This window comes from Micromys minutus (assembly GCF_963924665.1).
Source record: "Micromys minutus genome assembly, chromosome: 2".
In the NCBI taxonomy this organism is placed as follows: Eukaryota; Metazoa; Chordata; class Mammalia; order Rodentia; family Muridae; genus Micromys; species Micromys minutus.
Genome location: NC_137971.1, coordinates 75,095,734 through 75,167,822, shown reverse-complemented (window position 1 = coordinate 75,167,822; position 72,089 = coordinate 75,095,734). Strand labels below are relative to the sequence as shown.

Below are 72,089 nucleotides of genomic sequence, written 5' to 3'. Positions count from 1 at the left end.
CCCCCCCCCCGTGTGTGTGTGTGTGTGTGTGTGTGTGTGTGTGTGTGTGTGTGTGTTGTGAAAAAATGAGGTAAGGACCTACTATTGTTAGAATTATCTTTGACTTCCCAAAACTCATGTTGAAGTTTGGTATCAACATGGCTGTGTTGAGCAGACAGTGGGAAGACTGGATTAGTTACCATGAGAACAGGCTACCCTGAATCAAGCTTGGACTCTCCAGCTTCCTTGTGCTTCTCTTCCACAACCCACTCATCTTACTTTTTGCATCAAGTTGAAGCAAAATAGGAGCCCCACCAGAGACTGACAAGGTATCTCAGGCTTTCCAGACCCCAGGAGAGCCCTGAGAATGCAGCTCAGGTTATATAGTACATACCTAGCATCCATGAAGCCCTGGATTCCACCCCAGTGCCTCATAAACCAGGGGCATGAAGCAGAACACATATGTAATCCCAGAACTGGATAGGTGGAGGCAGGAGCATCAAAAGTTCAAGACCATCCTCCACTACATAGCAAGTTCAAGGGCAGACTAAGATACCCCCTGTTTCAAATCTAAACAAACTCTTTCCTTTGTAATTTACCCAGACCCAAATTTCTGTTATAACAAGAGACAAATTCTAAGACAGAATCTTACCTTTGCTCTATTCCACTTGGCTCAGCATCATTTAACACACACACACACACACACACAACACACACACACACACAGTGCCCCCCCACATTGCTTTAAAACTCCAATTTCATCTCACTTAAAGTCTATTTTTGTTGTCTTGGGGAAAATTCTATATGCTGTCAACACATCTCTATATTCCACAGTAATATTGATTTTTAATATATTGAAATACTCACTAGGCCATCCTCCCTTAGTTATCCATCTACTCAGCCTCTCAAATCAATGTAATCCTTTGGGGCCTAAGTTATCTAGGTCAATTTAGGAAGAAGTCAAGTCATCACAGTTTCTAACATGTCTGTGAAAGAAGTTTGTCTTTTTAAAACCATAGAGGGAGGAGGGGGATATAGCTCAGTGGTAGAGTGCTGCCCAGAATTATATGTGTGCATGTGGTATTATATTTTTGCACGAATGTGGACATGTGTGTGCAGTTGCTCGAGCTTGTGTATGCGGAGGCTGATGTTGGGTTTCTTTAGTCACCCCCCCACACCCCTCATTTATGTGGGTTCTGAAGATCTTAGTTCTGATCGTCAAATGTTCACAGCGATGCCTTTGCCTTCTGAAGCATCTTTTCCGCCAAGCCCTGAGTTCCACAGCCCCAACACTGCCAAAACAATTAGTAAAATAAAAAAGAAGAAGAAGAAAGAAAGCCATTAGAGGGACTTTTCTCCTGGAGACTCGGTGTCTTTATAGGTCCCAGACAATATGATAGCTGTTTGTTGCTATCATAAACATTTTTGTGATGATTATCAACATTTAAACAGTCAACTTTGGTGAACTTGAGTTCCCTTTCATTATTTTTAGTTGACTGGTGAGTTTTTCAAGAATTCATGTGAATGCATGAGCTAATGGTCTTACCTCTTCTTAAAGCCCATCCATCTCTTTCTCTTTCCTAATTGTCCTTCCAGGGTTCTGTTTGTAACAGTAAAAAAAAAAAAAAAAAAAAAAAAAAATAGAAGCCTGCATTAATGGCCGTGCTCCCAGGACTTCACCATTAAGCTCCTGCTGGTTTGGGGCTGATATATATTATTTATCACCTTAAAGTGGTATCCATTTATTTCTACTCAGAAAGGGTCATTATCAGAAATGATCTTAAACTTTATCAAACACCTTCTGTGTGCCCATAAAAATGAGCTTGCACCCCCTTTTCCTTTGACCTTATATAGCCGCCAGAGGTACAAACAGCAGGTGTGGTTAGCAGGAAAGGTCTCCCATAGGTTCCTGTGTATGTTCAAATGCCTGTTCCCCTATGGTGACACTGTTTTGGGATGATACAGAACCTTGTGGACAGGGGGCCTGCCTGGGGCTGTAGGGCTCTGGAGCCCCACCTTGTCAGTTTCAGATTAGCCCCACTTCTAATCCAGATTTCTGCTTCTTTATTTGTCAGAATGAGAAGAAGCCAAGCCACAAACTCCAGATGTAACAGGTGAAGCCACAGCCCAAGCACCATGCCTCCCCTGCCATGACAAACTATGTCCCACAAACCTAAACAAACCCCTCCTCCTTTCAGTCTCTTCTGTCGGGTGTTGAGTTCCAGCAATAAAATAAGTAGCTAACACAGAAACATTTTAAGTTGCTTTTACTAATTTGGGTTTGGGACGTCACTGGAAGAATGTACAGAAGTTAGAAAAGCTTGAGAATCAGACTTGCAAATCCAAAGAAGAAAACACAGACAGAACCCAGCTACAGAAAATGCCGTTTAAGATGCCATTGATGGGCTATAAAGAAAATTGATGCCACCAAGATGCACTGTCATAGAGTGTAGTCACACTGTGGATTCTGCGGCTCCTATGAATATCCTTGAACAATCTGTCGTTGTCTCTGAACTCTTGCAGCCCCTTCAGGATAGCCCAAAGAGGAAGCACTACTTTGGACAGGAGATCTTAGGTCTGGCCCCTAGCAGCTGGGACTTAGAGAAGGAAGCATCACAATAGAGAAATGAGTGCCTCCCACCTCCGGTTTAACTCTCCTAAAGGCAGATTACTCATTGCTAGAAAACCAAAGTTGGCAAATTTTGTGTAGGGTGCCTTACTGAAAACATTAAATATATTTACCTTTTTAATCATAATTTTATGTCCACATAAAAAAGCCAGCTTAGGCTCAGAATATATCTTCAGATCAGTTGGTATACACCACACACACACACACACACACACACACACATACACATGCACACAATGGGGAGGGCACCGTATCTCATGTTTGTGTGGGTCTATGGTGCAGTGTAAGCCATTAATACTACCGAATCTAAATTTCTGCCTTTTCCTTTTAGGTTAACTTTAGTCCTTCCATTGTTTTTCTAGAAAATGTCCCAGATTTTCCAATTCATTAGTGAAACTGTGCAACGAATTATTATTACTATTGTTGTTGTTGTTGTTGTTGTTCGGCCATCTCTTCTGGCTCAAGGCCAAAACCCTTTCCTCAGTTGGAACTCTCACTGGTATCCTCAGTCCATGTGCTTCTCCTTCCGGGTCATGTCCTGTACCTCACATTGCAGCTGATGTGATGGCTGCTCCCATTGTCCTCTGAGAGCCTTCTCACTTTTCCTCAAACCCATCCTCCAGCTCCTGCATACTTTGCTTCCTTTTGATAGCCAAACATGTCTCTCTCTTCTGAGTGCTGCCTGTAGGCTACTGAGCCAAAGAAAAGCTTGTCTCCTGGGGGTTCCGAGCCACTGGATGTTGGATGCAAGAGTGTGGAAGCCATCTTCATGTTCTCCAGTTGAGACAAGTTCAGATGGGAGGCTCATATTCCAGGGCTCCCTGCATGGATAGAATGCAGGAACTCTTTCCAGGACCTTGCTGTAATCCCCTGTCTGAGGATTTTTATCGCTGTAAAGAGACACCATGACCACTGCAACTCTTATAAAGGAAAACACTGTATTGGAACTGGCTTATAGTCTCAGAGTTTCAGTCCATTATTATCATGGGCATTATAGCATCCAGGAAGACATGGTGCTGGAGAAGGAGCTGAGAGTTCTACATCTTAATCTGAAGGTACCAGAAGAAGACTATATTCCATACTCAGTGGAGCTTGAGCATAGGAGACCTTGAAGCTCACCCAAATAGTGGCACACTTCCTCCAACAAGGCCACACCTACTCCAACAAAACTAGATTTCCTAATAGTGCAACTCTCCATGAGCCAAGCATTCAAACACATGAGTCTATGGGAAGCGTGTTTATTCAAAGCAACACAGATATATCTCTGTAGCTCTTGCTAGTTTTCATTTTATTTTGCCTCCATGAATCTCTGTGAACCATGTTTATCAGTACCCTTGGAAGCCAGTAGAGAGCAATGGATCCCCTGGCACTGAAGTTGTAAGCCACTGGAGTTGGATGCTGGGTATGAGAGTCTTCTAGAAGGGCAGCCAGTGTTCCTAAGCACTAAGCCATCTCTCCAGCCCACAGTGGGTGTTCTTAACTACTGAGCCACCTCCCCAATGCCTTGTTGTTGTTTTGCTCTGCTCTGGATTGAACCCAGGGCCTTATGCATCCTAGGCAGGTGTTGTAAGAGATTTTATTTGCATTCTTTTGTGTTCCTCTATCCATTTTCACATTTGCCCTCTATTTATAGTAATACCAGTTTTCCGATTGCTGTCATCTCGGGAAGCAATTTTTCTCTTAAAATATATTTGTTCCTGAAATGTGGGCTAGAGTTGATGACTCACTACCAAAGAACTAACAGTGAAAAGGGAGACAGAATAGTTGAACAGCTAGAGGCCTGGCTCACTCTGCCTGGGCTGAGAGAGCAAGGTTCACATGAATAGCCAAAGGGAACATGATATCAAGGGTCCCCTGCAGGAAATGATAGAGTTGGTGATTCGCCCCATTGATGGTCTCTTCCCCAAACCATAAGCCCAGTGTGATATGAGGAAAATCTGTATCTGGGGATGCTCTTTAAATCACCTGCTGAGGTTAGGAAAATCAAAGAAAGCCTGAAAACCATCACAGGGCTGAGAAGACCGGAAATCAGAAGAACTCAATTCACCATATTTTCCAGAATTCTATTCTGGAATTACAAAGGATTCTTAGTGAAAACTGAATTAAACATCAATAAAATCTAGAATGCAGCTATCGGTTTGCATCTGCTTTATTCCTTAAAAGCTCTTGTTCGGGAAAGGCTCCTACTGTGGCAGTGTTGAGGTGGTAGAGCCCTCAGGGGGAGGAGCCTTAAGGAGGCCATCAGAAGTTACCTGGGCGTAATGAATCAATGCCTCTCTGCAGAGGCTGGCTCGAAGCTTGTGTGACTTGGACTGGTTCTCACAAGAGCAGGTTCCACACATGGCACGCTTCCCTCCTCCCTCTCCTGCTGTGTTGTGACACAGTTTGCCACCAACCACTGTGCTGCTAGAACTTTCCCCGCCACCAGAATTGTGGGCTAACTAAACCCGTTTTCTATGTACATAGTCAATGCCCAACCTCATGCATTCTCTTACGGCAACACAAAACAAGCTATAAATGTTACACTAGTGTGAATTCCATCGTTTAACAAGTGGACCATGGCATAATGGTATTTTAGCCACATTTCTGAGGCTGCAATAAACCACTCTCACCAAACGCAATTTTACGGGTGTGTGGTGGCTATTCTTGTCAGCTTGACTACATTTGGAATGAACTAAAGCCCACATGGCTGGGCTACCAGTGAGAGATTTCAAATTAAATCATTTGAAGTTGGAAGACCTATTTCTCATCCAGATCTTTTGAGGTGGGAAGATCCACATTTCATCTAGATAACACATTCTCTGCTGGAAGCCTCTGTAAAGAAGACAGAAGAAGGAATCTCTCCCCCACCCCCACTGGCATTAGAACCTACTTCTTCAGGATTGCAGTGTATACGGAAGACCAGCTGAGACATCCAACCTTGTGGACTGAGCAGCTGCTGCATCCTTGAAACTTCTGTTTGTAGACAGCCATTGGTGAACTAGCTGGGCCACAGCCTCTAAGCCACTCAGATAAATCCCTGTCCTGTATATATATATTTAGTTGGCTTTCATATAGAGACCAGGGCTACCTAACAAGGAAATGGTGCCACCCACAGTGGGCTGAGACCTCATTCATTAATCATCCAGCAAGACAATTCCTCACAGACATGCCCACAGACCAGTCTGATCTAGGAAATTCCCCATTGAGGCTTTTCTCGAGTGATTTCTATGCACTCAAATTGACAGATAAAGTCAGTAGGACATAAAGTTATATGAGATTAATATTGGGAAAAGATGAAATGAGAAGGCTAGAACTTACTGTGTTCTTTTTTGCAAATATCAAATTACTGCAACATAAAAAGCCCATTATGATGCACTTAAGCTGGCCTGCTGTTGCCTGCCTGTAATCTCAAATACTCAGGAGGCTGAAGTAGGAGGATCACAAATTCAAGGCCAGCCACTGCTGCAGATGGAGTTGAAGTCAGTGTGGATATCTTATTGATACACTGACTCAAAAGTAAAAGTAAAAAGAGGGTCAAGGATGCAACTTAGTGGCAGAATATTTGCCTGGAAAAGAGATACATTTAGTTGCCAGGCACAGAAGCATTGCTTGTTCATCCCAGTGCTTGAGACTTAGAGGTGGGAGGATCAGAAATACCAGGGAAGCCTTAGGTATAGAGTAGATTCCAGTTCAGTCCTGGCTACATGAGGTCCTGTTTTAAACAACAACAACAAAAACAAGTAAATGAAACAAAACATTAAAAGGTAACATTTAATGTTCAAAAGAATGATAGATTACAAAATACTGTTAAGTAATGTAATAAGCCAAACACAGAAAGACTCAGGGAGCATTTATTCCCGGGTGGGAGCAGCATCACAGCTTGGCACTTGCAGAGATAACTGATATGTTTATTGGGTATGAGGATACCCAGGTCTCTGAGAACATACAGGTCAGGAGGGAGGACAGATGTGGTAAGAAGTCCTAGAGGGTGGATTCTTCCTGTTACTCCAGAGACCATCTCAGGAGTCAGGAATAACATGATACACACATGAAACTTCTAGAGCAGCTGTCCCCAACTCTCTTGTTGTGTGACCCTCGACTATGAAATTATTTTTGTTGCTATTTCATAGCTGTGCTTTCCCAACTGTTAAGGATCATAATGTAAATATCTGTGTTTTCCAATGGTTTTAGGTGACCCCTGGGAAAGGGCCATTCCATTCCTAAAGAGTTGTGACCCATAAGTTGAGGACTGCTGTTCTAGAGTCTTCCAAAGATCAGACAGAATTTCATCTGCCTGAGAGACACTTCACATGAAGAGAAAACATAAAGTCTCTGCTTTTTTCCTGCAAAATTAAATAAGAGAATTGTAAGAATCATTTAAGGGTGAGCACTCAGCAAACACTGAAGTATTAACCTCAATACCTACTCAAGACTCCAGTGTGAAGCTGTGAAAATACAAAGCGTTTTCCATTTTAATGATAAATAGCAAAACATAAGCAGATAAATAAATAAATAGGCAGTGTTCATTTTAGTTGCTGATAACTGTTTTGAGGAAAAATAAATCAAAGTCTGGAGAGATGGTTCATCAGTTAACATTGCTTGCTAGCCAATCATAAGGACTAGAGTACAGACCCCAACACCCACATAACAAACCAGATACCCTAAACACATCTATAACATCAGCTCTGAGAGGAAGGAGAGACAGAAGAATTATTAGGTTAGGGCTTGCTCACTTCCAGTCTAGCCAAGAAAACATCAGCTCCATGTTCAGGGAGAGCCTCTGCCTCAAAAGAATAGGTGGGAGAGGGTTGAGGAAAATACCTGGTGCCTTTTCTGGCTTCTGTGCCTGCATACTGGTAAATGGAACTGCACATACACTCACATAGACACATACAAGCAAGTAAATAGGCCTTGAGCAAAGTCAGTCATTTCTTTTAAAGCTACTAAAAATAAATAGTAACACTAAGCATTGAAAAGGTGAGGGGCACATGTGGACCAGACACTGCTGTGGTTATCTAAACCACCACCACACTCAAGAGGTACTACAAAAGGACTATGTTGGGAATGAGTTTGGCATCTCCCAGTGGAGCCAGCTAGTCGGTGTGGATGCTGTGAGTTGGTCAGAGCAGAAGACAGCCCGAGGCACGAACTGAGAGGCACCTGGAGTGTCAGATATAGCAGGTTTGTAATCCCTTAATCCCACCTTTAATTACAGCAATCAAGAGGCAGAGACAGGCAGATCTCTGAGTTCAAGGCCAGCCTGGCCTATAGAATGACTTCCAGGGAAGCCAGGGCTACACAGAAAAACTCTGTCTAAAACCAAAAACCAAAAACCAAAACCAAACAAAACAAAAAACCCCAACCCAACCCAACCCAAACCAAACAAACAAAACCATTCCCAAGCTAGAATTTGATTTTCAAGCTAGCAAGTGAGCATAAGGCTGAAATAAAGTCATGTGCACTCGATGAAGCAAAAGGTGTAGTTCCTGGGCTGCCCAGATGAGCCAGCGGAGAAAGCACTTGTGTGAGGACACCAACTTGAAGTTAGGTGTCACTGCACACTTTTGAAACTCAAGTTCTGGGGAGCAGGGATAGGTGAGGCCTGGGAACTTGCTGCTTGTCTATTCTCACCCAAGCATGAGCTTTAGATTCAGTGAGAGACTGTTTCAGAAATCGGAATACAGAGGGAGACACTTGATGCTTATCTCTGACCTCCCACAAATTGATACACACATGTGCACTCCATGTGTACAACTCACATGACCTCCTGATAGAACCTCTACTGAAGAACATAGTTGACAGAACCAAAAGGCTTAGTTTTAAAGTCTAACAAGAAAGCCAGGATACAGAAAATCCAACCAAGTGGCTAAAGGAAATATCAGAATGCTTAAGGGGTCGCTAGTGTAGGCTGTACGAGAACAGATGGCCCTAAGAGGGACGGTTCGAGGAGGGAAGGGCAGAAACAGTGTGTCTGGCTACAAGAAGAAGGAATTAGAATTTTTAAATACTGTTGAACAGATTGGAGAGAATTGAATGCAGTAACAGAAAACAATGCAGACAAAAGCAAGCCATCGTAAGCCTAAGGATGATGTAGGAGCTGAACAGAAGACACAATGGGATCAGTGCATGACACAGATCAGAGCGTAGAATGTTTATGGCACCACCCCAATGGCACTGTGAAAGAGACGCACTGCTCTCTACAGCAGCCTGCTGCTACCCAGTCCTCGGCGGTGCCACTTTCTCTTCATGGCTTGCCAGGAGACTATTGATTGTGCTTGAAAGAGCAATGTGCCCAGCAGAAAGTCTTTTTCCGTATTCCTCACTTACCGGAATAGCCAGACCCAAACCTAGTAAGGGACATGGAATGCAAGCACACAAAAAAATCCAGGGATTCTAGGAAATCTTTTGTTTGTTTGTTTGTTTGTTTGTTTGTTTGAGATACAGTCTGTCTATGTAGCCCTGATTGTCTTGGAACTCTGTACAAGCCAGGCTGGCCTGAGATACAGTCTGTCTATGTAGCCCTGATTGTCTTGGAACTCTGTACAAGCCAGGCTGGCCTGAGACTCACAGAGATAGACCTGCCTTTGCCTCCCAGGTTTCAGGATTGAATGCATGTGTCACTTCACTCAGTTGGGGGCTTTCTTTATCTGATCTCAGTGATGCACTATATTACCTTTTCCTCTACCCTTTTTCCCCTTCTCCTCCTCCTACTCTTTCTCCTCCTCTCCCTCCCTCTTCCTCCTTCTCCCTTTCTTCTTCCTCTTCCTTTACTTTCTGAGGCCTGGTAATATGATAGCCATCTGAGGATGATGACCATGTTCGAAGAATATTAGAGTCAACCAAAACAGGAGACAGATTCTTTGTGACACTTTTGGACAATTGCATTGACTTCTAGGCAGTAAAAAACAAAAAAAAAAAAAACAAAGTGAGACACTTTAAAATGCAACTAGAGAGTGGTTGGTCACGACCACAACATTTGTGCCACTCTTGCACTAGAGGCCATATATTTCCAGGCCAGTCATTTTCCCAGATGTGTGAAATAACTAGAAATAAATATGAAAAGACAAATATAAGATCTACACTGACAGCTAAGGACATTTCTGAGAGAAATTAAAGAAACCTAAGCAAGTAGAACAATATACCATGTTCATGGTTAGAACATTATAAAATATTATAAAACTATGATATATATTATATTATGAAACCAGCACATAAAGCTTGAGCCTTCCCTCAGCTTTCACCTACAGCAATACCTTATACAATTAAAGCAAAATATCTAAACTAGGAAATTTATGTTGGTTAATACTGTTGACCAAACTCAGGTCTTATCTGATTACAACAGTATTTTTTAAAGAATTATTTTAGCTGTAAATGTGTGTGTGTGTGTGTGTGTGTGTGTGTGTGTACACGCATATGTTAGTGCAGGTACCTTTGTAAGCCAAAGGTATTAGATACCCTGAAGAGCTGGCATTACAAACAGTTGTATGCTACCTGGTGTGGGTGCTAGAAACCAAACTTGGAGCCTCTGCATGAACAATAGGTGCCCTTTACCACCTTTTCCTCTCCAGTTTTCACCAGTGTTAGTGCACACACTTTGTAAACATGTAGAGAGTTCTGGAGTCATTCCCCAACCAAGACACAAAACAGGCTTGCTTCCACAAAGAAGTTTTCTCCTATCTCACACATTCCCTCTGGACTCCGTTTCTTGATCTTAGAGCCACTAATCTGTTCTCCATCTCTGTGGTTTTGTCAGAGGGTTGACCAGAATTGGGATCTCCAGCACACATGTAAGTGCCAAGTGGGTAGGCACGGTGGCTGCCTGAAGAACCCAGGAGGCAGAGATGGGCAGTCCCCATATCAGAGTGTCTCGCTAAACTATCTTATTTGGAGAGTTCTGGGTTCAGGTGGGACACTGCCTCAGTATATAAGATGGAGCTCAATTGAGGAAGATGCCTAGACCAACCTCTGTCTGCCATATATATATATGTGGGCACATGAACTCATATGTACCCCCCACACACATGTGAACATGGGTGTGTGTGAGTACACACACACACACACACACATACAGACACATACACACATATATACACACCAAAAATGAATGTTATGTAAATGAAGCATGTGATTAGATAACATTTGGAGTTCTACCCTACCCCCATTAAGCACATATTCTTAAAAAGTCTACCCAAGTCATTACATGCTTTATTTCCATATTCCATACTTTTTGTTGTTGACTAGTATTCCATTGTACTGAAGTTTGGTTAATTATTTATTTACCTATTGAAAGATACCAGAAGCATCAATGATTCCCTGCTATTAAAGATTTTGTTAACATCGACATTCAGAAACTTGCCTGACTATAAGTTTACATTTTCCTGCCCAGGGCTATGAATGCTGGATTTTGTGTTAAGCACATGTGTCATTTCATAAGGAAATGTCAAACTCTTTTTCCAGGGTGGTTGTATAATGTCCTATTGCAATCAGCAATGTGTAGCAGGTACAGTCTCTCTGCATCTTTACTTGGAAATAGTCTTTTAAAATATGTGCTATAAACTTCCTATACACATAGACTTAAGGACATCTCCCAGGTGTATTTTTGATTTAGCCACAACTAACCAGAGACAAATAGGGTCTTTTGTAGTTTTGTTTTGTTTTTCAAGAGAGGGTTTCTCTGTGTATCCCTGGTTGTCCTGGAACTAGCTTTGAAAACCAGGCTGGCCTTGAGCCCAGAGACCTGCCTGCCTCTGTCTCTCAGGTGCTGGGATTAGAGTTATACACTACCACACAAGGCTTAAATGTGGTTCTAATTGTATCCTGTGCAACATGGAGGGGCATCAATAGCACATGGTCTAGAACTTAGGAGAAAACACAAGAGCCCCTATTTGCTATCTGAATTTAGTTAGAGGGGAAAAGAACCTAGCAAGGATGAGCTGAAGGAAACCTGGAAATTTTCCCTTTAACAAAAGTATTTCATTTGTATCATGTTTTCATGGGAAATTTCTGGCTGAGTGGGAGAAGGGAAAGTATCTGTAGATAAAGAAGAATCGCCATGTTCTTTCCTGGGGAAGACTATTTTTCTCACTCTCTTTCTCTGCTGCCTGTAGTTTGTTCTCTGGGATCAAGGTCTTGTTTATTTTATTTCTTATGCGTTGGTGTTTTGCCTACATATATGTCTAGGTGTCAGACTCTTGTTTGTCATGGGTGTCAGGTCCCCTGAAACTGGAGTCACAGCCAGATGTGGGCTGTTGTGTGGGTGCTTGGGTGCTCTGGAAGAATAGCCAGTACTCTTAACCACTGAGCCATCTCTCCAGTCCTTAGCTTTCCTCCTTCCATGTCCATTGATGGGGTAGTTGTTCAGTCATGTTTAGGCAGCCAGTCTGGTAGGACTTTCAGGTAGCATCTCTGATATCTCCACCTGCCTGTCTCCCAAGTGCTGGCATTAAAAGTATGCACCACCACATCCAGCTCAAAAAGTGTTGCAAAGAAATAAATATTGGAAATTTTACATGATTTTTAAAAAGAATAATACATTTATAACCCCAGCCCTGAGGAGTGGGAAGAGAGAGATGGATCCTTGAGGTCTGGTTCAGTATGAGGCCCTCCCTCAACATTAAGGCAAGGGTGACCTTGGAAAACATCTGAAATCCACCTCTTGTCTCCACATGCATGTGCACCCATATTCACACACATGTACTCATGCATACAGACATAACCCGCACACACACAAATAAAGTAGACCTTCACAAATTTCCATAGAAAGACCACATCATTTGTAAATGAATAAAAAAGTAAAATCTCAGAAAAATATGAGCTTGCTTAGGTAATAAAAATGTCATTTATATAACAATTTTTAACTCTGAAATAATGGTTAAAATTTTTAGTAATAAGGTAATTTGTATTGGGCATACACTTATTAAGCAATACTTTGATTTTTGTCTGAATTGGTTAGCATTTTATGATTAATATTATTAAAGAATTCAAGTACAAGGGATGACTTGAGGTCAATGACACTTGCTGTTCTTACAGAGGACCTGGGTTTGATTCCCAGCACCCACATGACAGCACAACCATCTTTAACTCCAGTTCTGGGGGCTCTGATGCCCTCTTCTGGCCTCAATAAATACTGCATGCATGAGGCACATAGATACACATATAAGTAGGACACCCACATACATAAAATATAAATAAATAAATGTCTGTAGGGAAGTAGACTTGGGAGATACATTTTAGAAATTCAAGTGTGTTTCAATTTTTTAAAAAAAGATGGAAGTCAGCAGTGTGGTTTAGTGGTTAAAAATGTCTCTGCACAGGCCTGGTAGCCTGAGATTCTTGGTCTCTAGAACCCACATAAAGGTAGAAAGAAAGAACTGGTTCCACAAAGTTGACACCTACACATATCCTGTTGTGTGTGCCCCTCCACACCAATTAAAATGAAAAAAAAATTGAAGCCTAAAATCGAGATGGTTGAAAAAAACATTAATACTGATTAGAACAGCAAAACTCTCTTTTGATAATCTGGATTACTAGCTCTCTAAGAGATCCCTCCAGAACATGAGGAAGCTCAGTCACTTGTGAAGTGAAATCCTTCCTCTTCATCAGGAGTCAAATAACAAGCCAGGGGTTGCATGTATAATGTCATTTATGTTATGCATGCACATACTATGTATAAAGATATGACATATATATGGCCAACTAGTCAACACCCCCCACAATGCCAACCACCCAAATCACTTGCAATTGAATGCGTGTTAGCTGACATTGTTTTCCCCCAGAGCCAGAACTTTCAAGGTTGCATTCTCACTCTAATCCTTTGTTAAGAAGGCCTGAGCCTAGTAGCCTCTGTTGGTGCTTTTTAGAGCAATTAGCTACTTTTCGTTCCATTAAAACAAATGTCCCAGTCCCCGCCTCCTGTATGCCTGCATCTCCCCACATCCTCCATCCTTCCACCTCTGTTCCAACCACAACCTTTTCCTTAGCCACCATCTTCAGCTGACCCAACTTGCTCTCTGCTTCATCCTCCTTCCAACAGCACCCCACCCCTTTCTGTTCATCATACAGTTTCTTTCCAAACTGTAACTCCCGTCTAATGCAGTGTAGTGTGGCCTCAAATTTACTTCATGGCTGGACCAAGTCTTTAACACTCAGATCGTTGTTGGCACTGACCCAAACCACAGGGGTAGTTCTATAATCACAAGAAAATAAGAGCAGAAATTCAAAGAAAGAAAACAGGGAATGCCACAAATGAAGAATAAAGAAGCTCTTCCCAAACAGTCTAGATCAGAAGAGAACCCACATGGGGAAATTCTTTGAGATGGGTGAAAAGGTAATCATATGTAATGAGATGTGCTCAGTTATTAGAGGAAGACTTCCCTCTGTGAGCACCTATATTAAAGTAAAGCAAGACTTCAAAGGAATAATGTAATTGTCTACCCTAAGCCACAAAAAGAAAGGAAGGCCCAACAAGACGTGTAGGCCATTGTAAGGACTGCCGTGTTTGTAAGCCTTGACTATCTTCTCTCTCCTCACCCCTTGGGGGGGGGGGAATCTAAGAGGAACAGATTCAGCTGGTTTAGGGCAGTGGTTCTCAACCTGTGGGTCTCTAACCCTCTAGGGGTTTTGAAAGACCCCTTCACGGGGGTTGCATATCAGATATTCTGCATATCAGATATTTGCATGATGATCCGTAACAGTAGCAAAATTACAGTGGTGACGTAGCAATGAACTAATTTGTGGTAGAGGATCATCATGAGGAACCATACTAAAGAGCCACAGCATCAGGAAGGTTGAGAACCACTGGTTTAAAGGAAACTAAAGGAGAACCAGAAAGGTGGCTCTGAAGGTGACAGCACTGGCACCAAACCCGAGGAACTGAGTTTGATCCCTGGAACCCGCACGGTGGAAAAAGACAACCTACCCCTTCAAGTTGCCCTCTGACCTCCATGAATGCACAACACCATGTATGACCCCCCACTTTGGTATGGACACAGTAGCACAAACACAGACACAAAATGAATAAGTGTTTTGAAAGGGACTAGGTGATAAAATCACTACTCATTATCCACAACTTCCATATTTGCAAATTCTTTGAATCACTGAACTGCAGCTCTAAACTCAGTACTGAGGCACTCATAGGGAGATGCATTTTTCTCCTGAGGTCAAAAATGAGGGCACCTTGTCATCAGCGCTCACGCTATATGCAATGTTAATCTTATAGTCTCCCTAATACCACTGTTTTCTGATTTTTATCTTATCCACACACTCGCTGCTTGCAATGCCTAATCCTGTGAAAAGATGGCACTGAAGGTGAAGTGCATCTAGAAGTTGATGATATTGCTTACCAAGAAAATATATTATGGAAACTTTATTTGGGAGTGAGTTATGCTCTTGTTCGTTTTGAGTTCCACGTAAGCAAGGCAACTGTATATAGTCACGTATGGATCAATTGAGGAGAATGTTGCACCAGAGGCTTTCAGCACCAAAGTTCTTCATTTCACCTTGTGGAGACCATTCAGTATTGGTCTGATCGATGAGTCAGTAAATAGCACGGAGAGTTAAGAGCCGATTCCACAGCTAACTGTGGCTGCCTTTATCTATGTTGACTTGATTGGCTGGCTGGAAGATGTCAGCTCAGCCCCTTCATCCTTCTCACTGAATCCATGTTCAGATTGTGCATGGTGTTTTGTGGTGACCAGCAACCTTTTAGAGACCTCCTGGGAAAGCTGGGAAGCGGCCTGGTTGCTGTCCACGGTGCTGATGTCTATTTCCTGCCGGTGAAGCAGCAACCACACAAGTGAATCTAAAGACCTCAGTCCAGAGCTGGTCAGACGGCTTACCATGTAAAGGCACCTATGGCCAAACCTGATGACTTGAGTTTGATTCCTGGGGTCCACGTGTCAGAAAAAGAGAATCCATTCTGAAAATTGTAATCTGGCCTCCACACATGTACCATATAGCATGTAAGTGTCCCCGCATACAAAATAAATAAGGGGTTAGTGAGATATCTCAGTGGCTAAGAGAACTTCTTGTTCTTACAGAGGACCTGGATTTGAGTCCCAGCACTCATATGGTGGCTTACAACTGTTTATAACTTCAGTTCCAGGGAATCGGATGCCCTCTTCATCTGACCTCCAGCTACGCACATGGTTACAGACATACATGCAGGCAATGCATTTAATACATTCATATACATAAAATAAAAAAAATAACATATTTCAAAAGTCAAAGACCCTAATCCTGACTCCCCAGTAATCAGTTTCTAAAAGAGACTTTGTCAAAGAACAAGATTGAACAGATAAACTTGCTCTCATCCTACAGGCACGAGAACCAAAGGCCATTGTTCTAGAGCAAGGAAAAAGCCAGCTTGGGAGCAAGGTTCTTTATCCCGCAGGGTTCCCACTCTTATGTCTAAGCTCTTGTCTTCTAAACTGTGCCTTACACACCTTTAAGTTGCTTCTGGATCTCCAGAAGCCTTCTGACAGTTCATGTAATCTCTTGAGACCCTGAACTCCTATATTTACCTCAAACCTCTATCTATTGTAGAAAAAAGTTTCAGGTGGTATTGATTTTAGGGAAAGTGACCCATGAGATTAGAGAAGCCAGGGAACGGAGGATCTCAGTGAGACTGTTGTTTGTGAGTACCAAAGAAAACTGGGCTCGGCAATAAGGGCATTTGCTGCTAAACCTGATCATCTGAGTTAGTTCCCAGAATCCACGTGGTGGAAAAAGAAAACCCGTCTTAGTCATGGTTTCTATTCCTTCACAAAACATCATGACCAAGAAGCAAGTTGGGGAGGAAATGGTTTATTCAGCTTACACTTCCATACTGCTGTTCATCACCAAAGGAAGTCAGGGCTGGAACTCAAGCAGGTCAGGAAGCAGGAGCTGATGCAGAGGCCATGGAGGGATGTTGCTTACTGGCTTGCTTTCCCTGGCTTGCTCAGCTTGCTTTCTTATAGAACCCAAGAGTACCAGCCAGGTATGGCACCATCCACAAGGGCCCTCCCTCCTTTGATCACGAACTGAGAAAATGCCTTACAGCTGGATCTCATGGAGGCATTTCCTCAAGGGAGGCTCCTTTCTCTGTGATAACTCCAGCTTGTGTCAAGTTCACACAAAACCAGCCAGTACAAAACCTATTTCTAAAAGTTGTCCACTGTCTTCTGCTTGTGGCTAGCATATGCCTGCCTGCCTGTGCACACATGTGTATAGGCTTATATATTTGAATACTTGGTCCCAGAATTTAATAAGGATTAGGAGGTGTGGCCTTGTTGGTAGAGGTGTGGGATTTAAGGTTTCAAAGTCTCATGCCGTTCAGAGTTAGCTCTCTCTGCCTCCTGGCTGTCTCAAGATGTGAGTTCTCAGTTACTTCTCCAGCAACATGCTTTTCTTCTATGCAGCAGTGCTCCCTACTGTGACGGTCGTGGACTCGCCTCTGAGAGTGTAAGCCCCAATAAACTTTTTTTTTTCTCTAAGTTGCCTTGACCATGGTGCTTTATCTCAGTTATAAGAAAGCTCAGGCATTCTTTCATTGTAGCCTTTAATTTTTAAATTTAATTCACTTCTTTGTTGTGTGTCTGGCCTGGAACTTGCACTGTAGTTCCAGGCGGCCTTAAAATCATGGTGATTCTCTTGCCTTAGCTTCCCAACTACTGATTATGGATGTGACCTACTCTGCCTTGCTAACACATATCCATTTTAACAAAACAAAATAACAACAAGGTAAAAACACTTGTAAACCTATATTGAGAAATAACCTCTTTGAACATAAATATTCTCTAATACATGTATGTTTTAACACATACTTCCATGACAGTTATACACAGTCTACTGTCATTATGGCGTATGTACTGTTTTACATCCCTACCTTTTAGCTACCCCTTTTGTTACGTGAACTACATTGAGTACATTAACATGAGAAAAAAGTCCCATTAGCAGGAATTGATTCTGAGGACCTAATTGGAAATATACACAAGATTTTATACAGAGAATAATTTATATTAGTAAATACTTAGAGACAATATGCATACCACTAAGTTGAGCAAGTAAATACTTTGATGGCTTAAGTATGTGTGCATAGTGGCTGGGAAAGCCACCCGTCACAGGAAAGCCACCCGCCACGCGTCAGGAAATGAAAAGCACGGCTCTGCTACAATATGAGAACAGACCGTGTAATATTATTTTAGAAAATCTCAGTGCATTTAGAAACAGAGTATATTTAAAACTTTCAGACTGGAGAGATGGCTCCGTATTTAAGGGCATACACTGCTCATGTAAAAGAAAGACCCAAGTTTGATTCCCAGCACCCACATCAGGCAGTTTCCAACTGCTTATAACTCCGAGGAATCCAATGCCTTTTCTGGCTTCTGCAGGCACCTGAACTCACGTGAACGTGCCCTCTCTCTCTCTCTCTCTCTCTCTCTCTCTCTCTCTCTCTCTCCCTCTCTCCCTCCCTCCCTCTCTCTCTCTCTCTCTCTCTCTCTCTCTCTCCCTCTCTCTCTCTCTCTCTCTCTCTCTCTCTCTCACACACACACACACACATACATACACATACACACATATACACGCAAACACAATTAAAAATAAATCTAAATTAAATAAAAAAACCCTCATCATATGCAATATATAACTGATATTAAACTTCTCCACTGAAAGTTCTTGGGCCAGCAGGCCTATACAGTTCAAATGGCCCTCAGCACTGTTGTCTTCATACTCCTACTAGGTTGGTCTATTAAGCCATGCCATGGCTTTCCAAATCCAAAGTCCACAAATCCACATTCTTCCAAACAAAAGCATGGGCAGGCCTATCACAGAAATACCCCAGTCCCTGGTACCAACTTCTGTCTTAGTTAGGGTTTTACTGCTGTGAACAGACATCATGACCAAAGCAAGTCTTACAAAGGACATTTAACTGGGACTGGCTCATGGGTTTAGAGGTTCAGTCCAGTAGCATCAAGGTAGGGACAAGACAGAATCCGGGCAGGCATGGTACAGGAGGAACTGAGAGTTCTACATCTTCATCTGAAGGCTGCTATTAGAATACTGGCGTCTAGGCAGCTAGGATGAGGGTCTTAAAGCCCACACCCACAGTGACATACCTACAAGTCCACACCTACTCCAACAAGACTGCATCTCCAAATAGTGCCATTTCCTGGACCAAGCATATACAAACCACCACACGTGTGTATGTATGTATGTATATATTTCAAATCATAATTGACTTAGTCAGGGTTTTTAGTATGATAAAACACCGTGACCAAAAGCCACTTGGAGAGAAAAGGGTTTATTTACACTTACATGACCTGATAACAGTTCATCACTAAGGATATCAGGGCAGGACCTCAAGTAGGGAAGGAGTGTGGAGCCAAGAACTGAAGGAGAGGCCACGGAGGAATGCTTTTTATTGGCTGACTCCTCACGGCTTGCTCCCTTGCTTTCTTATAACCCCCGGGACCACCAATCCAGGGTGACACCACCCACAGTGAGCCGGTCTCTCCTGCATCGGTCATCAACCAAGAAAATACAGCACAGGCTTTCCTACAGGCAAATCTTACGGAGGCATTTTCTGATTTGAGAGCCTCTCTTCCCAAATGAGTTAGCATGTTAACTCGTGTTAACAACACACTAGCCAGCACAATGATCCTACTCAAGTCTATTTAGAGAGAGCTATTGTTATGTTAATTCTTCACCTGAGCATTTGTTGCAAGAAGTTATAGGGATTGGGGGGGGGGGTTTACATTGTTCTCCAATAATGCTTGACATGTTGCTTTGACCCACCAAAGAGGCATCTCGTGGGAAGCCAGAGGTCCAGACTCCTGAGACCCGTGCCACCCTGTTGAATCCAAGCACAGGCTGGTATCAAATTCACTTTGTAGCTGAGGATGACCTTGAGCTCCTGAGCCTCTTGTCTCACCCAAAAATCCAGTCTAACACCGTAAGTGTGCACCACCACATTCAGTTTATATAAGAGTGGATCTTCGGTTATGTTAAACAAGCACTCTACCAACTGAGCTACATCCTCAGCTCACGAGTCTGTAGGTGGGGCTGAACACATTTAACTCTAAGGTGTTTTAATACTTATTAACACCCTCTCTTTGGGGGGGGGTCATGTTTCTTCCCAGAGCAAAGGGATCATAACTTGGATACCTGTCTTGGATCCCTCACAGTTTCAGCGTTCTAAATGTGTTTCTAACAGTCAGTTTGTGTGAGTCCCCACAGAAAGACAGCTGACAGGGCCAAAGAATGAGAGGTCTGGTTAAATAGCTCCTGCTGCCCACAGTGGAACTCTAGAAGATGCTGAAACTGCTTCATGCTGCGTGTCCTGGCCAGGTCTGTAGGGTGAGGAGTAAACGGCTGTGAGGAATGTCTGCTGGAACTGGGATAACGGTGATCTGGGCCTCTAGAGTGAGGTGTGGGATGCTGCAAAGGACCTGGGGGCTGTGACCCGCGGGAATGCAGGTTGAAGAGTGGCCTCTGGGAGGCAGCAAGCACGCACGGTGCCACCGCAAGACACAGCGCAGCCCGGGTTGAGCTGAATCAGGACGGCAGGTGGCACTGCGGGGTCGCGGCTTACTCCGGGCTGAGACAAGTCGGGGGTGGCCTGGGGAAAACACCTGGGCAGGTGCAGGCGGAGTCTGAGTGGGGAGGAAACTCTAGGGGCGGGGCCTGAGCCTGACCCACGGGCGCTCCTGGCCCTGCCACTTGGAGATGCTTGGCTTTATGAGGCCAGAAGAAGAGGAGCGTCTCCAGACTGTACACACGCCAGCCGTGACCCTTCGGATCAGACAGGTAAGCCCAGCCGCGTCAGGTCACTTCGATTCCGGGGTTCCAGGCACTTGAGCAGCCACGGGGCGTGGTGGCTTCCAAGAAAAAAAAAGATTATTTTGTCCACGGGTGGCGGGATGCTGAGACATTTCCCAGAGCTTGGCTCGCGATCCAGAGCTGAGCGACAGAGGCGTTTCTGAGCCGGTGTGCGTGGGAGGGGCGCATCTCCGATCTTCTTTTCTCAGCTCACCCCACTTCCCAGGTTTGAAGGGCGTGCTTAGCCGCGACTGTTCTTTCAGCCGCGGGAAAGCTTTTCTTTAGAGGTGCCTGCTGCAGAAAGAAACAAGCACTTGAAGTGGGCTAATTGAAAGAGGCACCCGAGACTGCAGCGGCGCGATAGCTGGCACGAAGCAGATGACTTTTGCCCTCAAACTGCGCCAGGTCGCTTCCCTGACCTGAGTGGGGTAGCTCTGTCCCAGGGCCTGAGGTTCTGAGGCTCAAGCTATTTCTGAATAGCACCGTGGTATGGCGGGAATCAAAACATTGTCTGGTCCTAGGCTTTTGTGCCCAAATTCTAGGATGAACAGAGCCTTGCAAATATGTCACCCTTCACCAAGCTTCAGTTTCCTGACAGGGACAGAGGCAAGGGTTGGGGGCAGGTGAGGGAAGAGAGCAAAAAACTGGGGACCTGGAATTTCAAAGAATTCGTACTTTGTGTGGCCTTGGGCAGATTACCTAACCTCTTTACACCTGCGTTCGAATCTCTGTGGAATGGGGATAGTCATAACACCTCATTTAGTCTGTAGTGAGAATTAAATTAGGTGAAAATGTTGGGATAGGAACCCTGGGCATGGGTGTATCTGTAACTGACATCTGCCATTGTTGACACGGACCACTATCATTAAGCAATAACAAAACTAGTGTGTGTTCTTAGGTTCAAATCCTAGCCGGGACACTTTCTATTATGACCTTGGGCAAGCCACTTAGTCTACTGTGTGTCTCTCCGCTTCACTTGTGTACTAGGGAAAGGTTGTTATCTGCCTGGGAAGACTGTTGGGAGTACTCTGTGAGTTAACTCTTGAGTTCTGAGTGTATCATCTTCAAAGTCCTCTACCAAAGCCCTGGGCTGAATCAAGTCCCACAATCTAGTAGAGCTACAATCTTGCTTTGCCATGGAGTTGAAATATTTATGTGAACAGTCTGGAGTCCCCTGTCACATGGCTGGCTGATCCTCTGAGGAAGAGATGAACGGGAACCCCAAGAATCTAGAATTCAGCTTTTGGCAAATATCTGGGAGAGGGAGCCATCAAAACACACACACACACACACACACACACACACACACACACACACACTTTTTTTCTTTTTCTTTTTGACAGAGTCTTATTACATAGCCCTGGATGGTCTAGAACTTGATAACTTGATATATAGACCAAGGTGACTAAACTCACAGAGATCCTCTTCCCTCTGCCTTTTGAGTAACAGAATTCGAGGTGTGTGCCACCATGCTCCACGGCATTTGTCTTAAAGGATAACAACATACATTTAATTTAGGGTAAATCACACTGCTTGCCAAAGGACTAATAACTTTGTCCATAAGAGATATTTTTTCTCGGCCTAGAAAAATCACATAGGTCCGTGAGTGAGGCAGGTTACTGGGGCAGTCTGGCTGCCTCCAAACATCTCACCCCTGGTCTTCATTCTCTATTTCTTTTGTACTATAACCCTTAAACCCACAAGCATTGTAAACTTGAGAGCCTTGCCCCCACCCCCAGCTTTCCCCCAATCTTGGACCACATTTTATTGATTCGGGATGGAAGAAAGCTAATTCAGGTGGCCCGGAAGCCTGCCTAGAGAAGTGGATGGTGGACATCAGTATGTTAAGCAAACTAAGCCGTTCTCAAAAAGATGTTTTCTCTCTTATGTAGAACCTAGATTTAAGTGAGAGAGCAAGAGGAGTTAAGAAGGGGGACAGAGATTGTGGGGGTGGTCAAGTGGCAGAATACATGCGGTCTGAAAGCAGAATTTGGAGTTATTTGGGAGGAAGGAGGGGCCCAGCAGGTACAGTGAGGGAGAAGACAAACTGGAACAAAGTATAATATCACATATATATGAAAATGCCATAAAAAATCACCCCCACTATTTTATACACCATCATGAAAAAGAAAAAGAAAAGAGCGTGATGGGGCCATCAGAGTCCTTGACTTGGTGGCAGACCCCACGTAGACTTGCTGTGCATCTTGGGCAAGTGGCTCCAGCTCTCTGATGTGGAGATAACAAGAGTATATCTACGTCATGTAATTGTTGGAATATATGAACTACTGTATACTTCTATACAGAGATTACATAATTATGAGGCTGGTGCTTCTGTCCACGGTACCATGATCTAATGTACGACGTACTGTACATTGCTAAAATGAACTCACAGTGTGCTGTTTCTGCCGCTGAGATGCAACGTACGCGTGTGAATGCGTTCATTCGTTTTCCAATACTCACCCCAAAGGCTGCCATTGAATCAAGTTGCCTTCCAGAAATCAGGGCAAATCAGGTCACATGGCACCTGTAAATACAGAGAGGCCAGCAGTCGTGGGGCTGGAGAGACACCAGGTAAGGAGAAGAAATGAACCAGAAATCATTTCACTTATAAGAAAGCAACCTGAAAAGGGGGCGGGAGAAACGTGGTCAGAGGAGATCTATGAAGCTGCTGGAGAGTTTTGGGAGATTTCATCAGCCAGCCTGACATGTGCTCTGTGCAGGAGGGACATTTCACTAGGCACCGGGAGACATCGTAAAACAGGAGGGCTGCTCTCAAGAAGTGGCCAATGGAAGCGATAAGGCACGGGTTCTCGTGCCTCTGCCTGATAAAAGAAGTCTGGCTAGGTTGCTGTGAGGGCGCCTGCCCCAGGAACTCCAGGGAAAGGTCCTTCAGCCAGTCCAGCCAGTATGTGCAGGTTACACATTGCCCTGCCCCCACAAGGTTAGGCCTGGGGGCCCTAAGAGGAGGAGGCAGTTGTTGTGGCCCAAAGCAAATATCCTGGAGAAGGGGCCAAGGGCTCAGAATTGTAGCCTGTCCAGCCCATAGAAGAAAAGGGCCTCTAAAAACACGTGGGCTTGGTGTTTCCCAGTCGCAGGCTCCAGAGATGGGCTGACAGGTCTGTGCTTGCAAGCTCACTAACTCGGCTTGTCTGTCCCTTAGAACTCTGCAGGCTGCAAAGTCCCGTCCTTACCATGGCGCCGGGAGAGAAGATAAAAGCCAAAATCAAAAAGAATCTGCCGGTTCGAGGCCCCCAGGCACCGACCATTAAGGATCTGATGCATTGGTACTGCCTGAACACCAACACCCACGGCTGCCGCCGCATCGTGGTGTCCCGAGGCCGCCTCCGGCGCCTGCTGTGGATCGCGTTCACGCTGACTGCAGTGGCCCTCATTATCTGGCAGTGCGCCCTTCTCGTCTTCTCTTTCTACACCGTCTCTGTGTCCATCAAAGTCCACTTCCAGAAACTGGATTTCCCTGCCGTCACTATCTGCAATATCAACCCCTACAAGTAAGAGGCTGCCCTGGCATCTGGGAGAGGGAAGTCTGGCCTGTCATGGATGCCAAAGCCCCTCCCCCAGTGTGGCGGTAGGAGCGCCACACCAACCTGCCGACACGGGTTGTTTTCAGCTCAATGGCTATGTTCATGGCAGGTAGGCAGCGGAGGCTGTCTCACCAATTCTGTTTGGTGACTAGGCCTGAGATGAGGTTAGCCCTCTGCCTTCCCCCCACCCACCCCACACACATCTGTAGCCCAGCTGAGCCTTCCCAAGTTCACTCCCTTCCTCTCCCCCCAAAGCCAGGCTGACTCAGAAGTGATACTTCCGGAAGTATCCTTGCTGCCCTGACCCCTCATCTCCGTGAACCCAGCCCAGTAATTGAGCTCCATGGGCTCTGGACAGGATCAACCCTTGGTGCTGCCCTGTTGTCAGTGGCAGGACCTGTTCTAAGTGGGTCATCAGAGTCCTCGGAATTATGGGAAACTGATCTCAGAGACCAGTCAGAAATGCAGCCGACTTCGTCAGAGAGGGGTGCAGAGAGCGGGGGGGGGGGGGGAAGTGCAGAGAGCAGGGGTGCAGAGAGCGGGGTGCAGAGAGCGGGGTGCAGAGTGGGAAGAGCAGAAGAAGCTGGACCAGCCAAAAGCTTGATTTGTTCAGAGGCATGTACTTGAAGGCAAAGGTCAAAGCCAAAATCAGGCCTCAGATTCATTCTCTACCTCCAAAGTCTCCTCAGTCTTCCTTTCTCTCCATCCCCAGCTTTCCCTTCTTCTTTCCCCACTGATGTTCAAAACCGCAATCATTTACTCAGCTTTTGCAAATCGTCAGACATTTTTCTGGTTTCTGGGGCACAGTGCAGAATAACCCTAACACATTCTTTGCCCTAGGGGAGCTTATACTTCGAGGGAGTAAAGTATTAACAAATATACTTACGCTGCTACAAATAATAATAGTGGCCCTTTAATTACTTATGGGCATATATCTTTCTTTGAAAACTTTAACATTGTTTATATACTTGGAGACAGAGCCAGGCTATGTAGCACATACAGGCCTTGAACTTAGATCTTCCTGCTTCAGCTTCCCAAGTGCTGGCATTGTAGCTATGTACCACCAAACCCAGATATATTTCTTATACTTACAATAAACAAGTTGACCCCCCCCTCCTTTTTTTTTTTTTTTTTTTTTTTTTTACAATTTTACAAGTTGTAAAAAAGTTCATCTTACAGATAAGCAGGCTGGGAAACTGAGACACAGAAAAGCTAAGAAACTTGTCTAAGGTCACATACTCTGGATTAGGAGGGAGAGTTTGAACAAGGCAGAAAGTTTGACTCTGAAATTAATATCCTTAGTTTTTATGCTATGTCATAACCTCTACAGAAAGCAAGGTGGGGGGGAGGAAGAGAGAGTTACGAGAGAGGCTTGGACCATTTGGTATAGTGACGAATTTTTTAATGCCATTATATTTGATGTAGTTAGCCCCACACCCCATTTTTTTGTGAGCTTGGGTATTGTCAAGGTGACAGTCTAATCTCTCGAATCCCAGCACTGGGCAGATGATGTCCAGTAGGCAGAGGCAGAGTGTGATGGGTGGAAACGGAGCCCACCCCTGTATGGTTAGCAACTATTAACATAGCCTCACTTTTGCTACTTTATGGGAGGCACCTGAGAGTCAACCAAAAGTAGACAGAAGTGGAAAAGGTAGGGAGCCAGCGGTCATTCTGAATGAGTCAAAAGGCGAAAGGAGACATAGGGCTGACATACCAAGATAGAAGACAACATGAAGAAGCTACTGCACTGTGCTAGGGGCCTTTCTTCTCCATGACATTTTGTTTCCTATTGGGTAGGTACAGTGCTGTGAGTGACCTCCTGACTGACTTGGACAGTGAGACAAAACAGGCCTTGCTGTCCTTGTATGGGGTCAAAGATTTTCCAGAATCTCAGAAACACCGGGAAGCACGGTCCGTGAGGTCCACCTGGGAAGGCACAGCACCTAGATTCCTCAACCTGATCCCACTGCTGGTCTTCAATGAGAGCGAGAAAGGAAAGGCCAGGGACTTCTTCACTGGTCGGAAGCGGAAAATCAGTGGGAAAATCATTCACAAGGCTTCTAATGTCATGCACGTTCATGAGTCGAAGAAGCTGGTGGGATTTCAATTGGTAAGACTCACTTCCTCACAGTTCATGGGTGTGGGGAAGATCGGGAAGCTGGTGGGCTCATAGTCTCTTCTCGATCACTGCAGTCACTAGGCCAACTGGAAGATTTATACCTTATTAAGGGTGAGTCGGTGGCAGGCAACTGAAACCAGCTCAAGCAGGCTTCAGCAAGGGGAAAAAAGTGTTAAACAGCCAGTGACTCACAAGAACTTTTTAAGGGACAGAAATTTAGGGAGACCTAGTGATCAGGGGAGCAAGAAATGCTGGGATTCATTCAGATACTGATGCTGAAGTACAGAGGCCATTTTTACTCTTCCTGTTAATGCCTAAGATTCAGATTCAGTCGTGGGATTCTACTTAGACAAGCTTGGGGGATACCTGATCACCCCCTGAGAGATTGGGGGTGGAGTGCTCCAAAGCAAAAATGCTGCCCAGACATCAGAAAGGGGGAAATATAGAATCACAGCAAATGCGCAGAGTTCCCAGTAGTACTTGCTTCTGTGAGATACCATGGCTAGGTTCTAATCTTCCCCCACCCCCATCCCATCCAAACAACAATAGGAAACAGCTATTCACTGAAAGTGAATTCCACTACCGTTCTGGGCAAAGTCTGTCATCACTGTGTTTCTCCATGCCACCACTAGAGCAGGGACAAGAACTTTTCTTCACCTTAAGAGCCTTGATGGTGAGACTTTTGAGTCTAGCAGTGTTTTCTATCAATGTAAACACATTTTCAACAAAGAAAAGGGGCCTCATCAAAACTTCTATGATGTCAACATCCAAAAGATATCTACATGATTCTCTTGATACTAAATTCTTTGGACATTTGTCCTTTCAGGTGACTTTACAAGCCCAGGGTGAGGAAAATGCCTGGAATGTTCCATGGCTTCTCTCTAGAGCCCTCATAATTAAGTATTTCAAGCATGAGCCCTTCCAGCTGCTTGCTATGTGTGTCTGGGTAGGTTGGTATTCCAGCTAACATTCTGTCAGTGACATATGCCATAAATTAGTGCCTTGTCTGAGATCCTGCAAAGAAGTAACATCAGAGTCTGAGCTAAAGCCCAGTTTTCTAGACTGTGTCTATAAGAAATGAGAGCATTCAATAGAAAGACACCAGTATTAATCAGCTAAACCCTAAATATATGAGAACCCTAAAAACTTATTTTGCTTCTTGTCCAATGCAGACAGTAATAGGAAGTCACAAGAACTGACTTCAATGTCCTGCTTTGCTCTCTCTTCTCTCCTTGAGGCTTGAAGTTAACCTGTTCAAGCTCCCAGAAGTGAGAGGAGACCAATCTTGTTCCCAAGGATCTATCCTGGCATCAGCCCTTCTGATAGCACTAGAATTGATAGGCTGGTGTTCCCTCTTCTTCACAGTGCTCAAATGATACCTCAGACTGTGCCACCTACACCTTCAGCTCAGGAATCAATGCCATCCAGGAGTGGTACAAACTTCACTACATGAATATCATGGCACAGGTGCCTCTAGAGAAGAAAATCAACATGAGCTATTCTGCTGAAGAACTGCTGGTGACCTGCTTCTTCGATGGGATGTCCTGTGATGCCAGGTCAGAGGTGACACTCTCTGAGGACCAGAGGCTCTAAGCTCAGGCCCTTTCCATGCATCTAGAGTCAGACATTGAGAATACTGACTCTGCGCTTTGGAAAATCACTTACAAGGAAGCTGGGTTTCAGGATCACTTGGAAAATGTACCTGACATGGAATAATAATATTTTTAAACCCATTAAATCTCCCATCATGCTATAGGGTAGACAATAGCATGTGTCTTTGTATATTACTATGTTGTATACCTATGTCTGAGAGCCACCACCCTGATACAAAAGAAGAAAGAAGGAAAGAAAGGAGGAAGGGACAGAGAAATGGATGAAGGCAGGCATATAGCCAAGTGTTCATATTGTGATCATTCTGCTTTAGATATAATAATCAGATCCCTGCTGGTGACTATGAAGTCGATGGGACATTACAAGGTGATCCCTCCAGCCTGAAGGGTTTAACTACCTTCCTTTTTGTATTCTAAACCTTTCTGTCCCTGCTATATGTTAATAGGCACATTATTCAAGGCAATTATTGAGTGATTAGGATAATCTCATTCTGGGGGTGAAGATCCTAAAACTACATGATGGCCACAGGATGAGACGCCTTCTCTGAAGATCATTTTCATAGTGTTGAAGGTTTGAAAAGCTCCAGGTGTTGGCCGAGAAATTTAAGGGTAGAGGGATTTAAGTACAGGCATGTGACACAAAGAATATTGTGTCAGTGCTGAGGACAGAGTTCTGTTGATTTGAGTTTGCTTAACTTGCACAAAGCACTGAGTTCCACTCCTCAGTATGGTGATACACCTCTACTCACAGCACTCAGGAAATGGAAGTGGGAGTATTGGATGGTCAGTGTTATTCTTGGCTACACGGGGAATTTGAGGTGAGCCTGAGACACATGAGACCCTATTTCAAAGACAAAATTGTATCAAACCAAACTAGAGACAGTGGAGGAAGGATTAAGAGGGAGAACAAAAGCCTGGTCTAATTCTACATCAAGGTTTGCCAACCCTGCTGAGGGGCCTGTTCATTTCATCCGAGAGAAAATGGGACCAGTGAGTCACATGCTCATTCATTATCCCAAAGGAAAGCCTTCCCCATGCACACAATGCTCCCTGACTTTGATTGAGATACACAAGAGCAAGTCCCAGCCCAGCTCTTTCTGAACCTTTTCCTTCCTCCACAGGAACTTCACACTTTTCCACCATCCAATGTATGGGAACTGCTACACATTTAACAACAAAGAAAATGCCACCATCCTCAGCACCTCCATGGGAGGCAGTGAGTATGGTAAGGAGGCCAGCAAGGAGGGAACTACGAGACAAGAGTAGCTATCTTGATGGCAGCAGTGCAAGTGGGGATGATTGTGCCTTGCCCTGTCCATCTAAAGCAAAGGCGTTCTTTCCCTCTCCCCGTGCATAGGCGAGCATCTGTGGTTGTTCTTTTCTCCCAGATGGGCGTGGTTTTTTTCTGACTTCTTTATCTTTAGGAGAGCGACAGGAACACTGCTGGGCTTCCTTCAGCTGACAAACCTCTCTTGCTGGGGTGACTAATCCTGGTCAGGTGGCGTCTAAACAGGGCTAAACCCAGATGGGCTGAGTAGGAGATTAGGCGGGCAGACACACCTTTAGCTTAGTTAAGATGACAGATTCTGGAGCCAAACCCCAGATCTGCCTCTCACTGTGTGACCTTGGTTGTTGTCCTTTGACTATAAACTGAGAACAATGACAGTAGCTCCCGTACATGCTATTCAGAGTTCTTAGAATAAGTTCCGGGACATGCTCAAGCTACCATACTGAAGTGCAATAGTTAGGGCGGCATCATCAATAGGTATTAATTTCTTGTAATGCTAAAGGTTAGACGTTCAAGGTCAAGGTCCTGGTGTTTGTGGATTTAGATGAGACTTCTTTCTTTTCTTGGTTGCAGATGGCTATCTTTTGCGTGTATCCTCGCGTGGCCCTTTCTCTGTCTCAAAAGGGTGCTGTAATGTCTCTCCTTTTTATAAGGACACCAATCCAATCAGATTAGCACCAGGACCTTAAGACCTCATTGATCCTTAATTAATGTTGTATCTTCAAGTGCCTTTACATAGGAGGCTGGCACTTCACCCTGGGAATCTGGTCCAGGGGGGGTACACATGCCAGCCACACACACTGTGCATACGGCCACCGCTGACATTGCTGTTACTGAAACCACAATCCTATAGGGCACTTCTATTTCTACTAAGTTCTGTTTGGTAAGGAAGGTAAGAACATGGTAGATTGGCTTGGTTTTTTCACAAAAAGATATCCTCCATACCTTTTTTGTGCTGATGAACATCCAACCAAGGACCTTACACATGGTGGGCAAAGCACTCTGAGGCTAAGCTATGCTCCCAGATTATTTTGAAATAGAGTCTCACTAGATAGCCCAGGATGGCCTCAAACCTGTGAGCTTCCTACCTTGGCCTCCTGAGCACCAACGGTTCAGGCCAAGGGGAATTTTTGAAAAGTTCAACACAAATAGAACTTAATTTGTTACACAGATATGCTTTCATTAGGAATACCCAGGCTCTTTTAAAGGGGAAACTTAGAACTCTGACTTTAATAACTGGGAAGCCTGTCCAAGACCATAAAAAGCCATGACCCAGAGAGCACACTGCAGTGGCAAGAGGCTGGCGGGGCACTGAGTAAAGAAGGACAGAGTCTTGGCTTTGCTGTGTGTCCTCCAGTTCACCACATCCCTCTCTGGACTCAGTTCCCTTATTTACAGAAGAGGTTAGAACTGCTCTGATGTTTCCATCTTTCAGTTCACACAGACCATTGGTTCCTTCACCAAACATTGAATGTTTGCCATAAACTGGCCCCAGTGAGGAGCTAGGGAAACAGTAGGGAACAAGACAGTTGTCATTCCTGTTTTTAGGGAGCTTGGGTTTCTGTGGAAAGAGAAATTTGGGAAATGAATAAGCATGCAGAGACATGATCTAATTATAAAATCAATGAGAGGTAGGAGAGGGAGGAAGCAGCAAAGGGCTCAGGAGAGGGGTGTAAACTGGGAAAGGGGGCTCAGAAATACTCACAGAAGCAGTCTGGGACCTAGAGAAGAAATTCAAGGTGTTCTAGAAAGATAAGTAAGGTGTATAAGTTACTTTTCTGTTGCTGTGATAAAAACAACATGACCAAGACAACTTTATAAGTATAAGCACTTAATTTGGCTTACAGTTTAGTAGGCTGGAGTACATGGTAGTGGGGCAAAGGAATTGTGGAGGCAACAGCTGAGAGCTCCCATCTTGAACTGTAAGCAGGAGGGAGAGAGCTCACCAGAGATGGCAGGAAGTGTCTGAAAGCTTATCTTTGTGCCACCTCCTCCAACAAGGCCATAAATCTCAATCCTTCCCAAACAGTTCCACCAGCTGAGGAAATGAATTCAGACATATTAGTCTATGAGAAACATTCTTATGTAAATTACCACATAAGAGCAGTGTTCTTGGAGCTGACCCAAAAAGGGAAGGAATGGAATAAGTTGAGGGTAGAGGATAGATTGGGCTACATCTTCAAAGCCTTGACTGGGATAGACAGGGCAGACAACGGCATTCTCCTTTATCTAGAGAGATGTAGCTGAAAGGCTTCAAGCAGTGATCTGACCTGATTTCCAATTTCTAAAATTTCACTTGGCAGCTGTGTACAGATTATATCTTTTATACAGAGCAAGAGTAGGAGAAGAAGAGAGGTTAAACTAGCAACCAGATACACTATCACATCTTAGCTTTTTCCCAGCTCCACTCTATAAGCAGTCGCAGCACTGTAGGTACCTTTGGATGCCCAGCAGAACTTCCTTTGTCAACAACCACCTTCTTACGTCTCCTTTATATTGAACAGGAACTTACTGTTAGCCAGCACTATGACTGTGGTGTGTGTTTGAACCACACTTTGAACTTGCAATAAGCAGATTAAACACAAGTCCTGCTTTTGTAGAGATTCCAGTCTGGCACTTACCAACCTAGTATGTTCTGAAAGTCCCTGGGTCTTGGATCGGAGGCTCCCCATACCCCTGGGGACTGTTTTCTTCTAGCCTTTGACAACAACAAACTGCCCCGTCTTCCAGGGCTGCAAGTCATCTTATACATAAACGAAGATGAATACAACCCCTTCCTCGTGTCTTCCACTGGAGCCAAGGTGCTTATCCATCAGCAGAATGAATATCCCTTCATTGAAGATGTGGGGACCGAGATCGAGACAGCAATGTCCACTTCCATAGGAATGCATCTGGTAAGAGGATACTCAGTGGCTTGTGTTTAGAGGAGGATCACTTCTTGTTTTGAATGATGACTAAGAAAGTACAGCTAATGGAAAAGGATACTGTCTTCTACAAGAGCAGGGATCCGTGCTTTCCAATGGCTACCTCACTGGTCATTCCAGGAGTCACATTCAAGTTCATGTTTGCGTCTTCTATGCAGGTTAGCAAGCACAGGATGGCACCTAGGGAAAGAACCTAGGGAAAATTTCTTGTTGAAAACAGAACAAAGCACCAGGGACTTTGTTATGGAACCAAAGCATAGGACACTTGCTATAAATTTGTCAGTCGTGTAAAGAGAGCAGATCACATCCATCTAGGATACAAACACATGGAAGACACAGCAGCAACCACCTACAGGTCAGTATAAGGTCGTGTGGTTTTCAAGGGTCTGTAGCCCATCACACCCCCAGCAATTTCACTTCATCTACCAAGAACCCTTTCTACCCTCAAGCCTTTGATCTGTAACCTGGAGCCAGGCAAGTTCCAGAACTCACACACCTATCAAAAGGAGCATACATGGATCCCAGACACCAACCAACATAGCTTATTATTTCACTCTTAATCTTGGCCATTCTGACAAGAAGACATTATATCCACTGTAGATTTTTCTTACACCTTTTCCTTAGTGAAGTTTTTTTCTAACCTGTGTGTGATGAAAAAACTAGACTGTCTCATTATTTATGTCTTTATTAATGGATCACTATAAAGTCCCAGCTCTTGTGCCCCCATAAACTTAGTCTCCAGAGCAGTGGTTCAAATGGCCAAATCCAGTTGTCCATCTGGGCCAGATTTTTTAAACTAGAATCTGAAAGATGTACTAAGGATCAAAGTCTTGTGAGGATCACGAGTCAGTTCTATCAGGAAATGTGGCTTAGAAATGCACGTGCTTCTCAGCCAAGGGTTAGGAAGTGATGTGGTAGCCACTTGAGGTTTGATTGACACCCGTCATTGATTCAGTCAACAGTAATTTTCTGAGTGCTTTATAAGTGCTACATAACAGTGAGAAATGATGCAAATGACAAACTAGAATCACTATGTGCTTTGAAGGAGGAAGAAGGATTGGCATAGTGGTCTGCAACTATACCCTAGTACACTGATTGGAAGCCAAGGCTGAGGAGTTCCAGGCCTACCTCAAAAAGCAAGTAAAGAGGCAGGTGGCAGGAGAGCATATCCTGGGTGTCTTGGTCAGTTTTCTGTTCAAGTGTCTAAAGCTGGATTGTTTCTAAGTAGAGACTTTTGTCTGGCTTGTAATTTGGAGCTGGGACGTCCAGCATGGCAGTAACCGTTGATAAAGAGTCTTCATGCTGCACTGTAATAGGATGGAGGCCTCACAGAGTGAGCACTCTAGTTCAGGTTGCTCTTCATTTTCTTATAAAGCTCCCTATGCCATCATAGGGACCCACCTTCATGCCCTTAGATCCCGATGATCTCCAAAGATCCCAGCCCCAAATATTAATAATACGTGGGTTTGGGGACTACATTTCTAAAACGTGGATTCAAAGACACATATTGGGACCACAGAATTGGGATACTGACTCAGGGAAGCTGAGGTTCAGGGTATACTACTCCGAGGAAATGTGATTTAAGATTCACCGGTAGAGATGAGGAAGTAGGATGGTGGTGGTACCCAGGACATCTGTTGCTTCGATGTGATGATAAGGAAACTATTCTGAGAGCTATCTAGTGATACAGATGCTCTCAGATGCACATTGCTTGGGACCTTTGTTCCAATGTAAGAGACAGGTAGTGTGTACAGTTTGGGCTATGTGAATGCTGATTTCCCAAGGAGACACAAACGTCTTGAGTTTTCAGCATGTTCAAGTGAGGTACTGGAAAACCTGCTGTACCACTAATTTGTTCACTGATGAGACGAAGGCTTCCAGGAGACAACAGTGCCCATTTCCACCTAACCTCCCTCATGCAGTTTTGTGTACATCTTGAAAACAGACTTCAACCTTTTAGGACCTTTCAACTCCTCCTTCCCTCATTTTTTCACTTACTCTCTGCCTCCTGCCTCCCTCCACTCCCGCACAGTGTCTGCGAAAGGTTGAGTTAAATGAGCTTGTAGAAGTTCAAAAAGCAAATGGATTCCACCCACCCTCTGGGTCTCCGTTTTGAGCTTGGAAACACCCACCATATTGTTAAGCGAATATGCTCTATACTGATAGAGGGTAAACAAGGCTCTGGTTGAGTTTTTGGCTATGCCTGTAGAAAATCAAAGCCATACGGCAGGCAGGGTCAGTCAGCCAGAGGTATGATTGATGACCACGCAGAACAACAACTAAAAAGACAAGGATTAGTGAGAGGTCAGCAGGGGGTCACTAAGAATAAAGCCAAACAAACTAGACTTCCTTTTCCATTTTTCACATTTATTTGTTTGTTTACTTATTATCTATTAGGAATTGGTCAACAAAGTTTTTCTTATTTTTTTAAAGGCCTATAGTACTTAACATGTCCAAGATTCTGAATATCGAAAGATGAACCCAATCTTTAAGACAGGAAGACAAAAATCAACACACGTGGGCTTAGAAGCAGCTTGCTAGTGAAGTGTTGGTCTAGTATGCACAATGTTCTGGGTTCTAGCAACACACATTCGCACACACACACAGAGGTGGGGAAAGAGACTAATGATTAATCAATAAACATGTATTTGCTATATAGTGCTTATGTCTGGAGAAACCTAGACCTGTCTGTCTCATACCCAGTTTCAGATGTAGAACACAGCATAGCCACAGTAATTTCTGGGTAGATGAGTAGATGGAAGGAAGAAAGAATGGATAGATGGATGAATAGTTAGATGGATAAGTGAGAAACTGGGTGAGTAGATAGCCAGACAGAGGCTATTACAATAGCTTCCCAGAGGAAAAAAATTTGAAGACTAAGTTCCTGGCAAATGCTGTCAGAAGGGATAGTCCAAATAATTACAACAGGGTCATGGGTAGGAAGTTGAGCCACACGGTATAAAGCTTTTGTAACCTTGAAAGCTAGACATAGTGGCACATGCCTGTATTTATAGCAACAGAAAGAGCATGAGTTTGAGGCCTACATAGTGAGACCTTGTTTTTAAAAAGATCACATTGGTTAAAGTCCAATCAAAATGCTGGAGGCAGCACATTCACAGCAATCCCGGAAAGAAACTCAAGGACGATCATTCAATAGGACCGTCACTGTGAAGATGAGCTGGAGTGAGGCGTAGAAACACTGTTGAAGCAGCAGCGTTTGACAACGGATGTGTGCAGGAAAGGCTGGGAAGGACTACGTGGATATTTGGGTCCTGGGTGGGCTGTGGGGTGGGTCAATGTTAGACTAAGAATCAAGGAATAAAATAGGAAGTGTGGAGAAGATTCAAGACTTGCCCAGCTTGCTGTGTGTCGAGGGCAAAACAGATGAAATGAAAATGCCCAGTAAGGAGGCTGGAGGATGGCTCAGTGGTTAAGAGCACTAGCTGCTCTTCCAGAGGACTCGGGTTTATTTCCCAGCACCCCACATGGCAGCTCACAACTGTCTGTAACAGTTCCAGGACATTTGGCACCCTCACATCCACCCACATACAGGCAAAACCAGTGCACATAAAATCATTAATATATATATATATATATATATAGATAGATAGATTTATTTGATAATTTGATAATATTATATATATCCAATAAGTAGATGCTTTGAACCTGTAGCTCAAAAGAAAATCTGGGAGAAAATTCTAGACTTGGAAATAAATGCCATCATCCAAGACTTGAAACGGAACCCTGAACATGAACTGTTCAGGAACTGAACAGAAAAAAAAACAGAGAGGAATAGAGAGGCAGAGAAGCAGAAGGCAGAGTCTGTGTCAGGCAAATGGGACGGAGCATCAGGAATGTCTGCCACGTGCACCTGAGAGGTCAAGCAGGATGAAAGGTGAGAGGCATTCTCTGAGTTTGAGACCAAGAGGGCACTGGGGCTCTTTGCTAGGAGAGCCTGCAGTGGAAGAAGCAGAACAGAAACTGGAGTACAATGGGTTAGATGGTGAATGGAAGTTGAGGAAGTGAGCAGCCATGAAGGTGTAGGGTTGAATCATAGAGCAGAGAGGTAATTTCACTGTATTCCAAACCCAACAGTATTTTCAAGTTGTCCATAAATTCTTTTCACAAGGCTATGTGTCTCGGGTCACAGAGTCTGGCTTTACAACTTTTGTTATCTGATCTCCCAACCTCAGTAACCTCACCTGTATAAGGGGATGGTGAGAAACTGCTGCTTTGGGGCTGCTGAGAGTTCAGTGAATTAATGTCTGCTAGGCACTTGAGTCACATGCACTACATGCTTGGCATATAATAAATGCTCAGAAAAGCGCACTAGCATTACTGTGCATGTTTTAAGAAGAAGGTGTGTCCAGACCTGGTAATGAATACTTGCAATCCCAGCACAGGTGGAAAAGCAGTAACAGATTTGGTACCAACCTGAGGTACATCGGGAGACTTGTTTGAGGGGCAGCAGAGATATTAGGGAAGCTTATCTTTTCTTTTTAATAACCCCTTCTTTTATGAAAGAGAAATATACACACATGATATACATCTATATTACTACATAACAATATACTAATTTTACATAGATAAAACATGCTAATTCATTGTATGTGCTGAAAACATCTTTCCTAGTTTGTGTTTCCTTTGAGTTTCTTACAGTATTTTTCAATGGAAATCACTGTGTTACATAGGCACGCCTCTGTTTCCTTTCCTTTGTCAGTGTGTTTAGTGAGGATTTCCCCTCTTTGATAACAGATGCTGAAGTACACTTTCTTCCTGTTACATTACCACTTCATTTAATACTTAACCCACTTTGGTTTCTTTTCTTCAGGATGTAAGATAGAAACTAAGTATATTTCTTTCTCTGAAAATGTTCTTCATGTCTTAACTTCATATTTTGAGCAATTTGTTTCCACCATTAATTATGAGTACAAATTGTTTTGCAACACAAAGAAATATTTGTAACAAACCACAAAATACAAAGAGTTTCCTTTCTTTAACCTGTTTCAATTACTTTTCTTACTGTGACAAAAACAAAAACAAAAACAAAAACAAAAAACTACAACATAAAGACAAAGGCACTATGAAGAAGGGAGGTTAACTGGGCCTCACAGTTCGAAGGTACAGTCTGTGATGCTGAGCAGGAGGCAGCTGGTCACAGTGTGCCCAGAGCCAGGAAGCAGAGACACAGGTGCTCCGCTTGCTTTTTACGACTCCTTTATTCGGTCTGGGTCCCCAGCCTCCAGGATGGTGCTGCCCACATTCAAGGTGGGTTTTCCCACTTCAGCTAAACCCCTTTAGAGACGTTTTCACTGACACCCACAGAGGTGTGTCTTCTAGGTGATTCTAAAGGCACTCAATTTGACAGTCAAAATTACCCATCTTGCCACCCATAGTTGCAAGTAGAGAAAAGTCCTGCAATTGTCTTTTCTAATTTTTAAATTTGTTGATTTTTATTATTAAAATGAATTTTTTCCTGAGTATACTCCCCTGTAACCTGTTTTTACTTCCCTCAAATTCAAAATATATCACCAGCATCTTCTGTGGCACTAGACAGTCCTCCAGTTTTAATGACAACGTTGAATTTTGTTGTCTAGATGTTGACATTATGGTATTCTGTTTCTATGGCATTTAGTCGTCCTGTGGCATTGGAAGAAAATTGCTTCCAAGACTCTTCACTGATCCCAAAATCCATGGCGTGGCATTTGCATTATTTTTCTATATGCTTTAAATCATGCCTAGATTATTCATAATATTCAATATCATATAAACACTATGTAATCATTGAAAAATCTATAGCTGTTCATTATAAATGCATAGTCTTAGTTGGGGTCTCTACGGCTGTGACAGAACACCATGACCAAAGATAATCTGGGGAAAGGAGTTATTGCATCTTTTAGCTTGTAGTCCATTACCCAGGGAAGTCAGGGCAGGAAGTGGAAGGTAAGAGCTAATGCAGAGGCCGTGGAGGAGTGCTACTTCTGTTACTTTTTTCCCATGGCTTACTCAGCTTGCTTTCTTAAGCACCCAGGACCACCTGCCCATGACCGCAACACACACAAAGGGCTGGGCCCTCCCTCGTCAATCAGCAGTCAATAAGATGCACCACAGACTTGCCTTTAGGTCAATCTTATGGGGCACATTTTCAGTTAAAATTTCCTCTTCCCAGATATGTTTCTAGTTGTGTTAGTTAATATAACATCAGCCAGCAATGCATTTCTCCAAACATTTCCTACTCATAATTGGCTCAATCCTTTGATGATCAATCTGGTCCCTGTATAGAATGTGGTCATGTTTGCATAGAGCCTACACACTCTGTAAATATGGATATTATGTAAATATTATATATGTAGTTATACTTTATTATTTAAAGAATAATGACAAAGAAAGTATCAGCATATGCAATAGAGATATAGTTTTATTTATTTTTAAAGATTAGTTTGCATGTGTGTATGTGTGTGTGATTGCATGTGCATGTGTGTGTGTGTGTGTGCATGCAAGTATGTGTGTGTGCATGTGTGTGTAAGAGTGCATATGTGTGTGTGAGTGCATGTGTGTGTGTGTGTGTGAGTACAAGTGTATATGAGAATGCATATGTGTGTGTGAGTGCATGTGTCTGTGTGTGAGTGCATGTGTGTGTATGTGTGTGTGAGTGCATGTATGTGTGTGTGAGAGTGCATGTGTGTGTGTGTGTGTGTGAGTGAGTGCATGTGTGTGTGTATGTGTGCATGTACAGGTATACATGGAGGCCAGAATGTGTCAGATCCCTTGGAACCAGTGTTTCAGGAATTTGTGAACTGCCCAGTGTAAGTGCTTGGATGTGAACTAAAGTTCTAAGACAGCATGAGCTTGTAATAACTGGGCCATCTCTGCAGCGTCCACATGGTGTTTTAAAACACATTTTCAATCAACTATATATGTTACTGTTTGGTTCTGTCTGTCTGTCTGTCTGTCTACTGTATTGGTGTTCTCTACCAGTAAGCTACGACCCCACGTCTTTATTACCATCATCATCATTATATTTATTTTGAGACAAGGTGTCACTATGTAGCTCAGTTCAGCCTTGAATGCACCAATCCCCACCTCAGCCTACTAAGTTCCATTACAGGCAGTCCCCTACCCAGGCCTGCCATGTGCTTTAAGGTCACAAGTTCAATGCCTGCCTTCTCTGTGATAGAAGGCCCTGTGCTGTTGCTGTAAGGCCTGTCTGTTGGACCAAAGTGAATCAAGAGTGAGGTAGAATTTGAAAGGTGAACTGAGACCAGGGAAGGAATGCTTGAGTCACCAGGCAGCAAGGACACCAATGGGACGAGATCTGTAATTTAGAGGGGTGAGTGCAGGGTAGTGGAGGAGGAAGAGAAAGTGGGGGGTCAGGAGAACAAATGAGTGACTCTCAATACTCCCAGCGAGGGATAACGTCAGGTCAGACAGGAATAAGAATGATGAGGACTCAGCTGATTTGAAGATGCCTCTCTGTATCTTCCTGTTGACAGAAAGCAATGAAGGAGAAGCTTCTAGAATGAGACTTAGGTTTCTAGCTTGACCAGCTGGATAGACTAGAATGCCATTAGCTAAGATGAGGAGGATTTAGGGGGTGGGGAAATTCTGAGCTCAGACTTGGACAGTATCACTTAACTTTTGTTCCTTCTGAACCATCTTCAAAACCAGTGGCTTCAAACGACTACCAAGTATTAGGTCAGTCTGTGGGCTGTACACTGGGTTCATCTGGGAAGTTCCTCTGATCCAGGCCAGACTGTGTTGACCTCAGCCTGTGATGTTAGTAGCACGTAGGGTCAAGTGCTAGGTCTGTCATGCAACCTGCGTCTCCTCCCTGTGGCCTCTCCTTACCAGATGACTAGCTTGGACATGTTCACATGGATGGCACAGTCTCCAAGGTCAACAAGAGAAGGTTAATTCTGATGTGCATGCACTTTTCAAGTATCTGCTTGTATCTGGCTTGTTCATAACTATCGGCCAAAAGTGTGAGTCATGTGACCTACTCAAATTCAACCCCTGGAAAGCAAACCTTATCTCTTTATGAGATGGCAAGGCTTGGCTAATTTTTTGCAAGCCCTCACAGACATGGTGTGTTTAAGATATTGCGGGGGGCTGTGATTGGGTTGTAAAGTGAATAAATAAATATAATAAAATAAGGGAGAACCTATAAAAATTTTGTTAGCATATATAAGCTGTGAGAGAAAACCTAAAGTTGTTGCAGCTTGCTCACTGGAGAAAAAAGGTATTTGTGGACCACTGAGGCAAAGATTACCAGTGGTCAATTAGGTCTCAGCAGACATTATATCTAGCGAAGGTAACTTAAGGATAAAAGGGTTTATTTTGGCTGAAGGTCAGCTTTGGGGACACCAGTCATTTGTGAGAGAGGACGAGTCTCGAATGGACAGCACACCAACTCTAATAATGAAATCCGACCTTTGTGGTGAAGTTCTGTAGTAAACACTTCCCTAGCACCAGGTTTGCAGAGGCAGAACGCTAAGAGGAGGGACCCTGGACTGGGACCACAGCCCTCTCTTAGCAGCATATGCGAAGCTCTCTGAGACTTCGATAATTGAGTTTTTCCTTGGCAAAAAAACTCAGGTGTTCCATTTTTTAAAGGAAATGAAAAAATAGTCTCAGATCAAATACATTTCCCATCACAGAGCTTGGCACTGGTACTAAAACCTTCTTCAGAGTAAAATTAAGTAAATAAACAATTTGGCGACAAAAAGTTCTGAGAGCTAGGAAAGCCACACTCTGAATCACCCGGCAGGAGGACACACATCTGAAATTCTGGCACTCAAGGGGCCAAAACAGGAGGATTACAGGTTTGACATTCTGGGCTGGGGCTGCATAGTGATACCTTGTCTCCAAACTAAAAAGAAAGGAAATGGTGGGTAGGGCACAGGAAGGCAGGAGTTTCCTATTCACAACCCACAGTGACCTCATGTGTTACCACACTAGGGCACGCTGTTCCCCCTTCCCGACAGCCTGTGCAGTGCACTGAGGAAGGTGCTCTCTCCATCCTTAGAGAAGAGGGAACTAAGCAAGATCTTACCTCTAGTTGTATTAGAAAGTCAGTTTTATTAGATGTTCTCAGACTCTTGGACATCCACAAACCACTGGGAGTCACAGAAGAGCAGAGAGAACAGAGTTGGAGCCCACTGGCTAGGGACAGTGTCTAGCTAGAGGTTGTGGGGAATGGGAAGCTCTGGCTTGTCCCAGGGGTGATTGTCCTTGTTGGAGCCTGGCTTGGTGGCAGTTGTGGCTAGGGGTGGCAGCTGTGGCTAGTAGTGGCAGTTGTGGCTAGGAGCACAGAGGTCCCCTATGCGAGAATTAAGCTGTTCATGGCGCCCCGAGGCCGATCTTGATGAAAGTGACAGTGTATGGTTCTAAACAATTTATTGGTTGTTCATGGTGGAAAATGGATGCATAATGTACCATACCCATTTCTCAGGGTAGCCCTGAGATTAAATACCGTTTGCAGGGAGGAATGTCTGGAAAGGGAAGCTTATTGGCTAAGCCCTCTAGGCCTCCAGGTACTTCATTAGCATGAAGAACTCTGTTTTGGGCCTATGTGACCATAGGGCACATTTCTTTTCAGTGAGAGAGTATGGCACACATGCCAAGTCAGGAGCTGCCTAAGCCTCAGGTGTGTGCCCACTGAGTCTCTGGGTCTCAACCTGATCTGCCTTACCAAACTTCCTGGCACAGTTTTCTGTCCCACTACCGACGAAGGCAACCTAAGGATAAAACGGTTTATTTTGTCTCCCAGTTTGAAGTTACAGCCCATTACGGTGGGGCAAGCGTGGTAGGAGTGGCTGGTCACATTTTGTCCTTTGTCAGGAGACACAGAGATGAACGTGGTGAATGGTGTGGCTATACCCAGATGGCCTTTCCTCCTCTGTTAAATTCTGAGATATTTTCAGAGATGTAACTAGAGATGTGCTTTTGAGATGATTCTAAATACTGACAGGCTGACCATTAAAATTAACTATGTGGTGCAGGTGAGAGATTACTGTAAGCATATTGTAAGTTGTTCTCAGAAAAACAAAACACCTGAAGTCTTGGGAAACCGAATAATTTGGTCTGAGGTAGCATAGTTGGGGATCTGAATACAGATTTATTCTGACCCCATGGCCCCCTATTTCTAAGTGTATAGCTAGAGAACCTGTTGTTACAGCTTGTTTAGAGGTGATTGGCCATTGGCCACCATGTGGTTGCTGCAGAGAGTGTTCCCTAGGAGGGCTCAGAATCCTACCGCTTTGGTGTATGGTCAGATAAGATGGTCAGAGGCAGGGTTGGGTCTTGGATTCTGCTTCTATGAACAGTCCAGGGCACCATTTCAGACACATCCTCTTGGGATTAGGTGGAATGAGGGCATTCCTTCTGTAAAAGAGAAAATCTTTTGTCCCCAGGAAGTCTCATTCTGAAATGCACACAGTGGAAACAGACTGGAGTCTTGGGCTGGGAGACCAGTTTGCTTCTTGCTCAAGCTTCTACAGGGCTCTGAGACAGACATAGGTGTTGCACAGTTTTGAGACAGGCAGCAGGAGACACAGCTCCACCTTGCGCAGCCTGGGTTCTTTTCTCAGACCTTTACCTGGGTGAAGCCAGGGGCCTGACTTTCGACACAGAGTCGGCTCTCGGGACCAATCAGTATGAATCAGATTTGCAGGTGTGGCGGGGCGCACCTGGCAACGTTCTTCCAGGTGAGTCTCTGCAGGAGACCTCCACCTGTTAGAAAGGAGAAAGTCCTGACTCTCCCGAGGCTCCCATGGGCATAAGCAGCATTACGAATAAAGACCACTGGGTCCTGAAACATCATTTGGATTCTATGACTTCTGTGCTTTCTGAGGACTCGTGGACTGCCCCATTCCCAGGCACCGTTGCTGACCTCCCTTAGCTCACCTCAGTACACAGACCCCCTTACCTGGATGCTAGATAGTGTTCTTGCTGCAGCACGAAAGTAGAGCCTGTGGCAGGCTGGCTGGCTCTGTGGACACTGGCTCGTCAAAATCTGGGTCTCCAAGATTTTAAGCAGCTTGCAGCTCGGAACACCCCTTAGGGTGACAGGGAATAAAGCCGTCCTTGGACAGAGCTACTCTTTGGATTCTCTGGATCTCATTTCCCAGCCCAGCCTTGGCAAACACTAGAATCTCTACATGGATTTGCCACTCAGCTTTAAGTTCGTTGATTCTGCACTGACTGGAAACAAGCTCATTTGTTATTAGTATATTAGTGGAAAGAACAGGCTGCAGAACAGTTTTGTCTGCCTGCCTGTCTGTCTGTCTGTCCATCAGGGTGACGCAGTCACTTTCACCATTGCTTGCTTCTTTTGTTCAACAGTTTCAAAGCGAACATAGCCAGTTGCCTTTCAAGAACTCACAGTTAATTGAGGGAGACTAATGGGTCAGCAGATGAATTACTAAGAGAAGGAGTACCGTGTGAAAGCTCTGAGCTGTTTCTGTCTACCAGCCATCCCGTGCCTCTTTAGCTCTGATCTACCACAACAACTTGCTGGGTGTGTGGGTGCACACATGTTTTCTCACAGACGAGCACACTGCTGACCCTCGCTCTAGGCCGGCTACAATTGCTGTTTAGGTTTTGCTTTCCATCAGAGATGTTCTCTCTCCCCATCTTTATGTTTTCGTCCATTTGGTTTTTGGGTTTTATTTTGTCCTTTTTTTGTGGTTATTTGCCTTGGGACATTTAAGCTGAAGGCAAACTTAGTGAGCCACTGTGTGAGTGGATAGGGACGTGGACCTTTGAGGGACAATGCTGCCCCTTCCCTTATGATCAGGCTGCTATTCCATTTTCCTTGATTCTTCTAAGAAAGCTGACATACAGAACCGAAAGGCACGATAGTGGGCCCTGCCACAGGGACAGGAACCTTGGGCATCTCACACCCCCCACATTTCTGCCTGACCTTCCAGTTCCCCTTCCAGCAGATCAACAGATGGCTCCTCACCATTCAAAGAGCTGAATCCAGGTTTCTTAGCAGGGTGGTGGTTTCACCTTAACTCCCCTGATTTGTTGCCAGAGATCTCTATTCCTGACCTCTGTGCTGGGAATTGAACTCGAAGTTCCAGGCACCATGACCCTTCCTACCTCAGTCTTTGCTGCCCCCTCTGCCTGGCACTCAGCCTCCCCCCCCCATTCTGCACAAGGCCAGCTCCCTTCTACCATTTTATATTGAGTCAGGGTAACAAAGGTGCGTTGGGAAAGCCATGTAGGGAAAGGTGGTGACATGATCTATGTTTCCAGTCTCATCCACTGCTTCGAAAACAAACAAAATAAACCAAACGTACCCTGAGCCGAAGCATCTGGTGGAAGGAAAGGCTTGTTTGGTTCATAACTCCGAGCTATAGTCTATTATTTCAAAGAAATGAAGGATGCACCCTGCTGCCTGCTCAGCTCTCTCGCCCCACCCTTCTGCTGTCCTACGGCCCCAAGCGGGAATGGTACCACATACATGAGGGCAAGTCTTCCTACTTCAAGCAATGACCAAGACATCACCTCCCTACACTCATAGCCACAGTCCAGATGAAGACAGTTACTCGGTTGACATTCTTCTTCCCTGGTGCTGTCAAGTTGTGGCAGGTTGATATATAAAACGAGCCATCGTAGGCCATAAAAGAAGTTACCAAGGCATAAAAGCAGAGAAAGAGAACGTACTGAAATACTTTGCAAAAGTACAGTGAGTAAGGTCCCAGAGGGGGCCACACCACTCAGAAGGGGTAACAAACTGTGCTTTTATAGCAGTCAAAGGGGAAGCGATTTCATTTATACTGTAAAACTCTTGTGCAGACCCATATCTGAGGGGACAGACAGACCTTTCCTCATCTTAATGAATAGTAAATTTTGCAGTTTTTCTGTAGCAGATAAGGTATGTGGGATAGCAGAGGTTAGGCTTTGTGTGTTTAATATTTAAAGTGTATGAATTTTGCTCTTAGTTTTGATTTTTATCTCTACCAAAGGGCTCTTTCTCAGAGGCCTTACTAATCAGTCTAAAAGGATCAATGTCTCATCCTCCTAAGTCTCTCTGCCCAGTGTCCTTGAGCATTATCTAATATTATCATATTTTTAAAATTCAAGTGCATGTGTGTGCAAGTGTGTGTGCATGTGTGTGTGTGTGTGTACACGCACACACACACACTAATGAACATGCCACAGAACACGTGTAGAGGTCAAAGATAACCTCAGGGATTAGTCATATCCCAGGCTAGATGGACCACAGGCTTCCGGAGTCTTCTGTCTACATCCCATTTCCTGGTCAAGGTGCTAGGATTACAGACACAAAATCTATTATGCTCAGCTTTTTGTGGGTTCGAAACTCAGGGATTTAAGCTCAGGTTGTCACACATATGAGCTAAACACTTTATCCACTAAGCCTCATATCTCCAGCCCCATTTCATTGATGAGTAAGCTAGTAAGACAAGGCGTCTCACTGGCCATCTGGCTGCTTACCCTTCCTGCATATATGCTAAGTGAGAGCAGGGTAATTGTCAACTTTTCTCATTGTGGATTTCCCAGTGTCTACAATTGCACCAGACACTTACTAGGTGATTGATAAACTTAGGTGAGCAACTAAATGATTACTGAGCTTCAGGGGAATCCTCCCATTTGGGTCCCAAGGATGACATAGATTGTTGTGTGTTATTTCCATTGCAGACAGAATCCTTCAAGCTGAGCGAACCTTACAGCCAGTGCACAGAGGATGGCAGTGATGTGCCCGTCACAAACATCTACAATGCTGCCTACTCCCTTCAGGTATGGCATGCCAGGGGCCCCCATCTCTGACTTGTGGCCTGGATCCAAAAGATGAAGTTATATCTAGGCTGAGGTGTGTCTGGGACCAGGAACTAGGGTGAAGATATCTGGGGTTGGTCCAAAGACCTCAGGTACAAACGACACCAGCCGATTCCAGTCTTCTTCCGTCCTCTGTAACCAGAGCTTAATTGATTCACTGAGGTTTGTGTGGAACATAATGTACGAGGCAGACAGGTCTAATGCTAAATGGGCTTTGGCAAAGGATAGACGGAAGGGAAACCTCCAGCAGGAGACACTAGCCAAGGGGTCAAAAGTTTGGCTTCCGGGTACATTTGTGCCCCATGACTTGGGGAGGTTGTACCCCTTGACCGTCACACTGGGATGGATCAGTGTGAATTGATTGGCAGCTCCTGGACTCCTCCGGGTTGCATGCTGATTGCTCTAGTCAGAATGACAATAAGAAAACTGAGAAATGCCATAATAAAAATCCATATTTCTAGCTTCTCTTAAGCAAAAAAGGAAGAGGAAGAACAGGAGGAAGAAAAGCAGTAATAGCAGTGATCTGGGATCTGGGATCTGGGAGTTCATATCCCAGCAGGACAGACCACCGGAGGAGCCATTGCATTGGACAAGCTATAAATTGGCTGATATTGGCAGATCTGCCCCCATAGCATAAGATGTCACTGGCTCTTTAGACCCTGCAGTTTTCAGCCCTTAAGGTCAACGAGTGGTGGACTGTTACAGCTACTCTCACAGGCTCCAATGTTGAAGTTGGCCTCCTGTTAGGACACCAGGAAGCCCATAGGTATCATCTTGGCAGAAGGACTAAAGCAGGGGATGGGGTGTGATGGGAGGCTAGAAAGACGGCTCAGGCAGTAAAGCTCTTGCCTCAGAAAGCATGGGGACAGGAATCCAGAGTCTCAAAACCCACTGGAAAAGGCAGGTATGTCTTGTGATTCTACCAGCAGCAAGATGGGACCCAGAGACAGGTGGGTGCCCTCGAAGCTCACTTGTCCTATGTAGCAAATGAAGTTCCAGGCCATTTTCTACCACACGAGTGCTGGCATGGGGGTAAATGGGGAAGAGGAGCAGTTACTGATCCACATAGTCCTAACGGTCCAGAGAACTCATGTTCTCCGTCCTCCACTCTGGATCTCTCGAGATTTCAACCACAATGCCCAGGAAGCTTAGAGCAGAGGAGGGGCTTCAAAAGCAAGGTATTCAGATTTAAATCTCAGTGTTTTTGGAGTTATGGTTTGGTTTGGTTTTTCCCTGAGACAGAGTCTTATTCTGTGGTGCAATATATCTTTGAGCATATTATGTAGCTCAGGCTGGCCCACCAAGTTGCTATGCTCCTGCCTCTGCTTTCTGAGTGCTGGGATTACAGGTGTACACTGCCACACCTGGCCCAAATGTCAATTTATACCTATATTCTGTGTGACCTCAGGCGAATTACTCAAATCTCTACTATGTCTTTTTCCCTCTTTTGGATGAGGTCAGTATTATTTATTCCACAAGACTGTGCATGGAACACATGAACATATTAAAACATGTGTCCTTATTACTAAACTTCACCCAGAGCATCTTTCTTATGAACTCACTTTGAGGGATCGGGATAAAGTCCATGTAATTATAGCGGGGATACTTGTCAGCAGACCCTCTCACACTCACAGCCCCTCTTGGCTCAGTTCTGGTGGAGGGTAAAAGATTCCATTCTGGGTATCCTGAAAAGAGAAATGTGGTCTTTACATTATTTTTAACCTTTCCTTTTTTTTTAAATTTTACATTATGTGTTGTGGACAGTGTAGTCAGAAAGGGCTTTGGAATAAGGAATAAGCAGGCAAGGAGTTCCTGGCCTCTACCTGCGAGGAGGTTAAAAACATTCCTCGGTATTCTCTTTCAGATCTGCCTTTATTCATGCTTCCAAACAAAGATGGTGGAAAAATGTGGTTGTGCCCAGTACAGCCAGCCCCTACCTCCAGCAGCCAATTACTGCAACTACCAGCAACACCCCAACTGGAGTAAGTGATCTCACCTCCAGCCATGCACACCCCAGCACGGGAATCCGCTTGGCCCAGCAATGGCTTAGCCTGTCGATGATGGTGATGTTCTTCAGCCCTGTCTCTATTGCCTTTTGTCTGAAAAGGAGTTAAAGGCCCATTCTATCACCAAGCCTGGCTTAGATTGTACTTTTCAATTCTGTACTGAGTGCTACGTCCTAGCCTGTGCTAATAGCTTGCCCACATTGTCAACTCGAAAAGGCACTGTGGACAGTATTCTTTCAGAGAACAGAGAGCCAAGGTTCAGAAAGATTAAGTCACTTACCCGAGGACACACAGACAGAAAGTCACAGAACTGAATCCAAGGGTTGCCTAACCTCCCCTGCCTGGTGTTTCTTTGTGTGGTTGGTTGGTTGGTTGTTGGTTTTGGTTTTGGTTTCTTTGAGACAGGGTTTCTCTGTGTAGCCCTCACCATCTCAGACCTCTGTAGACCAGGCTGGCCTTGAACTTAGAAATCTGCCTCTACTTCCTGAGTGCTGGGATTAAAGGCATGCACCTCCACACCCAGCTCCAACTCATTTTTTTAACCAGGAAATTATACTATTTCCTGATATCACAAACCAGCACTGGTCCCTGTCCCCACCAACCCCCAACCACCCCAACCCCAACTCCCACTTGCCAAGAAAACAAAACAACCCCCAACATTTGTAAAACGTGTAAACACAAATAACAAGCATGAGAGGGTGGAGGTTCCACAGGAGGCCCTAGGAAAGGTGCTGTGTCCCCAAAGTTCATACCACCTTCTATCCTGCCCCCCAGTGTATTGCTACTACCAGCTATACCAGGCCTTTGTCCGGGAAGAACTAGGCTGCCAATCAGTGTGCAAGCAATCCTGCAGGTGAGCAGACCTGGAGGGTTGGGGCAGGTAGGACTGTGCTAGGCCAGCAGCTTGTGTTCACCCTGTGCCTTTCTCCCCACAGCTTTAAGGAATGGACACTGACCACCAGCTTGGCACAGTGGCCGTCTGAGGCTTCTGAGGTAAGCTCTATTTCCACTCCCCAACACTCCCCTAGAGCCCTTGGTGTCCTCATCTATTCTACGACGTGGGGGGGGGGCATAGTTCCTGGGTGGACACATCTACACAGCCACGTCAGAGACAGGGTGGGTATGTGGCTGAAGAAGAGGGCAATGGGCAGCCTTAAGCCCACTCTTTCTTTCTCCATCGTAGAAATGGTTGCTGAGTGTTCTCACCTGGGACCAAAGCCAGCAAATAAACAAAAAGCTCAACAAGTAAGTTTACCTCCACCCAGTTCCCTCTGCCTCTGTCCGCCACAGGCTCTGGGCCCTAAGCTTGCTTCCTCATTGCCGAGCCCTCACCTTCCGTTCATTCAATCATTTCATCAACAAATATTTACTAAGCTCCTATCATGAACCAGGCCCTGCTCTGACTTTTGTTTGACCATGATCTACCATACCAAAAACATTTTGCATTGTGGCCCATTGAGTCTATAACTGGAATTAAGCGTGCGACAGTATCTCCTTGTGATGTACAAAGCACTTGGGCTGATTTTCAGATGACATACAACTCTCTGGCCAAACCTACTATTTACAGTTGTCTTTCCATATCCTCCGGGAATCTGCTGCACAATTCCCCATGAATACCAAAAGCCCTGAATGCCCAAGTCCCGTCTGTGAAATGTTACATGTTTGCATATGATCCCACCACATCCTTTCATCCGCTTAAGTCATCTCTAGAGTACCCATGATGCCCAGTGTAATGTAAATTCTATGGAAATAGTTATTGTATTAGATTGTTCAGGGAACCTGTCAAGAAACAAGTCTGTGCCTGTTCGATTGAGGTGCGACTGTTTCTTCATTAAAAATCCCCGTCCATGATTGACTGAACATATGAATGTAGAATCATCAGACACGCAGAGAGGGTGGGTTTCCATCCTATTTGATCACCATACACCAATCTGATTGGTTAGTGCCCATACCATCTCAAATGGCAAACATTTTGGATATGCTTTTCAATATATTCTGTTATTTGTCTTTTTTTCTTTAACCTTTTTTCAGTTGTGTCTTGTTTTGTTTTGTGGATGACCTTGGACTCCTAATCTTCCTGTCTCTATCTACCAAGTACTGGAATTGCAGGCATGAACAACCGTGCCTAGTCTATTCAGTTACGTAGCAGATACTACCACAGCCCATTAAAACTTGCTTTGTGACTTTCTGGTGTGCCCCACCTTACATAAATAGTCTTTTTAGCAGTCTATCTTCTAATCCTACTTGGATCTTTTTCACAAAGACATTCATTTCTGAGATATTTGTAGCAAAAATTATCTAGGCAAGTGATCAGGAATCTCAGCACATGGGGACAAAGGTAGGAGAGATTGGAGTCACCTCTGCAACTCCAGCCATATAAATTCACACACATTACCATGTCCCAGCTCAGGGTTTTAACTCAGTAAAAGCCAGTCTAGTCTCCAACCCAGAGCATCTCATTAAGAACCAGGTGGTGTGTGAGTTGTTAGGGGAAGCGTGCTCTCTCCCTGCCACCCCCGCCATGGGGCTTGCAGTGTAATGGTAAAGATAGAATTGGTTTGGAGCCAAGGTGGGAAGGCTGAGAGTTCAGGGCCGAGCTTAGGCTACTCCTTGAGAAGCTGTCTCAAGTAAACATAACTGATGAAACAGCAACATAGAACAAGGCTGAGGATCTGCAGCCAGTGCAGATGAGTGACCCCTAGCCAAATCTAGCTCCATAAAATCGGTCCTTTATTTTCAGCTTTCCCTGAGAGGTGAACTATGCTATGAATGTAGTGTTCGTTCTTTCATCACATCGGAGGGTTACATAAGAGTAAGGGCTGTGAATGGGCATGAACCTTCCAGTTCACCACTGCTCTATCTGGAGAGAGCTCAGAATGGTAGTTTAGGGCGTGACCTTGAAGCCAACTGGGTCTGGCTTTGAACCTGCTCATTCAACAGTTATGCAGTGAATGAACCCAATCGAAGGCTCTTTTTCCGAATTGGTAGAGCAGGGGGATGGTGAAAACATAGCTCTCTACCTCGGAGAGACATTATGAGACCTGCATTCATCCACTCAGGGGTCTTCCACCAGTGTTTGGCAACACCGGAAACGCCTAATAAACATTACATGCTATTACACTTATGATCACTACCTTAGTCTGCCTATGTCTCTCACTTGCACCACTTACTAGTCTCCTATATGATTCTGAAATTGCCATGTCAGATTACCAATGTCAAAATCTGATGCAAGGGTGGCTGGGTGAATTGGCTTCCTCTAGGGGTTGAAAAGCATTTTTTTTTGTTGTTGTTGTTGTTTCATTTTGATTTTTAGTGAATAGATGCCCTGAGATCCAGGTCTGTCTTAGTGTTTCTATTGCTTTGAAAAACATCATGACCAAAAATCAAGTTGGGGAGGAAAGGGTTTATTTGGTTTACACTTCCACGCTGCTATTCATCCCTGAAGGAAGTCAGGACAGGAACTTCAACAGGGCAGGCACCTGGAGGCAGAACCTTATGCAGAGGCCATGGAGGGGTGCTGTTTGCTGGCTTGCTCAGCCTGCTTTCTTATTCAATCCAGAACTACCAGTTCAGGGATGGTACCACCCATCATGGGCTGGGTCCTCCACCCTTGATCAATAATTGAAAAAAATACCTTACAGCTAGATCTCATGGGAGACATTTCTCAGTGGAGCCTCTCTGATGACTCTAGCTTGTGTCAAGATGACACACAAAACCAGCCAGTACAAGTAGGAAATGTACCCTGAGGCATAGAAAGAGACCCGGGAACCAGGTTCTAATAGTCCGAGGAACTTCAGAGCACAGATCATGGCAGAGGCTTTTGCAGGAGTGACATGACAGCCATGCTGAGGAGATAGCCACTTGGCAGGAAGCCAAGCCCTCCCACCTACCTAAGCCCCACCTGTTGGAATCTCTACAGGACTGATCTGGCCAAGCTCTTGATATTCTACAAAGACCTGAACCAAAGATCCATCATGGAGAGCCCAGCCAACAGCGTGAGTAGTCTTTTCCCAGGTCCACCAATATGCATGTCTACCTGGTCTATGGGAGCAGTCAATTTGTAAGGATCTGACCTGATGTAGTTTTGTTGCCAGAGGCCAACTACTCAGAGAGGAAGCTCCCAGTGAAAGGAGACAGACCTGTAGCTGAAACCAATTGGGAGAACTTCCTCCCCTTATTTTCAAGATAGGGTCTCACTGGGTAGCCCGGGCTGGCCTTGAACTGGCAATCCTCCTTCTGCCCTTGCTCCCTGAGTGCTGGATTGCCAGCATGTGCCACAACTCCCAGCCTGGGAAAGTCCATCTTGAAGTTATAGCATGGTCTCCCTTGCAGATTGAGATGCTTCTGTCCAACTTCGGTGGACAGCTCGGCCTGTGGATGAGCTGTTCGGTCGTCTGTGTCATTGAAATCATCGAAGTCTTCTTCATCGACTTCTTCTCTATTATTGCCCGACGTCAGTGGCAGAAAGCCAAGGATTGGTGGGCCCGTAGGCGGACACCTCCCTCCACTGAGACTCCCTCCAGCCAGCAGGGCCAGGATAATCCAGCTCTGGACACGGACGATGACCTGCCCACTTTTACTTCCGCTATGCGTCTGCCTCCAGCTCCGGAGGCCACAGTGCCTGGCACACCACCCCCCAGATACAACACCTTGCGCTTGGACAGTGCCTTTTCCTCCCAGCTCACAGACACTCAGGTGACCAATGACTTCTAAGACAGGATTAGAAAACAATCATGATTTGAGGAGACTCTTTTCCTGACACAGGTGGCCCTCCTATCCTTGTTCTGGCTTTTGACACATGACTCACAGCCGACTGTGAACAGGATAGGGAATGAGAAGCCACAGAAGGACCTGATGGAACCTGCCCAACACATAACTTCCAGAATGAGCTTTATTCTGCCACCTGGACCCGGCACTTAGGAGCTAAAGAGTCCATGGTAATGACCCGGGTGAGCTCTTCACAGGATCCTGAGAGAGAATCGTGCTTCAGAGCCCCAAGCTCAGGAGTTTACCCACAAGAACCCTGACCTAGCCTGTAGCTCAAGCACATGATCTTGGGTAGCAAGGCTATTGCCTGATGTGTGTGACAGAAGAAATTATCATCACCATCCCTGGATCCCAGCAGTTGGTTGCTGACCTCAGTCATTGACACTGAGACAAGGTGTCCTCGGTGCCCTCAGATAGACAGTTGGCCCGGAGCCTGGGGATCGTGTTTGGAGAGGGCACAGTAGAGAGAGGCCAAGGGATGTGGTAGGGTGTCCCCACTCTGAAAGCAGGGTGGAGCAGTAGAGAAGGACTGGTTAAATGGCATAGCTTGACACTGCTGCCAAACGGTATTCCCATAATCTCAGCTCAAGTGGTATGCTGCAATTTGTACCAAGCACTTACATAAGTTACTCTAGGGAACAACAAGCACCATTCTATAGACCCAATCCTTTAGTGTGTCTTTGAACTGAGAGTACGCATGTGTGTCAGAGTGTGTGTATGAACGTGTGTATGTGTTTATAATTTTTATATAGATAATATATACCTATATATATCAAAAAGATAATATTTTGACTTGTGAAAATTATATGAGATTCAAATGTTAGTGTTTATAAATAAAGTTTTATTGATAGGCAATCATGCCAACTTATTTATACTTTGTGGCTGCTATATAAGTTTAATTAACACAGTTGAAAGAGTTTCTTCATGCACAGATCAGAAAGACCCAGAGACTTAGTGACACACAGAGACAGTGACTGGTAGATTCCAGGGTCCACATGAAAGAGAGGCTGTGGGGACCCTACAAGACACAGGTTCCATCCCTCCCCCATGTCTGTGCCTAGAGTCACCACCTCTACCACTGGTTCTCAGGGGGTCAGCTAACAGGAGGGAGGTCTAGGTGACATGGCGTCCCCTGTGGGAGTGGGATGATGCAGCCAAGCGTCCAGGGTGGAAGCCTGGCTAGGCTCCGGGTGGCTATAACAGGTGCTGACAGGAACATGCAGCAGGTGCACCCTGGGGCACTGCTCAAAGGAGAGCTGGGGACTGTGCCCTTAGATTCATGGAATTGGCCATCTCTGGCATGATGTCACCAGCAGGAACATTTCCAGCAAGGCTGGAGTTGCTGCTGGGTGTGCCAAAGGTGGGGCCGACAGCATCTGGCTTAATTGTCCTCTGGTAGATGGGCAAGCGCACTTCTTGGCTCCCAACATCTCCACGCCTGCTTGACTCCCACAGTGTCTCCTATTCTCCTTTGCCAGTCACCCTTCCAGAACAGATGCAGATGTCACCACCTCTGCCAAGCTTTCCCTTGTCCTGAGAAGCTGAAGCTTTTAGCCCTGCCCACCATTCACTCCCGATATAGGTTTTTCTTCGCTCGAACTGAACACAGTGCTGACTTTTAATTGTATGAAACTTATAAGAAAAATAATAACTGGGCTGTCGAGGTGGCTCGGTGCTGTTGAGGGACCTTGCCGACAACCCAAGCGACCTGAGCTGGATCTCCCGCACACACATGTGGAAGGAGAGAAAGGAATCGCTCAAGCCTCCTCTGGCCTCCACACACTCACCTCGGCATGTTGCGGCCACATAAATCAAATGCATGTAATTCAAAAACCAATAAGGGTGACATGGCTTTTTAGCTCTTATTTGTTAGAGATTCTGCACAGTGCCTCACACACAACCTCTGTAAAGCTGGCCCTCGGATACGCTTGCAAATAAACGGATGCACAGGGATTTCGCTTCTAACCACACAGCTAGTAATTCATGAGCCCCACCCAATAGAGCCAGAGGCTTAGCCACCAGCCACTCTGCCAACTGCCTTTCACTCAGAAGCTGCCCCCGAAAAAAATCATCACTGGTCTCTGGCTTTAGGTCCAGGGCCCTTCTTTTGCCACGGCAGGAGGACAAGTCCATGATCCATAGAGTATATCCTAGTGATTCAGAGACTCCCTAGAACCTGCATTCCAAAGGTTGACATTAAATAAAGACTTAAATTTGTCCAGACAGGAAATATAGCTCAGTTGGTAGACCACTTGCCTAGCGTGTAAGAGTCCCTGGGTTCAAACACCGCTTAAACCAGGCATGGAAGCACAGACTTATAGCCCAGCCACACTCAGCTAAATAGTAAATTCAAGGCCAACCTGAGATATCTGAGACCTTGTCTCAAAGAAAAAGTAGTTGAGACCCAGGCTTGTCTGAGATCAAAACTAAGAAGAGAGGTCAGAGTCGGACACGAAGGCTTGACTGGCGTGGGAGTTAAGTGTGTGGACTGGGTCGCCACAGAGGAAAATGGTCAACTTCCTCGGTCAGAAGAGGAAGAGAAGCAACTACTGCAGGATGTGAAGTTCCGAAAACAAACAGCAAAGCCACACAGGGCTCTCTACCCAGCAAGCCTCCCCTTTTCATTCCCACTCCAGGACACTGCAGGGAGGTGTCTCCAAGAGACAAACGCAGCGCACGGTGCTTTCCACTTAGATATTTTCCACCACCTGGGCTAGGTTTCTGTACAGCATCTAGGATGAGAATGTTAAGTGGCAGGAGGGCTTCCCCCACTCATTTGTCCATCCATCAAGATTAGGTACAGATGCTGCCAAGTCTTATACAGTGCACCTATCCTTGACCTAACAATCTGGACTCTCACATGGGGTTGACTAGCAGAATAAACCATTCCAACTGCACAAAAAATGAATCCCCGTTCTGTGAAAGCAGTCTTTTAGCACTGTTGATCACTTCATGCATTGCCTTTGTGTGTGTGTGTGTGTGTGTGTGTGTGTGTGTGTGTGTATCTGTGTGTGTGTATCTGTGTGTGTGCATACCCACATACTCATTTCAGAAAAAAAAAGAAAATTATATAGATGGTAATGTAGGTCCTACAAGCAGCTGGCGGTCAGTGAAGCACCCTAAATACAAACACCCCTGCTTTCCTCCCTCCTCCTCCAGAGAAGCAGCCCTGAGAAATAGCTGCGTAGCCAACCTCTGGGCCCTGGGAGCATCTTTTGACTGTCCAGGCTCTGGCTCACACAGCCTCCAGTATATTCCAGGGAACTGAGAAACTATTCCAGCCCCTTCTGTCCCAAGGCAGGGCCAGCCCAGGGTGGAGAGCAGCCTGGACCAGCAGGATTCCTGAGACACGTGCTGTAATTGCAGGCTACAGCAAAAGGAGCCTCATTGTGTCCAGCTAGGATCCGGGAGGCCGACTCGATTGTTACTTTGCTCCTTTTCCTTCTCCCTCCTGGAAAATTCCCAGGGGGTATTCCCAACCTCCTCTCCTCATATCTCCAGCCAAACCTGCTAAGCGTTTGTTTGGCAAACTCCGTAATCCTGCAGCTCTGCTTGCTAACTGCCTGCCTGGACTCAGGGATGGACAGTTGTCTCTTGTTCTTTTTTTCCAGGGTGGATTTTTCCCCCTGTTTTTAAAATATTACTATTAATCAAGTCATTTATTTGCTTTACATTCCGATGGGCCTTCCATGGATATCAACGAGCCTTAGAGTATGAAGTTGCAGTAAGACTAGGGACATCTTCTATGGGGGCTAGAAAAGAAACCCCAGTTAGGGGAAAGGATGCAACGGTGGACAGTGTAGTCAGAGACAGCCCTGCTCCCCGTTTAGGAACCCCACATGAAGACCCAGCTGCACATATGTGTAGGGGGCCTAAGTCCATCCCATATATGCTCTCGGGTTGGCAATTAAGTCTCTATGAGCCCCTATGTCTTCTGTTCTTCTTAATAACATTATTAAAATATTTGTATCTACACAAAATAACAAATATTGTAGTGAAGACCTGTTCTGAAAAAAAAATTACAAAAACCTAATTCAGTTTGAATTAAGAAAACAATAAAGGCTATAGTGTAATTGGCTTTCATCACTGAAAAGTCTAACTGCCTCTAGCATCAGGTACTGCTGGATGCAGAGCCTCAAACGTGAGCTCAGAGCTTCCACTTCCCTCTTCTTGCCCTGCTTTCCTTCCTTCACCTTGGCTCTGTCCTCAGACATTTTTTCCCACAAGACAATGTCATGTGGCCACCTCTTAGCATCCCCAAAGAAAAGCAGATTGTCTCCTTAAACAATTTCAAAACCCAGACTTACTCACTGAGCTGTATTCATGCATTTGGACCATCAGCCCTTTTCCTGAATCAAACAGAGCAGTCTGGGGCTGAAACCATGATGGGTCAGTTCTAAATGGGTGGTGGGGTGGGGGAAGCACCCTGATCTTTAAAGGTAACTTGGGAAGAAGGTAGGGTAAAGAGTAATTTTCCAAGAATCTCCAGTGTTCTGCACAAGTAATAGACACACAGGACAGATAGAGAATGGGGAAAGAAACAAAACCAGAAGGAGAAATGCAGGCCACCCTTACTCCATGGCAACAGGTACCCATAATCGGTCAGGTCAGCCATCTTTTCCTACCACCCTAGCTTGGAGGAGTTCTCAAGCCAAGAACATGAAAGTAATCAAGGTGGAGACCTGAGAAAACAGAGCAAGGACATTGGAGTAAGAAAATGTCAGCCTTGCAAGACATTAACCACTAGGTCTCCATCAACCTCAAAGCAAACTTCTAAGGTCTTTAACTTGCAGCTACTCGTCTATAATCAATATACCCATCATCCCTCCTCTTACCCGTCTATCCATCAATGCACCCATGCATCAACCTATCTATCCATTCTCCCATTCAACTGTGCATCCCCTTGACCATCTATATACCCATCCATGCATTCATTCATACATATTATACATTTATTCAACTACCCACCTATCCAATAATTATCTTTCAAACCCTGAAGTTGTACTACCTGGTTCAAATCCAAGTAGTAACATTGTAACTATGTGACTTTGGGCAAGCTATTTGGTATTTAAGGGGCTTCAATTGAGCAATGTAAGATTACTTTGAGCATAGTCTAGTGGCTCAGGCCACTATTGCTCACTGAACAAGAGGCTAAGCAGAGAATTGCAATTTTAGAAATTGCCTGGACTACAAAGTGAGTTTAAGGTCAATTTAGCTAACATCGAAGTCCTATGTTTAGAAAAGAAAGGAAGGAAAGAAGAAAGGAAGGGAGGAAGGGAGGGAAGGAGGGAATGAGGGAGAGAGGGAGAGAGGGAAGGGACGGAGGGAGGTAAAAGAGACTGGGAATGCATCATAATGATAGAGCACGTTCCCAGCAAGCATGAGACACGAGATCCACTCCCAGCATCTCAAAAGCACACTAACAAAAGTATAAAAACGCATACTTATATACAATAAAAGAAAGAAGACAGTTAGTTACTCAGTTCTTTGCTGAGGGCAGGGCTCATGAAAGATCATTGGCAGAGTTTTCTTTGTATAGGAGGGGTGTAGGTGTGGGTGTGTTTGCAGGTTGGTGCAGGCTCATGGGAAGGTACATGTGTGCACACGTCCATGGAGAAGCCAGAGGTCAACCTTGGGTGTTGTTTGTCTGGTGTCATCCACCCTATTTTTTGAGACAGTTGTGTCTCGTTGACCTCACTAATCAGCCAAGGCTGGCTCGCCAGAGAGCCCTAGAGAGCCACCTTCCTCTGCCTCCCTATTACTGGGATTATGTACTACCATCCTCATACTTTTAGTTCTATTTGTGTGTGTGTGTGTGTGTGTGTGTGTGTGTGTGTGTGTGTGTGTGTGTGTACAGTAGTGCTCAGGCTCACCTGCCTGTGCATGTGTGTGAAAGCCATAAGTGAATATTAGATTTTTTTTTTCCTATGGTTTTCTACCTAACTTTTCAAACAGGATTTCTCACTGACCCCTGACTCACTTATAATGAGTCCAGAATCCTCCTGCCTCAGCCCTCCCCTCAAACACTGGGATGACAGATCCATATCACTATACCTGGCTCACTACAAAGACGCTAGAAATCTGAATGTAACGTAGGTCTTCCTGCTTGTGCAGCAAACACTGACAGGCGGATATCTCCCCAGCTCCATGCCTGGGTGTTTGTATGGCGCTGCAGATTGAATTCAGGTCCTCATGCTGGGTGGCAAGCACTTAACCAATTGAGTCATCCCTCTGGCCCCTTGGCAGAACTTTTTAGTGTGAATTTCTGTTAACAGACACCTAAACACACAGCAGATGTTGGTAAAGCAACTTACAGATTCTTTTAGGAAGACCACTGTTTTCTCTCTGTATTGCTTCAGGCAGATTTTGGGCACAAGGACTGTTGGGATCACAGTGTACTCATACATTTCCTGATTTGAGAGTTGAGGGGAGGGAGAGAAGGAAGAAAGAAGGAAATATTTAATTATCTTTAACTTAAAACTAAATAATAAAGGGATTCCTGGTGGTGGTTGTGTCCTTCGGCTGTTGGCTTGATAGTTCTAGTATTGATTTGTTATTCCAAACTAAATCTCGGAGTATCTGCATACCACATTACTTAAAATCTAAGGAATGGGCAGGAAATATCCTTCCTCCCTGACTGGAAGTTTGTGGAAACTGGTGATCAGACGGAGCCTTTTGGGAACAAAGACAGCGTCCACATTACCTCCCTCCTCATGAGAACTGGGGACATGGGAACATTTAATGGTTGGTTGATAGTTGATCTCAGGATGGAAAATACAATTTTTCTGGACCATGACCTGAAGTCTTGGCTTTTGAGGATGATGGCTACAGATTATCAGGTCAGAGAAGATCGCTGATACTCAGACACAGCTTCGACATGACCCTAAGTCTGAAAGTAGGGACAGGATCAGAAATGGAGCAGGGACTTGAGTCCAGGATCATCCTGTGACAGAGGAGTGTCCAGCTCAGACAGTATCAGAGCTCAACCCAGGCCTGACTGGTGTCCAGGTGACTGGTTCTGATGGCTTCCAGTGAAGTTTCTCTACCTGTAAGCCTTCCTCCAGGTAGCTGAAATTCTCTCAGAACCTCTCTCACACACACCCCAATGCTGCTATTTGAACCTCCTGGCCTTTGATGACCTTCCTTTGGTTCTTGCCCATACTCCCTCTATCCACACCCACACCCATCTCCCATCAACCAGGACCCAGGTTCACTGAGGTCTCTAGCCCTTACTGCTAAGTTTCCCCTTTGTATTAAGCTTCTCAGGGGCAAGAGATCCCAGTTTATATTAGCTTTGGTAAATAAACACAGATGAAGATTTGGTCAGTTAATTTAAATCTGCAGTCATGTCTAGCTTTAAGAGTCATAAGGACCAGGCGTTTGGTGAGCCATGGTGTAGCATGGGATGCTTTCCCGGTTTCTCTGATTCTGTCTTTCAGTCTGTCTCAGACCACATCTCTCCACGGGGTGAAAAAGCCTACCCATACCCCAGCCCATGCTGCTTTCATAATTCATACATGTCGATGAAAATGTGACCCTTCCTCCCAGCATATGTTCACCAGACTCGCGAGGAGATTCTAACTGGTCCACATGGGTCATGTGCCTCGCTGTGAATCAATCACCGTGGCCAGACGTTGGGCGGCTGTGATTGGCCATGCCCCTGTTATAGTTCCCTTCTTGCTGTGGGTGAGTTTCGCCCAAGTCACGTGGATCCCCCGGAGACTAGTGGCCGGGCAGATAAGTACAAGTTCTCATCTTGAGCAAACTGTACTTGAACTCTCAATGACCCACTCAGTCAGGAGACCTCACAGGTCTTTGCATTCCTCAGCTTTCTGTGACTTTCACCCTCGTTCCTCAGTAGGTATTTACCCCCACCCCAGGCATTCCCTGGAATGTGAGACACCTCCCATCTGGTTAGCTTCTGCACTCTTTTCTCCCCTCCATCCCTGTGCTTGACCCAGGCCGAATCTCTCATCTGCTTTAGGCTTTCTGTTCATCAGCTCCCTTCCTTGGCTTCTTCCCGCTCCAGGCCCAGAGTCTAAAGACTTCAGCTCTTCTTTCAGTGCTTCCTTGCTTTTCCTCACAACCCAGATCACTATAAGCAAGACTTGGCCTTCCTGCTTATGTCTTCATTAACTACTGGGGACCATCATATAACAGAGCCAACCAACCAAGTACTTATTCCGGCAAGAGCAGTGACTTAACATAAGGCTTTCAAACTTCCATAAGACTCAAACCTGAATGGCGGGCTCTAATCTATTAGATGAGGAGAAAGATGTGTGGTTCTAGCCAGTCTAGTGCAGTCCAGGCTGCTGTCCTCAGAGATGCTTGGAGCAATTGAGGCTTGTCATTAGCTCAGTCCTCTTTGAGCAATCTTCAGAGTTCAACCCACCAGAGGTATGGCTCACTGCAAAGACTATCAGTTCTTCCATGGGCTTTCTTTTTCAGTAGGTGTGTTGGAGACTAACAGGATGATGCATAATTTTAACAAGTGTGAAGGGATTCTTACCTTTTGGGTTGGTTGGAAAATAATGGTTTCTCATGTCGTTTGGTTTATGGAACTCACCAGCATCCAAGTTCTCTGGTGTCCATAGCTCTAACCTCTCCTAGTCTCTTTAATTCTCAGAAGGTAAGTTGACCCCACCCTGTGGGGCAAACTCAGAGTGGTTTGCATGAAAGAGATAAAACCTGGCTGTAATGTTACTGATACACCTTCTTGTCTTTGTTCATGTCCTTCCTATACTGGAGAAAGAGACTTCTTGTCTACCCAGTCTCATCCTGTCCACTTCTCTCTGTCCCCTTGCTCTGTGACAGCTCCATTTCTTTTGGGGTCTTTAGTTCTTCTATAACTGAGGATCTAAGTTCAAATTCCTAGTACCAATGTAAAGAGCCAGACATAGCTGCAAACACACACATACACATGCACACACTCTCTTTCACACACACATACACAGGCACACACTCATAAACACAGATATACTAACAAACACACAAACATTTCTGTTCTGAAATAATTTGAGATTATGAGTTGCAAAAACAGTATAGGGGATTCCTATACACACCATAGTCAGTTTATACTAATTATTACTATCTCCTGAAACTGTAAGATGTTTATCCAAATTAAGAAATGAGCACTGATAAAACACTGTAGACTGAACTACAGAAATGAACATCGATGGAACACTAGACACTGAACGTTTTACTGTTTTCTCTACCAATGTCTTAAAGAGATATGTCTTTAATTTTACCATGATTGTATTCAACCATTCAACAATTAGAAAGTAGAGATATAAAAAAGAGATCAAAGTTGTAGGAACCAAAGAACATTGCCTAAGGCTGAAAGATGAATTAGCTGATAAAGCTTTTTCCAACAAGGTTGAGTTTTATCCTTAGGATCTATATGATAGAAAGGAAATTAACTCCCCCAAGTTGTGCTCTGACCTCCATATACATACATGGTATGGGAGTGTGTGTGTTTGTGTGTGTGTGTGTGTGCATATGTGTGCACATGTGTGCATATGTGCACACACATATAAACAAATAAATAAATCCAATAAAAATTTAAAAGATCGTCAATATACAACTGTTTGTTTATCTTACAACATTGGGTAAATACACACACAACAAGAAATACATCCATTGTATCCTACAATCTATTTTTCCATTAAATTTTATACTACATTGTCATCCATGTCAGCAACTATAGCTCCAGATCAATATTTTTTATTTTATTAAAATTTAAACTTTTGTTCCTGGAGAGCTAGTTCAGAGGCTAGGAGTGATTAATGAGGACCTGAGTTTGGTTTCCAACATCCCTGGGATACTCACAGCCACCTTTAACTCCAGATCTAGATGTTTTCCTGTAGCTTCTGAGGGCACACACTCACACACACACACACACACACACACACACAGAGAGAGAGAGAGAGAGAGAGAGAGAGAGAGAGAGAGAGAGACTCACAAACACACAGGCACACTAACACAGACACACATATGCACACACATAAAAATAAATAAGTAAATCTTTTTTTAAAATGTAACCTTCAAACAGATAATAGAGTTAGTTTCAGGATTCAGTATTCAAAAGGTACATAAGGAACCTTAGTAAAAACTTTCTTCTATCCCTACTTCCTGCTCATTCAATTCTCTCCTATACCATTACAAAGACTAGAAATTGTTAATGGTGGCACTCCTCTATAATCACCAATAATTAAGGAGGTGGAAGCAGAAGGATCCCAAGTTCAAAGCCATCCTAGGTATGTAGTAAGATAATAACTTAAAAACAGCAACAAAACAAAACAAAAATTGTTAAAGGCAATTGGCAGACTTGGGACTAAAGTATTCTGCTCTGCTGGTCCTTGATTTCTGAAGCCTTAATCTGTTTAAATGGGACTGGTTTAGCGCACAGCATGGATCCTCTCTCTCCCTTTGCTGGTTATTTTCTTAGAGTAAGTGCCTCCCCGGAGCTTATCAAAGACTTCCAGTGTTGAGTGCCTTTGATTTCAAACTTCTCTCCATAGAGACTGCACATTCCTTCCATGCACCCAGAACCACTCAGGTTATCAGATTTTAGCAGGCACATAAAACATGGGATTATCATTTTAATCTGCATTGCTTTGGTAACCAGAGAAGTTGGGGTAAGTTTATTCCATATGTCTTTATAGACTTTTTTTTGTGGGGAAAGAACCATATAGCCCCTCCTCCTCTTTTTCACCCCCACTGGCTTTTCAGCTCGTTATAGTGTAGTCTTCACCCAGTTGATCTCACAACAAGACTCCACAACAAGAGCTGCTGTGTATGCACACAGGCAGCTGAGTTCTTGCCAGTCACACCCTATTGAATTCCCTGCCTCTGAGCATCATTAACCATGCCGTGGCCCTCTCCTGAGCATTGCAGACCAGACCAGCCTGTTTAAAGACTTTTTATGGCTGTTAGCTTGGATCTGTTTCTATTAAATCTAGCTGTGGTTAAAAAAAATCAAACAAACAATAAGAAGACAAAACTATGTTTTCATTATGTAGCCCTGGCTGGCCTGGAACTCACTGTATAGACCAGGCTGGCTTCCAGTTCACAGAGATTCACTTGCCTCTGCCTCCCAGTTGATGAAATTAAAGATATGTACCACCATGCTCAGCTCAAAATGTAAAATTTCTTATAAAACAAATGGTGTTGTCTTTTTTAAAGATTTATTTATTTATTATATATAAGTACACTATAACTGTCTTCAGACACACCAGAAGAGGGCGTCAGATCTTATTACAGATGGTTTGTGAGCCACCATGTAGTTGCTGGGATTTGAACTCAGGACCTCTGGAAGAGCAGTCAGTTCTCTTAACCACTGAGCCATCTCTCCAGCCCACAAATGGAGTTGTCTTTATTAGTGCTCTCCTTTTCTATCCACCCAATGTTGTGTCCTTTTATTTAAATCCTTCAAAACAAGCTGCCCAAATATTCCTAGATGTTTGATCTACTTCTGGTTATCAGACAATCATGCTCATGGAAGAGAGAGGGCAGAAGAGAGAGTAATGGGAGCAAGGGAGACCACTATAGCATATCTTCTCTCATATTTGGAATCTACAGTTAAGGGATCTTAAGTTTGGCTCCTTGGTATTCACGGGAAAGCAGGGTATGGTGATGCTCATCAGTAACCTCCCTGCTGGAGGGTGGGGACAGGTGGATCCCCAAGGCTTGCTGGCCACTCACTCAGTGTAGCTGAAAGGTTTACCCAAGGTTGAGTACAAGACCCCGTCTCAAAAAACAAGATGGAGGGAGATAGAGGAAGACTCCCACAGTTGGCATTTGGCCTTCACATACACAAATGGACACAAAGACACACATAGGCATCCATACCTATACATGTACTTCAATATAATAGAACACACACACAATAAAATATTAACTTAAATTATATGAATAAGTTATCCACATGAGTCTTATTGTTCTATCGATGTGAAGAGACACCATGGCTATGGCAACTCTGATAAAGAAAAATATTTAATTGGGAATAGCTGAGAGTTTCAGAGGTTCAGTCCATTATTGTATTGGCAGTAAACATGGAGGCACACAGGCAGACATGATGCTCTAAAAGTAGCTTGAGAGTTCTACATCTGGATTCTCAGGCAGCAGGAAGAGAGAGAGTTTGACCCCGGCTTGAACATTTGAAACCTCCAAACCCAACCCCAGTGGTCCACTTCCTCCTCAAGGCCACGCCTCCTACAAGGCCACGCCTCCTAATCTCTGTCAAGTAGCGCCCCTTCCTAATGACCAAGCATTCCAATATATGAGCCTATGGGGGCCATTCCTATTCAAACTACCACATATATTTTATATTTTATATATCACATTGAAACTAAAAGATTATCAGGGGGAGAGAGGGACCAGAGGAGGGGGAAGGACATAAGAGAAAGTAATTGGGGTGGTTATTAGCAGAGTTTAATGCTTTACATGTACGAAGATGAGGCCTGTCATTTTGGGGTTTTTTTTTCCACTTTTATTGGATATTCTCTGTACTTACATTTCAAATGTTATCCACTTTCCCCCTTCCCATCCCCCTCCCCTTGCTCCCATGAAGGTGCTCCCTCCCTCTCCCAACCTCCCTCTCCTACCTCAGCGCCTTGGCATTCCCCTACACTGGGAAAATGAGCCTTCACTGGATCAAAGGCCTCTCCTCTCACTCATGCCAGAGAGGCACCTGCATATGCCTCTCCATAGGAACTCATTGGTTGGTATTTTAGTCCCTGAGAACTGTGGTGGGTTTGGTTAGTTGATAATTTTGTTCTTCCCTTTCGACTCCTTCAGTCCTCTCTCTAGCTCCTTCATTGGGGACTCTGTGTTCAGTCCAATGGTTAGCTCCAAGCATCCTCCTCTATATCAGTATGGCTCTGGCAGAGCCTCTGAGGAGACATCCATATCTGGCTTCTCCCAGTAAGCACTTCTTGGCATCAGCAATAGTGCTTGTGTTTGGTGGTTGCATATGGGATGAATCTTTAGGTGAGGCAGTCTCTAGATGATCTTTTCTTCAATCCCTGCTCCTCTATTTGTCCCTGTATTTCCTCCTATAAGTGTTTTGTTCTCCCTTCTTTTAAAAAAAAATCTATTTATTTATTATATGTAAGTATACTGTAGCTGTCTTCAGACACACCAGAAGAGGGCATCAGATCTCATTACAAATGGTTGTGAGCCACCATGAGATTACTGAGATTTGAACTCAGGACCTCTGGAAGAGCAGTCAGTGCTCTTAACTGCTGAGCCACCTCTCCAGCCACTTGTTCTCCCTTCTAAGAAGGATTGAGGCATCCCCATTCTGGTCTTTCTTCTCTTTGAGCTTCACAAGGTCTGTGAATTGTTTCTTAGGTATTCAAGCTTTTTGGCTAGTATCCACTTATCAGTGAGTGCATACCATGTGTGTTATTTTGTGACTGGGTTACCTCATTCAGGATGATAGCTTCTAGTTACATCCATTTGCCTAAGAATTTCATGAAGTCATTGTTTTTAACAGCTGAGTAATACTCCATTGTGTAAATGTACTACAATTTTCTGTACCCATTCCTCTGTTGAGGGACATCTGGGTTCTTTCCAGGTTCTGGCTATTATAAATAAGGCTGCTATGAACATGGTGGAGCGTGTGTCCTTGTTATATGCTGGAGCGTCTTTTGGGTATATGCCCAGGAGTGGTATAGCTGGGTCCTCGGGTAGTACTATGTCCAATTATCTGAGGAACCTTCAGACTGGAGACCAATCATTTTCAACAATAACTAAAAAGTAGCAAAAAGAACCAGTAACCAATCACTTCCTCTTCGTGAAAGAAGCTTCTTTCTGGCGCTCCCTGAGTCTCTGTGGCAGCTCTTCCTGGCCCTCATCCTGAAAAAGCATGCACCCATTTATCCCTGCAATTTTGCTCTTTCATTTCATTTCTCATTTATAAATGAAACCATGTGGGTGATTTTCAAATCTCTGGCTTCTTTCACCTAGTATGATAGATGGATGGGTCTCGGTGGGTTGTACAGGCTGGACTTGAACTTACTCTGCAACCCAGGCAGGCTCAGTTTACAATGTTCCTGCTACTGCTTCCCAGGTAGCTGAGATGAGAGGCTTGTGCCACCATGAGTTCCCTAGTGACAATTTGTTTCCAGTCTTTGGCTGTGACAATATCCTTGAATAAACTCTTTATACACATGTGTAAGCATTTCTGCTCAGTAGATTCCTAGAAGGGGAGTTCCAGGGCCAAAGGGGTGTGTGCCTTTACCCGTGTAGAATGCCCATTTCCCCATAGCCTATGCAGTGCTGAACTTTTCCACTCTTGCCAGCTTGGTAGGTCTTTCGAAAAAGTGGCTTAGGCGGTTAAGCGTTTACATCTGCAAAAAAAAAAAAAAAAAAAATCTCTCGGGGGATATTTATAATAGCTTTGTTCATAATTACCAAGCTGGAAGCAAAATTGAAAAGCAATCTAGATACCCTGCCCTGGTTGACAGGATAAATAAGGACACAATAGAACAGTGTTCAGAGCTGAAAAGGAATGCACTGTCCAGCCATGGAAAGACACAGAGGAAACTCAATTGCCTACAGCTAAGTCAAGGGGGCAGCCACTCAACACTGCAACTGTGTGGCTTGCTGGAAAAGGCAAAGCTCTGTCAACAGGAAGAGACAGCTGTTGCCAGGGAACCTTGGGGAGGGGATTGGAGGGACACCAGAGCACAGAGGGTTTTAACAGCAGTGAGAAGACAACCATTGTCCCGCCACTGGATATTTGGCAAGCGAGAGTCTGAGGTTGGCTGCGGGCTTTGGGTGGTAATGATGGTGCAGTTCATTGTGTAGTTTCACCAGCTGCAGGGACTGCACTGGGTAAGACACTGGAGTGAAGCAGTCTGTGCGTGTATGGGGGACAGGATGCACTCGAGAAATTCAGATCCCCTCCACTTCTTTGTGAACTCAAAGCTACTCTAAAAATTATTTTCAAAAAGTGGTACCTCTTAAGCCAGGAGGTGGTGGCACACATCTTTAATCCCAGTTTCCGGGGGCAGAGACAGCTGGATCTCCAAATTTAAGGTTTTCCTGGTCTATAGATTGAATTCCAGGGCAGCCACAGCTACCAAAAGAAACTTTGTCGCAAAAACATCAAGACAAACAAATTTTCAAAAACCTACAAACAAACCAATAAAAACAAACAACAACCAAAAAGAAAGCAAATCAAGGAACGGGTACCTCTATGATTTTGTTTGCCGCTGTTCCCTTAGTATTTTTTTTTTTTTTTTTTTACTGTTTGTTTTATTTTTCTCCACTAAAATTATTTAAAGGGAAATATTGAAGACAGCCCCATTTTACCCACTCACTTAAAGCATATTTTACAAACTTATCTTAAAAACTTACTATGCTGGCTTGCACTGGGACATTTTTACACAAGTATAAAATGTATTTTGAGCACCTTCCCCTTAAAAAATCACACTGCCCCTTTATTGATCTCTTTACTTCGTTATGGATGAGGATGGGTACTTTCGGTATTTAAAATTCAATGGGATTTTAGTGTATTGAGAGTTTCTTTGGTGTGGCCAATGTAGTACACAGCTTCCTGATCTCGCTCATCCTTTTCTGGTTATGTTTCCTTCTCCGTGTCTTTCCTGGAATCCCCACTATGCCCACACCCGAAGGCGATTCTCTGTGGTGTGATCTTCAGTGCCTTCCACTCTGCATTCCTGACTTAATTCTCGTTCTGCATCGTTAAGTAACTCTTAGGGAGCCTGAGCTCCACATCTCTTCTGCAGATGTCTTAAACTGGTCTCTACCCTTGCTACCTCCTACTGCTACTACTCCTACTTGACAGCCTCCCTAACCATCAGCCGGTAACCTCCCTCTCCTCCCAGTTAGACAAGCAGAAAACCTGGGAGTCATTCTAGCCTCATTGTTACAATTTAGATCTCTCTGTTCACCCGAAAGGTCAACATGCTAAGAGCTTGGTCCCCATGAGGGTGTTCCTAGTTGGTGACAGAGCCTTTGGGAGTGAGGCTTTGAGAGGATCATTGAAGGAGATTGTGGGACCCCACTCCAATCTCTTTGTTCTCCTAGCCATGAAGTGAGTGGCTTCGCCATGAGCTCCTGCTACGATGGGTTGTCTCACTGCAAACCAAAAGCAATGGAACCATAAGAGCATGGACTGGTGCCTCCAAACTAAAATAATTACTTTCTCTTTACAAGTTTATTGCTTTGGGTATTTTCGTATAGTAATAGAAAGTTGGGCAACAAGGTTGCCAACCCCTGAAAGCTGAGCAGCTTCACAAAGATTCTGCCCAATCACCTAGACACCCAGGTCTAGGGAAAGATGTCTGAAATTGCTTGTCAGTGGTTCTTTTGAACCTCTTTTGGACTGGAGTCTGCTCAACTTGGTCCCCAAGGATAGCTACTTACTAGCTAAACCTAGCTTTACGTTTAGAAGAATATCCAAAAGATGCCTTCTGCAGATCATAGGAAAGAAAAATGACTTGGATTTTATGAGTAAACCAAGCCTTAGCTTTTGAGTAAATCAAGTCCTGTTTTTGTTTTCCTGTCAGACAGGTAGCAATTCCCTGTCTGTGTTTCTGGGACATCCAGGTCTGGTTGCTTTAGAAAAATGACAGGAACAAACAACAAAGAAATCAAACAAAAACAATTTAGAGGTAGCTATTGTTTTTGATGACAAACAGCAGTGAAAAATTGTCATATGTTGTGGGTTTGATGATGGTTGGTTTGTTGGTCTGGGGGTGCTGTTTCGGAACACAGTTTCTCCCAAGGTCACACAAACTAACCTCAAATTTACAGCCTTCCTGCCTCAGCTTCCTGTCTGGGAGATCATAGGCATGTGTACACTCAGTCTCTTAGTGCATTTAATAATGCATTTGTGATGGAGCAAAGCTATGCAGGAACCACCCGTTACTCTGGGATAACTTTTGCAATTAGGTAAGTCTTGCTGCCACTGAAGTTTCCTTCATCTTTCATCAGAATAGTGCCTTTGAGCCTCATCTCCAGCCATGGCGTGCTGGAGAAAGTACGGCTGCAACGAGGCACAGGGGTATCTGGGAAAGAATTGGAAGATGTTCGAGATGTGCTGTTATTGGCTGGTATGTGCCAGGAGCTGGGGAGTGACTGTGTATGTACCTGCAAAGTAGAGCAAAAATTTCACTCTTCTCAATTCTGAGATGAGCTCGTGCCAAAAACCCTGACTGTAAAGTGGGACGTGTCAACTACACTCAGGACCACGCTCAGTCCTCCTCTTGGCTCTGCCAAGTAGGTGCTGATCTTAAAACCATTATGCTAGAAAAAAAGGAAGGAAGGAAGGAAGGAAGGAAGGAAGGAAGGAAGGAAGTAAAAAGGGAGGGAGGGAAAGAGGGAGAGAGGAGGGAGGGAGGGAGGGAAGGAGGGAGGGAGGGAAGGAGGCTCTAACACGTTCACTATATTTATGTGTTGCGGAGCAACCACAAAATATGTAGACTTTTTACTCTACTGCACTTGGTAGTGACTCGTCTGTGCAAAGCTCCAGGCATAGAGCATCCAGACATAGATAAAGTGCCTTCCTGTGCCCAACTGAGATTTCTCAACATAATCAAAAGTCACACCAGGCTTGGGGGCAGATGCCTTTAACTCCAGCACTCAGGACCCAGAGACAGGTATATCCGTTCATTCTAGATGAGCTTGGTCTACATAAGAGCTCCAGGCCCTCCAGAGTTACATGGCAAGATCATATCTCAGAAACAACACACCTTTAATCCCAACACTCAGGAGGCAGAGCTGAGTGGACCTCCATAAGTTCAAGGCCAGCCTTGTCTACAAAGAGAGTTCCAGGACAGCCAGAACTGTTACACAGAGAAACCCTGTCTCAGAAAAACCAAAATAAACAAAAATGAAAACAAACAGCTTGGCCATTAACTATTTCTGGCTCACTCCTTGCCCTTGGCCTTGAATGCAGGAATGACGTCCCAATGGTTCCAGTTGGCCAGCTCCAAGACACAAACTCTGATTAGCATGGTTCCTTACATGTTATTGTATCATGCCTCCTGGGCCTGTGGCAATGTCCCGTCTGCTGGAGTCCCAACATTCTTTTCTCTTCATCAGTCACCCCTGAAGACATAGTGCCCTGAAGTTGACTATAAATTTATTCACTAATAGTCTATGACAGGACTGGAGGGGTAGCTTAGTTATAGAGTACTTGCTTAGCATGCATGAAGCCCTGGGTTTGGTCATTAGCACCTCATAAACCAGGGTAGTACATGCTTTTAATCCCAGCACTGGGGAGGTAGAAACAAGAATGTGAAGAAGTTCAAGGTCATCCTTGGCTACATAGTAAATTCAAGGCCAGCCTGGGCAACATGTGGCTCTATATAATAAATAATAATAATAATAATAATAATAATAATAATAATAACAATAACAATAATAACAGTAATCTGTGACAGGCACTGGGAAGGAAATAAAAACACTCAGCACTGTGCTTGACTCTCCATATCTATACTGTGAATAAATGGATGAATAAATGAATTAATGGATGGATAAATGATGAATGATGGATGGATAGATATATGGATGGATGGATGGGTGGATGGATGATGGATGGATGGATGAATGGATGGAGGATAGATGGGTGATGGATGGGTGGGTGGATGGATGGATGGATGGATGATGGATGGATGGATGGAAGGACAGATGATGGATGGATAATGGATGAATACTGCCTGTGCTCTGTAGTTTATAGTCTAGAAGATAAGTCAGGGAGAAATCCAGATGATGAGCTCTAGCATCAGCTAGCACATATCTCTAATAGGACACCATTGGGTTTTATAATGAGGGGAATCTTTCCTGGAACATTTCCTGGAGGAAGCAAGGCTAGAGCTGGAGCCTGAGGCTAAGGGAGGGAAAGTGAGGACAGAGGAACAGCATGTTACTGAAGAGAGGAAGGTCCCAACCATGTGATGGGGTTAATAGAGCTTACAACAGTCTAGAAAATACAGGAGTCCCTGAAAGGCACATGAACTTAGCTCAGACTGGGGGCAGAGGCTGCCAAGCCATGACTTACTGTCAGCAAATAAATCCAGTCAAAAATGTAAAAGCTGGGCAGAGGAGTTCATGTTTGTCATCCCAGCTCTGGGACAATGAGGGCGGGAGGTGTGAGTTCAAGGCCTGCCTGGGTTATATAGTGAGACTGTTACAAAGAAGAAAGATAGGAAGGAAGAAAGAAAGAAAGGAAGGAAGGAAGGAAGGAAGGAAGGAAGGAAGGAAGGAAGGAAGAAAGAAAGAAAGAAAGAAAGAACGGGAAAAAGAAAGAAAGGGAAAAAGAAAGGAGGCAAAGGAGAAGGGGAAGAGTATGAGATCCTGGGCACATGGTTCAGTCAGGCTCTGAGTTCATGGGTTCAAATCCCCAGCACGTACATAAAAAGCTGGGTGTGGTGTGGGCACTTGTAACATGGGAGGAAGACAGGAGAATCCCTGACCCAGCAAGTGTCCCTTCTCAAAAACAATAAGACAGAGAGCGATGGGGGAATAGACTCTGTGTCCTTCTTCAGTTTATGCATGCATACATTTACACACAACTGTGATAATACACTACCCATACACACACAGAGTACCATGAAAAGTCACAGAGGAAGACACCAAGGTTGATCCCTACACTACACAGGT

The 72,089-nt window shown here is 44.5% G+C and overlaps 1 protein-coding gene across 1 annotated transcript; it reads left to right on the top strand.

The window, feature by feature from the left end:
• Positions 1-23,581: 23,581 nt before the first annotated feature.
• SCNN1G (sodium channel epithelial 1 subunit gamma) lies at positions 23,582-52,397 on the top strand (the record flags this gene model as incomplete). The annotated part of the gene is made up of 12 exons (XM_080913313.1): positions 23,582-23,898; positions 25,729-26,041; positions 27,416-27,606; positions 28,782-28,885; positions 31,679-31,842; positions 45,541-45,639; positions 47,543-47,660; positions 48,459-48,537; positions 48,620-48,677; positions 48,868-48,929; positions 51,604-51,679; positions 52,017-52,397. 12 exons carry the CDS (start codon positions 23,582-23,584, stop codon positions 52,395-52,397), a joined length of 1,962 nt encoding a protein of 653 aa, XP_080769439.1.
• Between the last annotated feature and the right edge of the window lie 19,692 nt (positions 52,398-72,089).